The 72,089-nt window shown below is 37.8% G+C and overlaps 3 protein-coding genes and 1 pseudogene across 6 annotated transcripts; 2 read left to right on the top strand and 2 right to left on the bottom strand.

Moving 5' to 3' along the window:
* Positions 1 to 3,023: 3,023 nt before the first annotated feature.
* Positions 3,024 to 4,343, top strand: GCNT3 (glucosaminyl (N-acetyl) transferase 3, mucin type). Its single transcript, XM_055320284.1, has one exon. The coding sequence runs from the start codon at positions 3,024 to 3,026 to the stop codon at positions 4,341 to 4,343; it is 1,320 nt and encodes a 439-aa protein (XP_055176259.1).
* Positions 4,344 to 20,955: 16,612 nt separating this feature from the next.
* On the bottom strand, positions 20,956 to 40,153 carry GTF2A2 (general transcription factor IIA subunit 2). Its single transcript, XM_055320101.1, has 5 exons — positions 40,013 to 40,153; positions 27,334 to 27,454; positions 26,443 to 26,547; positions 23,296 to 23,422; positions 20,956 to 21,244 (listed from the first exon to the last, which is right to left on the bottom strand). The coding sequence occupies exons 2-5, from the start codon at positions 27,403 to 27,405 to the stop codon at positions 21,219 to 21,221; spliced, it is 330 nt and encodes a 109-aa protein (XP_055176076.1). The 5' UTR covers positions 27,406 to 27,454; positions 40,013 to 40,153; the 3' UTR covers positions 20,956 to 21,218.
* Positions 37,070 to 38,467, top strand: LOC129506410 (transcription factor BTF3-like; annotated as a pseudogene).
* Positions 40,154 to 41,074: 921 nt separating the features above from the next.
* BNIP2 (BCL2 interacting protein 2) lies at positions 41,075 to 64,990 on the bottom strand. 4 transcript variants are annotated; one of them, XM_055319983.1, is made up of 11 exons: positions 64,811 to 64,990; positions 57,840 to 57,946; positions 56,746 to 56,813; positions 55,674 to 55,841; positions 53,855 to 54,031; positions 52,359 to 52,461; positions 50,801 to 50,932; positions 49,409 to 49,495; positions 49,187 to 49,285; positions 48,445 to 48,480; positions 41,075 to 45,765 (listed from the first exon to the last, which is right to left on the bottom strand). In XM_055319983.1, the coding sequence occupies exons 2-11, from the start codon at positions 57,887 to 57,889 to the stop codon at positions 45,714 to 45,716; spliced, it is 972 nt and encodes a 323-aa protein (XP_055175958.1). In that variant the 5' UTR covers positions 57,890 to 57,946; positions 64,811 to 64,990; the 3' UTR covers positions 41,075 to 45,713. The 4 variants fall into 4 exon arrangements, with proteins under 4 accessions (XP_055175958.1, XP_055175960.1, XP_055175961.1 ...); XM_055319985.1 differs by having other exon boundaries at positions 55,674 to 55,838; XM_055319986.1 differs by lacking the exon at positions 48,445 to 48,480.
* Positions 64,991 to 72,089: the final 7,099 nt, after the last annotated feature.

Here is a 72,089-nt window from a genome sequence, read left to right as displayed (position 1 = left end):
TCCTGTCTGCTTCCTATTTCCTGTCTACTTCCTGTCTGCTTCCTATTTCCTGTCTACTTCCTGTCTACTTCTTATTTCCTGTCTACTTCCTGCCTACTTCCTGTTTACCTCCTGCCTACTTCCTGTTTACCTCCTGCCTACTTCCTGTTTACTTCCTGTCTACTTCCTGCTTCTGTGAGCATCACCATGTCAACGCCTGTTTACCTCGCAGGGGCGGGGTCTTTGTGTAACTGCCTGAATCCAGTAACAGTAACGGTGGGCAGACGTCAGGGTGGGATCTCAGCCCGGAGGCCCTCCTCCCAGGTCAGAGACCCAGACCCAGACCCCAGGAGGAGCTGCTGGGGTCCCTATCTCAGAGGTCTTGAGTTTCAGCTTGTTTGGCACCCTTCTTCCTAAAATTTAAATTAAAAAATTCCCAAAACTTGTCTTCATTCCTCCTCTGGCTAGTTACAGCAATTGCTACTTCCCTAATTTAGGGTGTCCTAACACCCCTCCCTCTCTCCTACAGTTATCTATTTAACTTTATTTAAGTTCTTTATATTAAATTTGCCCTCTCAAATATTTAGCCAGGAAAGCTGCTTTGTTCGGGGCAGGTGGTGGGGAGGGTTGGGTTCAGGAGAGAAATAGTGGCAAACAGTATAAGCAGTTTTGAAGAAGCCATTTCCGCCACCCTGTATTGCCCAAGCCACCCCTGGGGCTCTTGCTGAAGTCTCAACAGCCCAAAACATTAATCCATACCCTCCACCACCAAGACCCTAGACTCCCAGACATTAGTGAGTGAGGTCTACAATCCGGAACCCTGTGGGTATTTTCTACAACTCACAGATTATTAACAACAATGAATGACAGGTAAATGGGAATGTTTTTTATTTTTATTTTTTTATTTTTATTTATTTTTTTTTAGCAGTTGCCATTTGGAGAACAAACTCTGGTTGTACGGACTTTTTCTAAAGTAAAAAGAAAAATAAGAAAGGTTTGAGGCATGGGTGTATCTGTGTTTCTATGGTTCCTTGCTAAGGGAGGTGGGAAAGCTTTCAGGTTCTTGTGTGAGCATTGACAGGTTTTTATGAATGATTTTGTGGCAGGAGAGCATGGTTACAGACGGCTATTCTGGCCAAAATACCTGCTTGTGTTCTCAGATACTGCCAGCATTTTCTTCCTGCCTTATTCACCTCCCCGAATGACGCATACTTGAGCATATGCTCTTGAATGACATTATGTGAGCTTGTGCTCTTATCTAGGAGCAGGAAACTGGAAGGTGAGTGATAGAGTCACCTGCTGCTCTCTACTTTGCAGAGACTGAGGAGGAGCCTGAGACTGTTCGTGGACATCCTGTGAATATCAGGAAACATTTTGGAGGGGTTAGAAGAAGGGGATGTGGCATTCACATGTGTGCTTCCATGGATTCCAGTCCATCTTCTCTTGGAAACAATCATACCCTGGCAAGTGACCTTTCCTAAGCAAGAACAAAGGTGTTAAAAAGGTGAGAATTTTCTTAATGATTCATTTTTTTCTTCCTTTTAGATTCCCATAAAAGTTATGACCAAGAAGGGCATCATCTTACGCTTAGAAAGAGAATACAACAAAGGAAAATAGTCTTTGTTGGGAAGATTTGTCACATTTTGTTTCACTCCTGTTAGGGATTTCCCCCCCTATATCATGTGGTTTTCTTTGATGGTACCCAGTACCCTGTTTTGTATTATTTAAAAGGTGGCTGTGGTTTGGAGGAAGAAATATTAGGTTTATGGACAAAAAAAAAAACAAACCCTGGGGATAAGGGGTGTGGGGATGAGTCCCATATTTCCTTCTTAAAATATACACGGTATTTGGCAAGTTATTTAGCTTTTGTTTTCCTATCTGTGAAAGAGGCCTAATAATACTGCACTTCAGGTATGTTGTGAAAATTAAATTGGACAATGTAAAGAAATATTTCTGGCCCATAGAAAGCACTCATTAAATGTTGTGTATGCATAGCTCTGTATGTCTCTGAGTATAGATATATTTTAAATTCGGATAGACTGAGTTAATTATATGAATGATTACAATGCATTTTTTGATTATATCCAATTTTTTGTACTTCAAGAACTTTTTTTTAAAAAAAATATTTTATTTTTTTATTCATGAGAGACACAGAGAGAGAGGGAGACAGAGAGACAGGCAGAGTGAGACACAGGCTCCATGCAGGAAGCCCGATGTGGGACTCGATCCCAGGACTCCAGGACCATGCCCTGGGCTGAAGGGAGGCACCCAACCGCTGAGCCACCCAGGCATCCCTAAGAACATTTTTTTTTAAGGGTGGCTAGATACCAACCAATGAATTACATGTGGTGAAAGCAGCCTAATAACAAATTGCCAAACAAGAGCTAGCAATGTACTTTTGATTTTACTTATTTTTTTCAAGTGTCTATTTGTAAATAATTTCCACGCCCAATGTGGAACTCGAACTTACAACCTTGAAATCAAAAGTTGCATGCTCTCCCAACTGAGCCAGCCAAGAGCCCCTGTACTTTTTCTTTTAAAAGGATTTAAATCTTTGCATTTCTAGAATGGATGCTGAGAGTCTGAATTTCCTGGATTGTCTCCCTACAATGATTAAAATTTCCAGGCCCCAGATAAGAGCTGTGTTAGAAACCGAGTGGCAAAGGGTGGAGGTGAAGACGGAGGAATGAAAGGTGGGCAGGGACTTCCTCTTACTCAACGTCAGCGGACTCAGTTCTGCTTCCCTGTCTTTTTCTCTTGGGGTGGAGGTGGAGCCAGATCTGGAGCCCAGCACGAACAGCTAGTTTGTAGGGTCAAGTTATAGACCTCCATGGACAAGCTGGGAGGAAGAGGTTCCTAGGCAGGTCTTGACCAAGGATACTTGTCTAGAGAAGAAATACCTCTTTGCTATCACTTTGGAGTTGAACTTGCTGTTCCTGTGAATACATTCAGGGTTAGTTTGTAATTGAAGGCATTTTGTTCTGTCCAAGGCTTCCATCCTCTACTTGCTTTCCTGTGCCCAAACTCCACTGGTTTCTCATTCCATGAAGATGATTTGGTGGAAGAAGCCCTGCCGGCAGCATTACCTGTGGGCCCTGGGCTGCTATGTGCTGCTGGCTGTTGTTGCCCTGAGATTTTCTCTTAGATTGAAATGTGACTTTGACTCCCTGGATCTGGAGTCCAGAGATTTTCGAAGCCAGCACTGTAGGGACATCTTGTACCAGTCGCTGAAGCTGCCAGCAAAGAGATCCATCAACTGTTCTAGGATCATCCGAGGGGACTGGCAAGCAGTGTCGGAGGCTCTCCTGGACAACCTGGAGGTCAAGAAGAAGCGGAAGCCTTTAACAGACACGGACTACCTTAACATGACCCGAGACTGTGAGCACTTTAAGGCCAAAAGGAAGTTCATACGGTTCCCTCTGAGCAAAGAAGAGTTAGACTTCCCAATTGCATACTCTATGGTGGTCCATGAGAAGATAGAAAACTTTGAAAGACTGCTGCGAGCTTTGTATGCTCCTCAGAACATATACTGTGTCCATGTGGATGAGAAATCCCCAGAAACTTTCAAAGAGGCAGTCAAGGCGATTATTTCATGCTTCCCAAATGTCTTCATAGCCAGTAAGTTGGTTCGGGTGGTTTATGCCTCCTGGTCCAGGGTGCAGGCTGACCTGAACTGTATGGAAGACTTGCTCCGGAGCTCAGTGCCATGGAAATACTTACTAAATACATGTGGGACAGACTTTCCTATAAAGACCAATGCGGAGATAGTCCTGGCCCTCAAGATGTTGAATGGGAAGAATAGTATGGAGTCAGAAAAACCTACTGAGTACAAAAAGTCTCGCTGGAAATATCACTATGAGGTGACAGACACATTGTACATAACCAACAAGATGAAGGATCCTCCTCCTGAGAATATACCTATATTCACAGGGAATGCCTATATTGTGGCTTCTCGAGACTTCGTCCGACATGTCTTAGAGAATCCCAAGTCTCGAAGACTGATTGAATGGGTAAAGGACACCTATAGCCCCGATGAGCATCTATGGGCTACCCTTCAGCGTGCACCATGGATGCCTGGTTCTATTCCTTACCATCCCAAGTTTCACATCTCAGACATGATAGCCATTGCCAGGCTGGTCAAGTGGCAAAGCCATGAAGGAGACATCAGTATGGGGGCACCTTATGCCCCTTGCTCTGGAATCCACCAGCGGTCTATCTGTATTTATGGGATTGGGGACCTGCACTGGATTCTTCAAAACCATCACCTGTTGGCCAACAAGTTTGACCCAAAGGTGGATGACAATGTTCTTCAGTGCTTAGAAGAGTACTTACGTTATAAGGCCATCTATGGGACTGAACTCTGAGATATCCCATCATAATATTGCTACCTGTGGGGCAGGAACATATGCAGACATGCCCAGGGGGTGCGGTGGGGCTCTAAAATCTTTGGGATCCCCAAGTCAGGGGGCTGCTATGGGAGTGCAGGTAAGTAGATCTCCTGCCTTATTACTTGCTGTCCTGGGTGAACACTGGGTGTGCACTCACCTCACTCCTAATAGCTCTCCCACTGATGTTCTCACAGAGTGAGAGTCAGAATCAAACCAACGATTTGGGAGACTAAGGGGAGGGTAGTGTGGCAGGGGACCCTGGATTTCAGTTGAATGCTTGGTGTCTGCTTTTCCACTCTGTGTGAACGCTGGTTCTAATAATTCTAGGCTTTGGTAGTGGGGATGGGGTGGGACTTTAGTGGAAAGAGGGCCTTTTTGTACTATTAACTTAAAAATAAATAGCTCTTGATTCAAAGTCCTTACTTCTATTTTTTGTCTAGCAAGCCAGAAATAAGATAAAAGTAACTATTTGTGACATTTAAAATCCCTGGTGGCTGGCAAGAGAATCTCCATTATTCCAAAGTGATCACGGCAGGGTATGCAAATAGATTCAAAAGAATATAGAGGAACAGAATTGAATCTTTCATTATTAAAAGCCCTCCTCATTTTGTTTACACTGACAGATTCATGACTTCCCCATAAGGGAAAAGGCAGGACAATTTAACCAATTTGACCACCATATCCTCATGGGTCAGTTACAGCATTAATTTTGCCAGCTTCACAGCCAAAGCTTAATGTCACATTAGAAAGATAATAGCGATTTAGGCAAGGCCATCATAGAATTTATTGTCCAAACTGGAACACATTTTAATGGGGAAGAGGGGTACCACACTATTAATAATTATGTTGGGAAACAAGCATGAACTTGGACTGCCTCGCAAAATCAGGAAGTCTGGGTATTCCAGGTTAGACCTTGTTAGTCAAAACTCTTATTTAAGTATATGAATGGAACGGTCGCTATTTGTAGTTCTGCGATTTATACATTTCCTTGTGGGGAGACAATTGTGTGTGTGTATTCCCACCCACCCCCAATAAATGTTGCCCAGTGAAAGATTTCTTTCTGAAGCTCCAGAGATGAATGTTAAACAATTGGAAGGCAATTGGCTATTCGTCGTACTCCTCTGTGATGGGCAAGGGATGTTATATAAAAAGAGAGGCATATCTTATACATAGTGCAGCTATCCTTCTGCGTATGGTATGCTGTGGAAAAGGGATTTATACACAAGTTAATGTAACTTGAATGATCCTGTGATGTCATGATGTCACTAATGTGTCCCTCTCTGATTCATTTAAGTTCTCTCTCACAATCAACTTTTCCTGCAACTCACTGACACAGTGAATTTTCTAATTATAAGTTACTTTTTTGTAGGGTTGTACTCCTTTGGTAATGGGCCTTGACCACCCCACCTTACCTACATTGCAATATTGAGTCCTCTTCACCTTGCTCCCAGCCCCACCAGAGATGACCGATGAGTAGCCATGTGCCCAGCAGATGGGCCCTGTGAGGTCTGTTCCCAGCAGTGCTGATCATGGACCTCTCTATTAGCCTTTATGACTGTCCTTGTTCCTCCTCTGAGGGGGCTGTGGGATGTGGGCAGAAAAGCCCCCCTTAGCGCATGTGAAAAAGAACTCGGGTCTTTGGTCTCATGGTCAACTTCCTCTGTAAGTTATCATGTGAAATAAATTATAATTCTTAAAGATAAAAATGTGCACTTGTCATTTTGGGGGGATAAGTTGTTGGAATTTTCCAAGCACTGAAATTTTCTCTAGAAGTACATTCAGGTGAATAGGAGGTGCTCTCTATTTAATAACACGAGGTCTTCATATCAGAAGGGTCAAATTATTCCCCCATTTGTTTAGTGTATTTTAGAATTCATACAATTAAACCATCATATCTGTTGATTTTTCCTTTCCTCTGAGTCATACCTGTTTCTTTAACCTTCCTCTGATCAAGAAAAATTGTGAGTTGAGCAATGATGTTTGTATTACCTCTCAAGGTTTGAGTGTTTCCTCTTTTTGATTTGGTAAGCGTTGCTTTAACAACTATATTTCTGTTGTATGCCCTGCCTATGTATCTTTGCTCTTGATTGAGTGAAAATTTCATTAAGGAAGAAAAGGCAGTTGATAATACTGTTTGGAACAGATGGCCTGACTTATTTGGAGAGGTCAAGTATTTGCATTAAAAATAGAACAATTATACACACTGCCTTAATTAAGTACCTTAATTGGACCAAAGATCTTTCTTCCATTCAGTCATTTATTACAAAGATGATTAAGATATCGTTCCCATCTCTATAAAGCTTGAGTGTATGACAAGGACTGACATAACTCCTGTGTTTATTCCACAAACATTAACTAAGCTCTTACTATTTACTAGGCATTGTTCTTGACACTGGGGATATAGCAGTCAACAGAAATCCTCATGCTCCCGTTGTTCACATACTAGCAGGAAACTACTGTAAACAGATAAGTAAAATATATGTATGTTGGAAGGAGATGGTGCTAGAGAGAAATTGAAGTAAGTGATAGAGACCTTAAGAGAGTGGGGTAGAGAGGGAGAGTGATTAACCTTGTAAATACTGTGGGCAGGGAGGCCCTTGATGAAAAAGCAACATTTGAGTCAAGATCTGAAGAAACTAAAGGGCATGATCCATGAGGATAAATGAGGAAAGAGCATTCTAGGCCAAGAGGAGACTTGCAAGGTCCCAAAGCAGGAGCTCATCTGCCACATTTGAGGACAGCAAGGAGGCTAGCGTAAATGGAGCAGAGGTACCAGGACAGGGGAGAAGGGTATACCGTGAAGGCCCTTGTAACCTGTTACATGGAATTTGTCTTTGTGTGAGACAGGCGACTGGAAGGTTTTGAATAGAGGACTGGCCTGATCTGGTTAACATTTTAGTGCTCCACTGAGAACAGACTGGTTGGGAGAGGGATGGGGGCGGGGTGGTAGGGAGCAGGAGGCCAGTTAGGAGGTTATGGCAATAATCCTGGCACTAGCGAAAGTGAGTTAGACCAGGGTTACAGAAGTAGATACGATGAGAGTGGTCAAATTCTAGAAATGCTTTGAAAGTTGTTTGAGGATTTGCTGACAGGTTGTCAGATGCACATGGATGGGTCCATGTGGTACTGTGAGTTTGTGGAATGTCTTTCTCTTTCACTAACATTTTATCTGAGGTATAATACACAAGAAAGTACAAAAATCCCAAATCTATAGCTCAATAATTTTTACAAAGTGAACACACCTGTGTAACTAGAACCTAGGTCAGAAACAGAACATTACCAGCAACCCAGAGTGCCCCTGTATCCCTTTCCAGTTACTACCCCCGCTGCTGCAAAGATAAGTACAGCCCTGACACCACAGATGAGTTGGTCTGTAAGTTTGTTGTAAGTACTCTATTCTCTTTTGCTTATAGCTCCTTCAACTCGATATTATGTCTTATCTATGTTCCTGTGTGTAGCCGTAGTTCAGTTGCTCCTCCTGTTATGTAATGTTCCATTATACCAATAGCCCATAGTTTATCCATTCTCGTGTTGATGATGGTTTGGGTCCAGCTTTTGTCTGAGTTATGCTCCTGTACACCTCCTGGAACTTGTTTTATAGACAACATGTATACGTTTCAACTGGGTATCCATCAAGGGGAGAAACTCAAGTATGCATATGTTTGAGTTTAGTGAATAATGTCATGTAATTTTACAACATGGCCAACCAATTTAACTTCCACTAGCAAGGTGTGAAAGTTCCACGTGCTTCCTCGTTATTATAGGCATACATTGCTTTATTGCATTTTACTGAATTGTGCGTCTTTTTTTCCCCCCACAAATTGAAGGTTTGTGGCAATCCTATGTTGAAGGAATCTTTTGGTGCCATTTTTCCAACAGCATTTGCTTACTTTATGTCTGTGTCACATTTTGGTAATTCTTGCAGTACTTCAAAATTTTCATTATTATATTTGTTTTGCTCATCAGTGGTTTCTTGAGATGGAATCTACTGGTGAAGATGCTGCTAAGATTGTTGAAATGACAACAAAGGATTTAGAATATTACATAAATTTAGTTGATAAAGCAGCAGAGGACTGCAATTTTGAAAGAGGTTCTGTGAGTAAAGTGCTGTCAAACTGCATCGCATGCTACAGAGAGATTGTTTGTGGAAGAATCAACTGATGAGGTAACTTCATCATTGTCTTATTTTTAAGAAACTGCCACAGTCACCCCAACCTCAGCAACCACCACCCTGATCAGTCAGCAGCCGTCATTAAAACAAAGACCCTCTGCCGGCAAATTAATCACAATTTCCTGAAAGCTCAGAAGATTATTGGCACTTTTTTTTTTTTAAGCAATAAGGTATTTTCAAATTAAGGTACAAACTTTTTTTTTTTTTTGGACATAATGCTATTGCACACTCAAGAGACCACAGTGTAGCATAATGGTAACTTTTATATGCACAGGGAAACCAAAAAATTAATTTGACTTGCTTTATTGTGATATTTGCTACATGGCAGTGGTCTGGAACCCAACCCACAGTATCTCTGAGGAGTCACTGTATTATTATCTGGCTTTGTCATTTTAACCATTCTGGTGAGTGGTAGTGGTATCAGATTGTGGTTTTAATTTGCATTTGGTGACTAATGATGTTAAGTAGCCTTTCATATCTTTATTAGCCATTTGGTAGTCTTACTAGTTTTCTTCCAATTATTATCTTTGTTCAGTGAAATAAAAAGCAAAATGATTTTAACAAATGAAGATGGAGGAGATAATCAAAGTGTTGGGAAGAGGAGAAGGTCCAATTGTATCAAATTGGAAACTGGAAAAGAAGCTAGACCAAGGGGGAATAAATGATGCTGGGAGCATTAAGGATTAATGTCATCCAGTGACATTAAGGTGAGCAAGTCTAAAAAGAAATCGGCCATTCATCCACATTCGGCTGCAAGAGTACAGGCATATAGGGCAGGATTTACCCAGGTTTGCGACTTACCCAAGCAAGTATGAGAGAGAGCCAAAGGAGTTGATGTTATGTGCAAGGGAGTGATCATAATAATGGACCATGAAATTTATCTGAATAAGGTGGGAGGGGAGGGGAGGGTGCTGGAATGATTTAAGGGGTATAGTGGAATGTCATGTTCTTCATGTTTTGGGACCACTTTGAAGTGTGATGGATTCTACTTCAAGGAGTCTCTTAAGGTCTACAGAAATGGTGACTTGAACTCTTAAATCTTTAGAGATTTCTTCCACTTTTTTTTTTTTATTTTTGGCAATTTGTTGAACAAGTTAGGTCTTTTCCTCTATAGTTCCCTATATTTTGGATTCTGCTGATAGGATTCCATTAGTTTTTGTCATTGAACATATTCTTGTCCCAAATATTTCTTGTAAACTGGTACTTAGATCTAGAAGGCTTCAGCAGATTCAGGATTGAAATTTTGTCAAAAAAAAGTCATAGTTGGTACTTTATATTTCCTGTTGCATCCCATCAAAAGGCACTTACACCCCCTTTTTTTTAAATGATGGGATTGAACTGTGGGTTTTGAAAATTGTCAGCCTGATTATGAATTGCCCATAACCTTCCCTCACCTAATCATTTCAGTAGCCACTGAAGATCACTGCTATTATTTCATAACAGGTTGCAAAATGGAGACCTTTTATTTTTTATTTTTTATTTTTTTGGAGACCTTTTAATTCCACAAATCCTTCTTACATTTTTCTGTAAAGCAAAACTTTTCCTATCATTCCACTTCAGTAGAGTTATTTCCCATTATCAGCTTTTAGGACACTGAGTAATTTACCTAGTGACAAATTTGTGTACATAGAGAGGGTATTGGTATCATCTAAAAAAAATATTTATTTTATTTTAGAGAGATAGAGCACACTGCAGGGGTGGGTAGGGGCAGAAGGAGAGGGAGAGCCTCAAGTAGACTTCCCCGCTGAATGGGGAGCCTGATGAAGGGGGGTCTGTCTCATGATCCTGAGATCATGACCTGAGCTGAAATCAAGAGTCAGATGCTTAACTGACTGAACCACCCCGGTACCCCAGAGGGTATTGGTATCATTTTGAACTCATGGCTTAAAAATGTAACTTATATACTGTGATTTACTGCAATTATTTTGATGATGCTCAAAATGTTCCATCTTTGGCCATTATTTTCCTATGGTTACTGTACCAAATTATCACAAATTTGGTAGCTTAAAACAACAGAAATTTTATTGTTTCACAGTCCTGGAGGCCAGAAACCCAAAATCAGTTTCACTGGGCTAAAATCAAGGGGTTGGGAAGGCTATGCTCCCTTTGAAGGCCATAGGGGAGAGCCTGTTCCTTGCCTCTTCTACATTCTGGTAGCTGCCAGCAGTCCTCGGCTTATAGCCACATCACACGAATCTCAACCTCCATGGTCACATGGCTTTCTCTTCTGTCAAATCTTAGACATTTCTCTTAGAAAAGTATATAGTATTACATTTAGGACATACTCTATCCTATATTCTCCCCATCCCAAAATCCATAATCACATTTGTGAAATCTTCTCTGTATAAGGAAACACATATTCCAATGTTTAGTATCTGATATCACTGGAGGCCATTATACAGCCTACTAAAGCTAGTGAGAGCCTTTTAAAGTTGGGCTTTAAAATCCCCAGAGCTGTCTTTTTGACATGACTCCAGTGATTTTTGGTAACTGCCCTACTTCCTGATACAAAAGCCTTTCCAGGTTCTTTATATATTCCTCATCTCTTACCTTTAATCAGCCACTCTCCAAGGAGGTTTTGTTTTAAAGTGTGAATAGTTTTTATAAACCACAATTTGAGCATTAGGAATGCTCTTTGCCTAGTGAGTTGTCCACTGAATCAAAGGTCCAGGAATCGGGATGGTGGAGAGTGAGAATGATTCTTCTCAATATTACACCTAATAACCTACTCACAGAATTTTGGCTTCTGTACCTACAACTTCAGGATCTGCTGGTTGGGTCCCAAAGGAAGAAATATGTCCACAAGGAAATGAACAGTACTCTCAAACAACTGGAAATTGAGATTACCATTTGAGCATCTAGGGTTCTTGTGCCACTGAACCAAAGGGAAAGGGGGTTTATTGTATGGACTGGGGTGCTTGATCTCAGTTATCAAGGGAAATATGGCTGTTGCTAAACAATGGAGGGGGCTGGGCTGTGTGGATGCCCCTGTAGTGCTTCCATGTTCAGTAGTTAACAGAAGGCTGCAGTACCTCACCAACAGCAGAATGAATAAGGACTTAGACACTGCAGGAATGAGGTGTAGGGTCTCCCCACCCAGGAAAGAAAGCCCAGCCAGCTAACTGACTGAGGGCAATAGGAAAATGATATGGGCTGTGGAAAAAAAAGGCCAAAAATAACCATTTGATTTATAAAAAGGAAGATTATGCCAGCTGTTTCTCAGATTTTTACATGTTAATCACCATCCCCCTCTCTTCTGTCAAGTGTAAAAATTTTGATGGTGACTGATCTACAAAGAGTCTTAAGATTTCAACATATCCAGGGGGGTTGACTTAACTAGAATTATCATCACCCAGATGTTCATAGTGACTTTTGGGACTTTTCAACTTTCTTTTGGGGGACAGATTAAGTATATGTTGTTCAAGAACATTTTTGTTTGTGTAAATCACAAAAGAGGCAAAAGGATGGGTGTATATGCTGAGTAGTTCAAGGAGGGTGCTGGATACGGTCTGTTCCTTCAGTTCTGCAACTCTTCTGTATTTTCCTCTTCACTGTTGTGGTAGGAGATCCACAAGCCACATTTCTCCAGACTCCCTGCAGCTGGATTTCTGTTTAGTCTAACCCTTCAGTAGTGTCACAAGCCATGGTCATGGCAGCTGTGGGAGCTGGGATGCAGCACCAGCACGGTGGCAGCTGTGGCTGACAGGGTAGGCCTGCTGGCTGCTGGTGAGGCAGTTGGTGTCACAGCAGCAGCTTCAGTGGAGTGACTATGGGTCTTCCTGTTTCCCCTTTTGCTCCTTCCAGCAGTGGGGATGGTATGCTGTTCCTTAGTCTTCTTTAGATACACTTACCTTTCCTCTTATGCTCCTCTAGCCCTTTGAACGTCTTTGAAACAAACTCTCTGTATTATGTTCCTTCTGTTTGGAATACTTAATGTGCTTTCTATTTCATGGATTGGAGACTGACTGATACACTTCCTCTAAGACAGGTGCTCTTGGGACATCCAAACCAGCTGAAGACATAGTATTTTTCTTCAGGGGTCCTACAGATTGTCAAAACAAGTAGATAATTCAATACTAAATACAGTGGTACAGGAATTCAGGGAAAGTTGAGAAACAAAAAGGTGAGGGAAAGCCTCTTAGAAGTGGTAGGGCTTGGGACACCTGGGTGGCTTAGCGGTTGAGCATATGCCTTTGGCTTAGGGCATGATCTCGGAGTCCTGGGATCAAGTCCTGCATTGGACTTCCTGCCTGGAAGGAACCTGCTTCTCCCTCTGCCTGTGTCTCTCATGAATAAATAAAATCGTTTTTTTTTTTTTTTAAAGTGGTGGGGCTCAAGTAGAACAGAGCTGGGAAAAGCAGGGAGAAGAAACAGCAGGTTTCACCCTAAGCATTATTTTTTTAAAGGTTAATAAAAGGGGGAGGGCACCTGGGTAGCTCAGTTGGTTAAAAGTCTGCTTCTTGCTCAGGTTGTGTTCCTGGGTTCTAGGATGGAGCCCCGCATCTGGCTCTCTGCTGCAGGGAGCCTGTTTCTCCCTCTCCCTCTGCCTGCTGCTCCCCCTGCTTGTGCTGTGTCAAATTATTAAAATCTTAAAAAAAAAAAGAGTTAAAATAATTGCAGCAAAATATACATTACATAAATTTTTAAAAAAGATATGAGAACGAAGACCGTGTCCACTTGCACACGGGTGGTGTGGGAGTGCAGGGGGAGAGAGAGTCTTAAGCAGACTCTACTGAGCATGGAGCCCAATACAGGGCTTGATCTCACCACCCTGAGATCATGGCCTGAACCAAAATCAAGAGTCGGAAGCTTAACTGACTATACCACCCAGGTGCCCCTACATCCCATTAAATTTACCACCTTAGCTATTTTAAAGTGTATAGTTCACCGTGGTTCACGTTAACTGTTCTCCCAGAACATTTTTCATCTTGCAAAACAAAACTCTGCACCCATCAAACAACAACTAAATCCTCCCAGCCCAAACCTCTGGTAACCACCATTCCAAATTTGACTGTTCTAGGTACCTCATCTAGGTGGGACCACACAGTATTTGTTCTTATACTTAGTATAAAGTCCTCAAGGGCATCCATGCTGTGGCATGTGTGAGAATTTTATGAAGGCTGAGTGATACTGTATTGTATGTATGTATAACCTTTTGTTTATCCACCCATTCACTGATAAGCCCTTGGGTTGCTTCCATCTTTTGACTCTTATGAATAATGCTGTCATGATACTGGTCTATAAGTATTTCTTCAGTCTCGGCTTTCAGTTAATTTGGTGGTTACCAAGAAGCAGAAATGCTGGCTCATATGCTAATTCTATTTTAAAATGTTTGAGGAACTGCCATACTGTTTTCCATAGTAGCTATACCATTTTTCATCACACCAACAAGTGCACAAGATCTGCACTTGTCTGTAGAAATTATCTGTTTCTGTGGTAATGTGTCTTTTATTCCTATTACTTTAAAAAAAAGTCTATCACTGGTTTTCAGCAATTAGATTGTGCTGTGCTTGGTTATCTCGTTTGAAGTTGATCAAGCTTCTTTACTGTCACAACAGTTTATGGTTTTCATCAAATTTGAAAAAAAAATTGGCCATTATTTATTTTTCTCCCTTTATGACAAAAAGAAAATTCTGGATAGGTTTTATTGCTAGGTCAATTTCACTGACCTTTTCTCCTATAGTGTCTAATCAATTAATTTGTCCAATGTTTTATTCCATATACTTCTATTCCATTTGACTTAAAACATATTTTTAATTTTTCTCATGTTTTCAATGCTTGTACAAAATCCACTGTTTTAACATCCTTGTCTGATGTCATCCCTGTCATCCCTGCCATTTCTGGGTCTTTTCCTATAGACTACTGTTTCTTCTAGTTAGGAGTCACATTTTTCTGCTTCTTGACAAGTCTAGTAATTAGGTACAGGGCATTATGACTGTTACATTATTGAGAATATGGATTTTGTTTACTTAAGTGTCGGGCTTTGTTTTAGCAGGTATCTGTAGACCAGTTTCATGCCTTTGAATCTTGTATTTAAAGCATCTTTGCTAGGGTGGGTCTAAGCTAAAGTAGCCTTCACTCCAGGGATATTTTTTTTTTTTTTTCACTCCAGGGATATTTTATGGCTACTACTAAGGCATGACCACTCTGGGGTCTCTAATACTCTGGGTGATTACTGAAGACTCTTCACTCTGGCTCCTTGTCCTATGTGAGCTCTAGGAATTGCGGTTTACAACTAATACCCACCCCTGCCCCTCGGCCCCCAGTCACTTCCTGATCTTTTAGAGTGTCACTCTACTTATATAGAGAGTACTCAGTGAAGACTACAGGGGACCACTGTATTGATTCCTTTCTGGAATTCTGCTAACTTCAATTACCTGAGTGTCCCTAAACTCAGATCTCTACTATCCATCACCGCAGTTACACATTTGTTGTGATTAGAACTTTTATGATTTTTCTTTTAGTAATTTTCAAATATGCAATACAGTATTTTTTTTACAGTATTGTTAATTATGGTCACCATGCTGTACATTACATCCCTAGGATTTAGTTATAACCAAAATTTGTACCTTTTGACTATCTTTGTACATTTTGCCTACCCACCCCTACTTCCTGCCTTTGGCAACCATTGATCTATTATTTATGAATTTTTTTTTAAGATTCCACATACAAGTGAAATCATACAGAATTTGTCTTTTTCCCCCCACTTAGTGTAGCTCTCAAGATCCATCTGTCCATCTTGTTATGAATGGCAGGATTTCCTTTTTATGCCTGAAGATTCCATTGTGTATGTATGTATGTATACATATACATTGTGTATATATGTATATACACATATATCACATTTTCTTTATTCATCTGTTGACAGACACTTAGGCTAGCTCTATGTCTTGGTTATTGTAAATCATGTGGCAATGAACATCGGGTAAATGCCCAAAAGTTGAACTGCTGGGTCATATGGGAATTCTATTTTAAATGTTTTGAGGAATTTCCATATGGTTTTCCATAATGGCTATACCAATCTACATTATCACCAATAGTGCACAAGAGTTCTTCATATCCTAACGCTTTTTTTTTTATAAAAGCCATTCTAATGGTATAATAATATCTCATTGTGGTTTTGATTTGCATTTCCCTGATATTAGTAATGAGGACCCTTTCACATACCTGTTAACCATTTGTATGTCTTCTTTCAGGTCTATTCTAAATCCTCATTTTTTAATTGGTCTACTTTCTATTGAGTTGTAGGAGTTCTTATATATTTTGAGTATTAACACCTTATCAGATAAGATTTGCAAATAGTTTTCTTCCATTTACTAAATTGCCTTTTCATTTAGTTGGATACCTGTTTTTGCCTTTAGTTTAATTTTTAAAAAATTTTATTTATTAGAGAAAGAGAATGAATGAGCAGGGGAGAAGCAGAGGGAGAAACCCCCATCTTAAACAGACTCTGCGTTAAGTGCAGACTGAACAGGAGCTTGATCTCAGGACCTTGAGATCATGACTGGAGCTGAAACCAAGAGATAGACTCTTAATCAACTGGGCCTTTGCTCTTTGAGTTAGATCCAAAACAATCACTGCCAAGACTGATGTCAAGGAGCTTACCACCTGTTTTCTTCTAGGAATTTCATGGTTTTAGGTCTTATATTTAAGTCTTTAATTCATTTTGAGGTTTCTTGTTTTGTTTTTAAGTAATCCCTATACCCAATGTGGGGCTTGAATTCAGTCTTGAGATCAAGAGTTGTATGTTCTACTGACTGAGCCAGCCAGGTACCCCTGAGCTTATTTTTGTGTATTGTAGAAGACAGTGGTTGAGTTTCTTGTTTTGCACATGGCTGTTCAGTTTTCTCAACATGATGTATTAAAGAGACTACCATTTCCCCATGAGTATATTCTTGACTTTTTGGTCATAAATTAAACGTTATCTGCAGGGGGTTTATTTCTGGGCTGTTTCACTGATCCAGGTGTGTATTTTGATACCATATTGGTTTGACTACTATAGCTTTGTTAATATAGTTTGAAATTAGGGAACATGCTGTCTGTAGCTTCGTTCTTAAGATTGTTTTGGGTATCTGAGGTGTCTATGGCCCTTCATCTTGGAAAACAGAATGAATAAAATCATAGAGAGAAAAACATACGACATGAATGTCCATCCCCTTAACTTAGGCAAAGGTTTGGTACTTGTCTATGTATTTCCAGAAGTGGAAAGAATCTCTAATCTGTTTGAAGCCAGTTTCTCCTGGAATAGAACTTTGAGAGGTTCACAATCAGAAAATAAGAGTTGGGACATTCCAGATAGAATACTATTGACAGTCTTTCTGCATAGTGTTCTTGAGCTGATTGCATTAAATTCTTTGTTGCATATTGCCATGTTCCTGTACCTGTTATAAAGTGAAATGCCTTGTTCCAAACCCCATGAAAATTCTACCTATCTATACTTGGAAATTAAGATTCTATTATTACCACAGCATGTAAAAAAAAAAAAAAGCTGGGTGAATTTTCACCAAATTAGAGGGCATTTATAGAATGGATTGACAAAGGCTTTAAAATCTACTGGAGGGTCCTGGAAGGCTCCATAAAGAGATGGCAGTTATTGTCTAGAATTGCTGGAAGTGAGTTATGAGATTGCTATGTAGGTCCCATATGCCATGATGGTAAGATAATGTGGACAGAGAAAATGATAGTTTAAAAAAGTCCTATATATAATATCTTAGGCCAAATGTTGCATATTATGGGCATTGATTTAAGGGAAAAATAACCCCTTTAAGAAATTTTCTAACACATATTCAAATAGATGAGTATAAGGAGTCTCATTTATTACTAAACTTTATCAATCCATGGTTAATTTTATTAATATCCACCCCCCATCACTTCACTAATTTGTTTTTGATATAAGTGTCAGGCATCATATAATTTCATTCAAAAATATTCAGTAGCAAGCATAGATTTTGATTGGCAAGGTTCTCAATTGGACAACTCCATGTAGTATGCTTCTACATGAATAGAACCAAGGACTTATTAGTGATGCTATGAAGGACAGCTTGAAGTTTTATGTACTCTAACTTTACAGCTTTTGGGGTTTTACACTTAACTCTCCTGACTGGCTTTTTCAGCTTGGAAAAGCTGAAATTAAGTTAAGCTGGATCTTAACATTCTTGTGCACTGAATGAGGTTGGATTTATTGGTTGATCTTCAAAGTTTCATCAGCTTTGAAGCTTTTCTGTGAACCTCATCACATGACCAAGAACAAGCATCATGCATGGCCAGTAGGTCTGGACAGATGTCCATATATTTGTTGACGGCCTGAATTCCCAGTTCTGTTGACTTTTTTAGTGAAATTTCCCTGATTTGGGGGTCTTGCCTTCCCACAATTATTCCTCTAGGCCAAATGTTAACTCCTGCATAGATATTCTATCATTCCTGCATATTTCAGCTTTGTTTCAGGTGTGTCCTCTCCCCAAAGACCAATAAAGGCTAATAATTTCCCTGCCCAGCTTTAAGACCTCTGGTAATCTGCTCTCATTCTTTCATGTCCAGTTTCCCTTACCATGTGCTCAATTTTATTGAGTCCAAATTTCATTACTAGCCTACAAATAATGGTTTCTCCAGTTGATATATATGTGTGTATAAATATAAAATATAAAACTGAAAATTTTACTCTTAAGAATTTAATTACAACCGACTCAAAACTGAAGGCAATCTACCTTCACATTGTAATATGCCTACCAAAAGAAAAATTATTCATTTTTTTTCAAAATTAGCTGAAGATCAAAATAAAGTTGGACAATGACCAATCCACCAAACTCAAAGAGAGAACTGTTTGCCTACTACTTGAGTGTTAAAATAGCATTAGTAATGCATCAATAGTTGATTGATTCGATATTATTACAAAAGTCCAGCTTTTACTCTTAGTCCTAACAGTAGAAAAACTAATGGGATTTGTTCTTCTTCCACATTAACAGGCAAGTAAACTATCATTGAAGCCTGTGGCCAGTTGGGAAAGCACAAAGTGGCGTGAGTTCTTGCTGTGACCCTTTTGTAATTCCAGTGAAGTATGAGTACTATTATGGGACTATTAGAACACCTACTGCAATGAAGTGTCAGCTATGTGATGTTTAGGGAAGTAAGTAGAACTGACAGGAGGAAATGTTAGCTAGGATTACTGCAGTCTTGCCCAAGCAAAAGCAGAAGTGTATACGGTAACTAACCTAGTAAGTACGAGAATGGACTTCAACCGATGGAATGAAATTCCAATGAAGTTACCTGGATTGAGTACCTGAGTGAGTAATGAAATGGACCATGTTCTTCCAGTCTCTTGAGCTGTCTTTCATGTACTTAAAGACTCCTTTGTAAGAGTATATCAATATTAGTTACATGCAGAGACAAAACTGGGGTTAAGTTTTGAAGGCTGGGTAGGATTTTGATTTTTAAAAGGAAAGTCCTGGGATGCCTGGGTAGCTCAGGGGTTGAGCATCTGCCTCGGGCTCAGGGCGTGATCCTGGAGTCCTGGGATATGAGTCCCACAGTGGGCTCCCTGCAGGGAGCCTGCTTCTCTCTTTGCCTGTGTCTCTGCCTCTCTCTGTCTCTCATGAAAAAATAAATCTTAAAATAATAATAATAAAATAAAAGGAAAGCCCTGAGAAATGGAAGAAAACATAACCTAACTTGACTGGAGCAGATTATGTGATGGCTGGTAGGGAATGTTAGGAAGAGAACCCTGGAACAGATTACTAGAATAGACTGCAAAGTTAAGTGTTAATGTGAAAGTCAAGAATTACACTAATATGCAGAGGTAAGACTATAGAAGCACTCAGAGAATGGCATAGGTCATTATTATCCAGTTAGGTCAGGCCAGTCAATTATAACAAATTCCTCACCCAGTGAGGAGAAATGCTTCTGCATTTCTTGGAAACGCAATCTACTGATACCATTTACAGGATCTTAAATTCCCAAACAAGTATATAACTTCAGCCCTATTCATCTTTCTCTAAGATCTCAGTGACTATTACTAGCAGAAGAAAAAATTTAAATTTTGACTTACTCTTTAAGAACCAGAAATTTCTACAACTCCTGTTTACTATCAATGTACTTCTCTCCTAAACATTATGTTGAACCTCCAAAAAAAAAAAAATTGGTTTGGATTAATTGCAATTAAGAAAAATCCTAATTCTGTAACCTTTGGTAATAAAGGTTGACTTTGTTTCTTAATCTGTAAAAAGGGAACAAAGTTCTTCTGAGGTTGTTATGAAGATCATCCAGGAGAATCTATGCAACACATATAGCACTTGGTCTCACTCATAAAGTCAGTTATTGCTTGCTATTATGTTACAAAGTCTGTGCTAAGTAGATCACACTTGAGCACTAGTTGCCTAAAAATGACACTTGTTATATAAGGTGCTTCTACAAATGAAAAAAGGGGGACTATGTGTAATATAAAGACCTACTTAACATTTTATTTTATTTTTAATTTTTTTTTTGTTTTATTTACTTATGATAGTCACAGAGAGGCAGAGACACAGGCAGAGGGAGAAGCAGGCTCCATGCACCGGGAGCCCGATGTGGGATTTGATCCCGGGTCTCCAGGATTGCGCCCCGGGCCAAAGACAGGCGCCAAACCGCTGCGCCACCCAGGGATCCCCCTACTTAACATTTTAATAGGTTTATAAGAAAGCTATTTTGCTTAAGCTCACTGTGAACTCTACTCTCTGAGAGAGAGAGAGAGAGAGAGAAAGAGAGAAATTTTTCCTCCCAGTGCAGTAAGGTGGAACTGCCATTGACCATAGGATGGGATTGTTGACAGCCTACCCTCTCTAAATGATAAACAGTGTCAGATGCTTGTTAATAATAGTTGGTCTTGAGCCATCTAGAGTCAGCTGCTGAATTTCAGTTACTTCACTCTCTCTGGTGCTTGCTCTTCTCCCTCTGATATTTTAAAAAGGCCATATTCTTCATTATGTATACCTAGATTGACAAAACAAGGAAAATTTTTCTCCTTCAAGTACACAAAGATATGGCATATATTCAGTAGGACTTTTTAATGGAAGCCTATAAAAGGTGTAGATAATTTTAAAATGTATGAAATATGGCCAGCTTAAATAATTTACATGTCATATAGAGACTAGTTTATGTTGCTAGGTTTTTTAGTTTTGTTTTGATTATGGGAGCTGTGTAAAGATTGTCTAACTTTTCCTAATTGAGTTGTACTTAGGGTTTTCACAACAATGATTGGTTTTGTACTTTTAAAAGAGAAATATATTCCAATCCAGAATATGGTTTTGCCCTACCGATGAAACTACCCTCTACTGACATGAATGCATTTCCTAATTTCCTTTGTATGGCAGATGGTGCTCTTCTAAAATGCCTAGCTAATCTCTTCACATTGCTAATTTAATAGGTCTACTACTCATTAATCACATGCAGTTTTAAAATGAGTTTATTCAAGAATGTTCTTAGGAAGGCAACAATGTTTGTCATTAAAAAAAACTGTTTCTTCATGCTGAAAAGGTAATGTAAGAGGCTACAGTTATAAGCTTCTTTCTATTGGAATTCTGGTAGTATATATAGCACAGTGTAGTCATTTCTGCGATGCTAGAATAAATAAAAGTCTCTTCTATGCTTCTCTTCAAAAACTTGATGAATTATAACAGAAGATGGCATAAAAAAGCGATTTTTTTTTCTATTCATTCTGTAGTATTGGAGCCAGTATCTAGGAAACAGAGGAGAGACAGAGTAAATTAAAATTTAAATATTTTGACAATATCTTTAACGACTAAAACAGGAACTAATGGTGGTGCTGATGTAAGAGTGGGGAAGAAGAGAAGGTAAGGCTGAGGGAAGCTGATCAAGGAACTGCCCCAAGAACTTAACTTTCCTTTATAAGAGATAATTCTTAGCTCTTCATATTTATGCTGGAGAAAAACCAAATTATATTACTTGGTTCATTATGTAAGTTAACCTGGTTTGGTTCATACAGCTGTTACATGACCATTTTTCCCCTCAGGTCCTCTACTGTCCCAAAATTTTAAACCACAAAGGACCATAACATACGTATCAGAAGAAAATTGTACTTTAATTACTGGTGAGAAACAGACCTAAATTCTAGCCACTATCACTCTTCCTATTTCAGAAAGCTGACTTATAGGAAAAATGGGCTTCAGAGCAGCACTCCATTTATCTGGTCACTAAGGAATTTCAGTAGTTTCTCAATTACTGAAACTTCTCCTTTTAAATGTCAAACTTTTTGTATTTTAATTTTGGAGAGAAAACTTTTCTGCTGACCGAATACATGGAACATAATCGAAGCTTTCTTTGAAATCTCAACAGTTTTTTCTTCGATGATCAGTTACCACAGTGTGCTGGAAGTGGGGCAAACTTCTTAGAAGTTAATAGGTTAAGGCTAATTTACTACTTTGCATCTACTGATTTTTGAAAAAAAAAAGCTAATCTTACATCTTTAGGCAAGAGTATGACACTCGAAGAACTACCAGACAGGAGCTCCTGTAAGTAAAATATATTTACATGGACTCTTTGATATTAATAATTTGCTCAGGGGCCTCCTTTACTGACTTTTTGGCTTTACATAACTATGGCTCAAATGACTGAAATGGACATACTAGTCTTCATCTGTGCTGTCCAACATGGTAGCCACTGGCTAGCTAGTTGTGGTTATTTAAATTAGCTGATAAAATTAAATAAAAAAACACTAAATTTCTTAGTTGCTCTAACACATTTTGAATGCTTAATAGTTATATGTGGCTTTTGGAGAGTACAGATGGAGAATGTTTCCATAGGTACAAAAGTTTTTACTCAATAGTACTGGTCTACATCAATAATTTATAGCTTCTGTAGCTCTATCAAAATGAGTTTTACTAGACTGTGGAATTTGGATGTTAATCTCAGGGTTAAGAAAAATATGAAAAAAGTATACATTATCTGACATACAGAAATGTTATATATCTTTTCTGTCATTACAGCAAGAAGACAAAGTATTTGATAACTATATTAAAAAGTCATCTTTGCTAGTACAAGTCAGTGTAGTATTGCTAGTTTCAGAGACTTTCTTGATATCCAGAAAAAAGAGCCAAAGGTATAACTTTATGTAGCCCTGAAAAATGATGTATTTAACAGATATATAATAAAATATTTAAGTGATGTTATCCCCAGACGGTGGTACAAAGTGTGTTTTTTTGTCTTCTCTACATTTTTTCAGTGATTAGCTCATTTCTTTTGAAACGCAAAATCTATAAAACAAAATAACCTGAGAAATTTAAGGTATTTCTACATTTTCTTTTCCTTTTCTTTTATAATAATAGTCTTCTCTATTTAATTACAGGAACAGCTGTTTTAGACATAATTAGCAGAAAGGAGATAACCATGGAAGAAAAAGATACGACTTAAACAAGGTCTTAGGTCTGACATGGAAAATATATCTGCACAGATTAGGGAATGGATTTTTACCAATAGACCTGATAAGGTTCTTATGGTTATTTAAAAACCTTTCAATTGATTACTTTTAAAATATAAAATGTATAGGCATCCAACAACACCAAAACTAGGATAAACTGTCAAAATTAAACTTAAATACTTCAAATTTGTACCTGAAATGGGAGGGGGGGGGATTCCCTTAATTTGCTTATTTTTAAACCACATAAATTCAACCTGTGGACGTAGTCTACATGTCATGGGAGACTTTCTGGAGACTCACAAAAACAAGATTTTAAGTAGCTTTGCTTTCACAGTAATTAGGTAAACACTTACTTTTACCATCACAGGCTACAATTTTCACTTTATCCACTTTAATAAGTTCTGTCACCTCTCTGAATTCAACATCATTCAAAACAAAAGTCCACACGTTATCGCAGAATCTGTATGTATTTAGAGAGCCCTTTAAAACAAAACATTTAGATATACCATGAAGTCATTTTTTTCCTCAAAGCACTTTGAGAACTCAGCTACCAACCACCTAATTCTTAAAACAGTAGGACTATTTAATGCTTACCTTAAGATTTTCCTTAATTTTCATCCTATCACTTAAAAAAAAAATCCTAAATTCTCTAAGAACTAATAGTCTGTAGTTAGCAGACTATTTTCAGCATTGTTAAGATGAAGATTCACAAAGTACTGACCTGAAAAAAGGTGAAAGGAAATTTGTACTTCTACTGCTCTCTTGTGGCACCATGACGGAAGTTCACTTGAATTGTTCTGTAGACACTAAACCTCTTGCAGTAGAAAAGCCACATACAGCTATTGATTCTGCCCAACTTTAATAGCCTACTGTTGACCAGAAACTTTACCAATACATAGTCAATTAACACATTCTGTAACATTCAAATATGTTGAAATTCTGTTAGCTGTTATATAAATATATATGCTTCACTTACTTTATTGTAAAATTGCTGTATTAAATGCTTTCTTAAATATTTAGATTAAAATAGACAACATAAATAAGAGAGCTCATTGGCTACGTGACTTTTGGTCAACAAAAGCTTAATAAAATGTGAACACAAGATTAGATAATATAATTTAGTGAGCTAGAATCCCTAATAAATATAAAACCTTTATTACTCTATTTTCAGTTATTTAAATATCTTTTTCACTGTCTTCACGAAAGTCATACTTGAATATCTCAATAGGGACTTGATAAAAAATTTTATTTCAAAGAACATAGAAGGAACTTTTGAATATTAAAAAATAATTATGATATTTGGCTTTGGTCAAGTAACTGATTTTAACAGTAACTGATCTGGCCAAACTATCTTCAATGGACTTCTAATAAATACGTGTGTGTGTATTTTACACTAAACGTGTTAAGATACAAAATGGAGCTGAGTGAAGTAAGTCAATTGGAGAAGGACAAACATATGTTCTCATTCATTTGGGGAATATAAATAATAGTGAAAGGGAATATAAGGGAAGGGAGAAGAAATGTGTGGGAAATATCAGAAAGGGAGACAGAATATAAAGACTCCTAACTCTGGGAAACAAACTAGGGGTGGTGGAAGGGGAGGAGGGTGGGGGGGTGGGGGTGAGTGGGTGACGGGAACTGAGGGGGGCACTTGACGGGATGAGCACTGGGTGTTATTCTGTATGTTGGTAAATTGAACACCAATAAAAAATAAATTTATTAAAAAAAAATAAAACTAGAAGGCATCAAAAAAAAGATACAAAATGGAACAGATCGAGAAAAGGAAACTGTCAATTTTTAAGAGTGATTTTTCTTGACTATTAATCTTTTAATGCTTGATTACTATTTGAAGTTTAGTATTTTAACACTAAGTAATTGTTACTCTCACCTGCCAGGATACAGTCTATCAAAAGCATACATTGCCTCTTTAAAGGCTAGTTCAATATAGATTTTCTCCCTAAAAATTAGTTCAAGGTTCTTGATAACATATATGTTTGAGTTTTTTTGCTAATTTTAAAATTCTCATACTCAAGGAAATTTCCCCTCTCATAACATTCTTTTAAATGATCTCAGTTATATGAAATTCATGAGGATTTAAAACAAAAATTTAGCATAAGATTGTTTCAATGGGCCCTCAGGCCAGTAAAAATTATTACAAACAATATAGATTTAAATGTGATTGAGCAAAATGCCTTTGAATATTAGAAATGATCAATGTGTGATCTCAGAATTGATCGTTTGTTTTAACGGAGAGATAGGTAATGAAAGCCTGAGCTAGAACAGTAGGAAAAGAAAAAACAGGGATGGTAAAGTCAGATCTGTTCAAAAACTAATTATTTCTAGCTTTTGGAAAATAGACAAACTTATGAAACACTATGCAAGCAACAGTAATGTAAATCATGTTGAATTTCAGCTAAATAGATCCAAACTGGAAACCTACAATAATACAACATGAAGGCTATTAGGTATCAACATGGGTCAATTTCAAATTAAAGCATCAGGTTTTGAATGACAAACCTGGCAGATCTGTACAAAATAGCAAACTAATTTTGCCAGAATCATTACTGTTGAAAATATAAGAACCTACTGGTAAAATTTTATAAAGATACATTTTACTCTAGATAACATTTAGGTATATGAAACTGGTAAGAGACTTATAACTTCCACCCAGACTTTATCCCTTCACTGAACTCGTTCTCTGTCAACCCAATATCCACAACAATGCCTGGTATGTAATGGGCACTGAAATGTTTGTTAAATAAATTAAATTTTTTTTTTTTAATTTAAGAAAACCCCCAAACACTATGGTTCTCTTAAAAACAAATTAACCTCTATATTCTTTTCATATACTGTAATCTCTTAATTGTCACCTTATGGTATCCCTTATAACAATGCAAGCATAAATAGAACAGTGTACAATTATATTTGGTTATATTTATTTGAATCCATCAACACCAATGTGGTAAATTTTTTTTCTATTCATCATGATACTTTCAATAGGCCTTAGTTTGAATTTACCATTAAGTTAAGAAAGACAATTTTGTTCAGTTTGGGATTACCAAAACAGATCATTATCTACCACGAGTTCAGATCTTCATTAAGAGTAGGTGGGAGGCAACACAAATGTACTTGTCTGGAATGTGTGAAGATCAGAGTTTGAAAAACATAAGTGGGCCTCAGGGACTAGTCTGTCACTTACCTTCAATCCTGTAGGAATGGTTTGGGCACTTGAAATAGTAACTCTTCAGGGGAGGCAACCAAACATATAGGCTAATTTGTGAAACAATGGATTAAAAATCTAAAAACAACTCTATCTCACATTAAGTGGATAAACTTGGTACACAGGTCATTTAAAAGTAAAGTATAATTATTATAAAACAAATTCCAAAATTTGATTAAACCACTGCTTCCTTTTATGATTCACAAATATGTAGAGGTCCTAAAAAGCACCGTTTTAACAACCACTGTGCAACCTTCTAGATTTAGGAAAATATTCTTACCCTGAAATTGACTCTGTTCCTAACCCTCTGCGCCAATGCTGAATTTATAGCTTTATCAAACTGAAGTAGAACTTGAAGGGCAAGTTGGGGGGTGATCTGTTGAGACTGAAAAAATAAAGGTCATAAGTCCTCTTAAGGAAGGACATTAAAGACAAAATATATACAAATTATAATCTAAAATTTAACTGAGGTTAACCAGAGGCTCTTAAACTAGACTCCCTTATTCTTCTTTGCCATACTGACAATTAAAGCCTGACAGTATTTTCTTGTACTGTCTTGATATAAACATAATTTTGAAAAGAAAACACACACAGTGATGTTACATTGCAAGGACAGAACTCTATCATTCCTTTACAGTGTCTGGAAAGAGGCATTTGATAAACTGAAGGAATAAAGTTTCTTTTAAATAAAAAATGCAGACCAGGTAATGTATTTTTTTTAAAAATCTTATCTCACCAGAGCTCACAAAACATATGAAAACAAATGGAAATACTTAATATGTTCTTAGATGAGTTTCTTTTAAAAGGTCAATTCTCCTAAAACTGAAATATAAATTCAAATTTAAATCTCAAAAGACTTTATCAAATTGCCCCAAATTATCTTAAAGCTACAGACATGCCTTATAAATAAGAAAACCAATCATCTCAATTTTTATGTTTAACAAAAAATCTTTGAAAATTTAGACATGTTAAAATTGTGTCATTTGATCTTCATTGTATCATATGCCCCACAGTCAGGATGGTATAATGCAGAGGAATTTGCACTTATTCATCTAAATACTGACTTGCTAGGTGAAAGATTCTAAGGTACTTAACCTCATATCTCTATGCCTGAGAGAAGGGATATAACAAAATTTATTATAGACTCAAAAATTGGTTTTCAGTTTCTCACCTGTATGAGCTCATCAAGGCTCTCCTGGAGACTGTTTCCCAAAGTAGTATTTCTATATAACTGATATGCCATGGCTTAGGAGGAAGAAATTGTTTTTCTTATTCAGGCTTGCATTGATGTCCTAAAAATTTAATATGAAAGTATTAAAGTATTAAACATTATAAATCCCATATGTAACATAGTCTACTTCATTCTAATGAATAGTCTACTTCATACAGTCTTTTTTTTTTTTTTTTGGTAAAGATTTTATTTATTTGAGAGAGAGAGCACACTTCTGAGAGAGCAGCAGATTCCCCTCTGAGCAGGATCCTGGGATCATGACCTGAGCTGAAGGCAGATGTTTAATGGATGGAGCCACCCAGGCACCCTACTTTATACCTTCTAATGTATGCTAGCAGAACGCTTAATAATTGCAAATTGCTATATAATTAAGACTTAGAACAGTTAAAAATGATTTTTCTATTTTGACATAGGCATTTATACTCTTTTATACAAAGCATAGATATATTTATTAAAAGGTACATCTTTACCATTTCTTTTATTTTTATTTTTAAAGATTTTATTTATTCATGAAAGACACACACACACACACAGAGAGAGAGAGAGAGAGAGAGAGAGAGAGAGAGAGGCAGAGACACAGGCAGAAGGAGAAGCAGGCTCCATGCAAGGAGCCCGATGTGGGACTCGATCCCCAGACTCCAGGATCGCGCCCTGGGCCAAAAGCAGGCACTAAACCACTGAGCCACCCAGGGATCCCCCTACCATTTCTTTTAAAAGTCTGCCTTTTGACCTAGTCTAGAGTGAATTTACTATGTACTATCATTCCTTTCTCTTTACTGTCAAGTCACTGATCCACACAATCTTCTGCTTACACCTGCATGCCTTCTGCTTCATTCTTTTCCCCTTAACACTGGTATTTTATAGAGTGCCTACCAAGAAGATGGCAGGAGGGAGAGGAAGATGAATAAGGATATGCTCCTGGAGTCTAAAAAACTTATACTCTACAGAGGGTATCAGATGTACAAAACAGTATTTAACTCAATAGAAAATAAGCACCATGATAGATCTACACAGTGTATGATGGAGGTTATCTGTGGACTGAGTGAACTCGTTAATGAAGGCTTCCTGATTCTTCAAGCTAGACTTCAGCCAAGCAATGGCGGAAGACCATCTTAGGCTGAAAGAAGAGAATGAGTAAAACCACAGATCTATGAAATGACAGAGTCTGTAGAGACATCTGTGAATTGTTCCATAGTATTAAGGTGTATGACTAGGAAGTGGTAGGAGATGGAGCTGCATAAGATGGCATGGGTGTATTTATTCCAACAGGAGGGATGCCAGTGTGAGTGTACTGAAAGATGAGAAGGAGAGGAGGGCTTGAAGAAGGTGCTAGTAGTACAGATTCAACAAATACTGAGCTACAAGTCATACACAAGTTCTCTAACCTCATAGCACTTTTGGCTTAGAGATGGATAGGAGATCTATTCAGGGAGTTATCAGGTAAAACTCAGCAAAAATAATGGCTAGTTATCAGTCCTCACATTATATATCTGTGGACACTTGACACAGTGGGTCACTTCTGCTTTCTTGAAACCTTTTCTTTGGCTTTTGGGACCCCACGATCTGTTCTCTCCTCCCAACTCACTGGATACAACAATAATTTTTCTTTGGCTGGTCCTTCTGCAGGTACTGGCTTCTACTTGAGTACCCTAAGGCTTCTTAGGTCTTCTCTATATGGTTTACTTCCTTAGTATTAGGCTATCTGCTGACGACTCCCAAATATATATCCCCAGTCCTTCTCCCCTTGTTGCCCTATATAAAATTGCCTCCTTGCCATTGAATGGAAATACCAAGTAGGTAGCTCAAATGAAATGCATCAAAATACAAATTCCTGATGCTGTCCCCTCCAAATCTTTTCTGCCCTCACCTTGCCCACCTTACTGAACAGTAAATCTAGTCCAGTGTAAGACACTCCCCAAATTTTACATTCCACATTAGCTTCTCTCTCACTCTGCATCCAATCCATTAGTCTTCTCAACTCTTCTAAGTATAGCCAGAAGCTGACAACTTTTACCATTTCCAGTAATACCACTAAGTCCCCATCATCTACCACTAAGATCACTGTGATAGCCCCGTAAGAGGTCTCCCTGTTTCTATAATTGCCTATAATACCCCTGCCCCTACAGCAGCCACATTGAGCCTTTTAAAACAAACCACATCACTCATTTATTCAAAACCTCCAATAGCAGCATCTTACTTCAGAATAAAGTCCTTTTAGTGGTTTGCAAGGCTGCTACTTCTCTCAATTTACCTTCCACTTACTCCTTCATTCTCCTCTGTTGCAGCCTTACTGGTTCCTTGCTGGTTTTCAATATGGCAAGATAGTCTTGCTTTAGGGCCTTTACACTGTCAGTCCTTTTTGCTTCAAATGTTCTTCCCACAGCCTTGCATAGGTCACTACCTGATTTAATTTAGATATCTGCTCAAATGTCACTTCATTAGAAAGAACTTCTGTGACCAACCTATAAAAAGGAACTATCTCCCTTCCCCCTTACACTATTGTTTTCATTCATACCATTAATTGAAGTTGACAAATACATGCTTATTGTTTCCATCCACTAAAATGGACGTTCCATAAAGCTGGGAACTTTTGTTCACAGTTATATATTTGCTATCTAAAACAATGCCTAGTGTATAGTATGTATTCAATAAATATTTGTTAGTGAATAAGTAGCTTGGTATGTCTAAATGCTAATATCAAATATTATAAATTTGTCTAAGTGTGATAGAAAGTTTTCTACTTTACTGAGGAAAACGAAGCAATGAAAACTTCCAGACTCTCAAAATGGCATCAGACCACCTACCAGGATCTATAAGCACAAACTCTGTCTCCCTACCTGTCACTATAGCCAAATTATCCATGCTGTTACCCAAATACAATCATTCCATCTCTTCATCAAGCCTGTTCTCTCTAGTACACACAAGAATATTGTTCCAACAACTGAATTAGTTCTTCTTTCCCTCACCATCAGACTTCCCATCTCTATGGATTACTGCCATCAGCAAACAGGTGGCTATTTCTCCCAACTTAAAAAAAAAAAAAAAAAGTCTCAACTCCTTTTTCTCACTAGCTACATTCTATTTCTCTGTTCCTCTGGGCAGCAACACTCCTTAGAGTTGTCTGTACTCACCGTCTCTCATTTCTTTCCTCTCACTTTCTCATAGGCTTTTGCCTCCAACACTCAAATGAAACAGATGATGAAGGTCACCAATGGCATTGGTAAAGCTAATCCAAAATTGTTAGTTCTCACCAGACTTAATCATTTGAGACAGCTACTTACTCCTCTCTGATACAGGATCTTGGCTTAGCTTCTGGGACATCACACTTTTTGGGTTGTTCTCTTAAACTCACTTGTTCATCCTTTTCCTATATCGCTTGTTAGTTTATCCTATTCTCCCTGAACTCTGTGTCACAAATTACTGTCCTTGGTCTTCTGCCATCTACACTCATTTGTTAGGATAACATTCAGTCTCAGTCTCAGGATTTTAATGATCACTTCTGCTGATTCCCAAATTCTACAGACACACTAGCATATACCTTGCCCTTGAACTCACTCCTGGATCCAACAGTCTATTCAACATCTTTATTTTTTGTCTTTCCCATTTTAGTTGATATAACTCCATACTTCTATAGGCTAATGCAAAAACCTTTGAAATTCTCCTCCATTCCTCTCATCTCACCTTTACATTCAATCCCTAGCAAACCCTGTAAACTCTATCTTCAAAATGCATGCAGAATCTATCCATTTCTCACCATTTCCACTGTTACCACCCTGGTCTGTGCTATAATCACCTGCCATCGGATTATTGAAATAGCTTCCTAATTGGCTTTCCTGCTTCCACACTGTCGCTATACTTTAATCCCAACCCAGCAGCCCATATCTCTTTTCTGTTCCAAACCTCCCAAGGCTTCCATTTCACTCAATCCTTAAAAAAATCTGGCTATCTATTATCTCTCCAACCATATCTACTATCTCTCCCTTGCTCTCACCTTTCTACAGACACACTGCCTTCCATGTTATTCTTAGAACATGGCAGACACGTACCTCCCTATGTAAGCCTTTGTAAAGACTCCTCTTTCTACCTGGAATACTCTTCCCCTAGATGTCCACTTGGTTGTTTTAACTCCTTTAAAGTATAGGATGTACTTAATAAGGCTTAAACTGATGGCCATACTTAAAATACCAACTTCCACCTCCACTCTAGAACTTCCCAATCTCCCTTTCCCTGCTATGTACTTTTGATGGCACTATCCCCTTCTAACACATTATGTATTTTCTGCATCCTCTAACAGGGACTTTTGTCTGTTTTGTTCACTGAAGTAAAGCAAGTATCTAAAACAAACAGTAACTGACTTGTAATGGAAGCCAAATAAATACTTGTTCAGTAAATTAATGAGAGCAATAAATCAAAGTATGTGATTAGGGATATTGCTATCCCTAATCAAATCAGGGAGGGTTAAAAAGGGCTAGGAGAGGTCCCAATGGAGATATAAACTTGACAAAGGAGGAGGACCAAATCTGTGCCACATTCATTCGACAACAGTCTAAGAATCATCTAGATAATTGCTATAAGTTAACAATGAACTATCAGAGAAATTAAGAAAACAATCCCATTTACAATTGCATCAAAAAGAATAAAATACCTAAAAGTTTAACCAAGGTGAAAGTCCTATACACTGAAAACTGTAAGATACTGATGAAAGAAATCAAAGACATCAAAAATAAATGGAAAGATATTCCATGCTCACAGGCTGGAAGAATATTGTTAAAATCTCCACACTACCTAAAGCAATCTATACATTCAATGCAATCCATATCAAAATTCCAATGCCATTTTTCACACAACTCCAACAAACCACAAACAATCCTAAAACTTATACAAAACAATAAAAACCCATATAGCCAAAGCAATCCTGACAAAGAACAACAAAGCTTGAGGCACCAGGCTTCCTGATTGCAAATTACACTACAAAGTTATAGTAATTAAAACATTATGATATTGGCATAAAAACAGACAACTCAGTGGAACGGAATAGAGAGGCCAGAAAGAAACCCACGCTGATATGGTCACTAAATTATGTTTATTGCAGCATTATTTACAATAGCCAAGATATGGAAGTGGCCCATGTGTCCATCTGTAGACAAATGGATAAGGAAAATGTGGTATATATACACAATGGATTATTACTGAGCCACAGAAAAGGATGACATTATGCCACTTGAGACAACATGGATGGAGCTAGAGTATATTATGCTATGTGAAATAAGTCAGACTGAGAAAGATAAATACCATGATTCTACTCATAAGTGGAACCAAAATAAAAACCCAACCAAATGGATAAACAAGAAGCAAAATCAGGTCAATAAGTATAAGTAGAGACTAATGGTTGCCAGAGGGAAGAGGGGTGAGGAGCTGGATAAAATGGGGGAAGGAGAGGGAGATACAGGCTTCCGATTATGGAATGACTAAGTCACAGGAATAAAAGGCACAGCATAAGGAATACAGTCAATGATATTGTAAAAGCAATGTAACAGGATAGATGGTACCTACACTTGGGAACAGAGCATAATGTGTATAAACTTGTCAGATTACTAAATTGTACAACTGAAACTAATGTAACATTGTGTGTCAACTAGACTCAAAACCCCCCACAAAACTGTGATGTATATATACAAAGAAATATTACTCATCCATAGAAAAGAGTATCTTGCCATTAGTGACACTGATGAACCCAGAGGGATGGAAGAATGGTCTGACAGCCTCAGATAAAGACAATATCTTATGATTTCTTTCACCTACAGGTGGATTAGGAAAAAACCAAACCAAACCAAACCAAACCAAACCAAACCAAAACCAGGCTCTTAAATACAGGGAACTGGTGGTTGCCAGAAGGAAGTCAGGTGGAGGAAACGGGCAAAATAGATAAAGGGGATTAAGCAGTACAAACTTCCAGTTATAAAATAAGTCACAGAAATGAAAAGTACAACACAGAGAATCCAATTAATAATATTGTAATAACATCATATGGTGACAGATAGTAACTATACTTATCATGGTGAGTACTGAGTATAAAATTGTCAAATTGGTATGCCTGAAATTAACACTATATGTTACTTATACTTAAAAAGAATAGATTACAGACATAAGTTGTTATATATAAGCCTATGGTAATTACAGAGCAAAAACCTATAGTAAAAACACAAAAGGTAAAGGATACCACTAAAGAAAGTCATCAAACCATAAAAGAAGAGAGCAAGAAATGAAGGAAGTACAAAAACAGCTAGCAAACAATTAATAAAATGGCAGTAAGTACATACCTATCAATAATAACTTTAACTGTAAATGCACTACACTCTTCAATCAAAAGACACACAGTGGCAGAGTTAAAAAAAAAAAAAGGCCCATCTATATGCTGCCTACAAGAGATTCACTTTAGATGTAAGACATAAACAGATGGAAAGTAGAGACAGAAAAAGATATTCCGTGCAAATGGAAACCAAAAGAAAGCTAGTGTAGCTATAGTTATATAAGAATAGACTTTAAAACACGAAGACTGTAATAAAAGATGGGTGTCACATAATGATAAAGGGGTCTATCCAACACAGTACAGAACATTTGGAAATGCTTGTGCACTCAGCATAGGAATAGCTAGACATAGAAAGAAAATATTAAAAAACAGACCTAAAGGGAGAAATAGCAATAATAGGAGATTTCAATATTACATTTACATCAATGCATACATCATCCAGATAGAAAGAAAATTAGTAAGGAAACATTGGTCTTAGAACAACATGTTAGACCAGATGGACTTAACATATATACAGAGCATTCTGTCCAAAAGCAATAGAATATACATTCTTCTCACATGCATAGGCAACATTCTCCAGCATAGATCGATCATAGGTTAGGCCACAAAACAAGCCAATGAATTTAGGTGGACTGAAATCATATCAAGCATCTTATATGACCATGCTATGAAACTAGAAATTAATTACATAAAGAAACTATAAAACTCACACTGTGTGGAGATTATACAATATGTTACTGAATAACCAATGGGTCAAAGGAGAAATCAAAGAGAAGTAAAAAATGCCTTGAGATAAATGAAAATGAACATATAACATACCAAAGTTTGTTGGATACATCAAAAGCAGTTGTAAGAGGGAAGTTCATATTGATAAATGTCTACTTTGAGAAATAAGTTTCACAAATAACCTGACTTTACACCTCAAGAAACTGGACACACATCCACACAAAATAAATGAAGCACAGAATTAGCAGAAGGAAGAAAAAAGATTGAAATGAAATAGAGATTTAAAAGACTTAACAATTATCAATGAAACAAAGAGCTGGCTCTTTGGAAAGATAAACAATATTGACAAGCCTATAGTTAAACTCACCTAGAAAAAAATGCAAATAAAACCAGAAATGAAAGACATGTTACAACTGACATCACAAAAATAGAAAGGATCTTAAGAGACTGCTATGAACAATTATATGCCAACAAACTGGACAACCTAGAAGAAATCAATTCCTTAAAACACAGAACCGAATAATGATGAAATAGAAAATCTGAACACACCAATTACTCAATAAGGAGATTTAACCAGTAAACAAACAAACAAACAACTTCCAACAGAAGTCCAGGATCAGATAGTTTCACTGATAAATTCTACCTAACATTCAAAGAAGAATTAATACCTATCCTTCTCAAACTCTTTCAAAAATAGAAGAGGAGGGTCATGGGACTGTGCCCTCACTGGGCTCCTCACTCAGCAGGGAGTCAGCTTGAAGAGTCTCTCCCTCTGCCTCTCTCTCAACTTGGGCATGTGCTTGTGTGCTTGTGCACTCTCTCTCTCTCAAATAAATAAATAAATCATAAAAAACAACCCAGAAGAGCAATAAACTCTTTCAAACTTACTTTTTAGAGTCCAGCATTACCCTGAAGCCAAAACCAGACAAGGATGCCACAAGAAAATAAATTGCAGATCAACATCCCTGATGAATATACATGCAAAAATTCTCAATTAATATTAGCAAACTGAATTCAATGATACATTAAAAGGATAATACACCATGATCAAGGGAGGATTTATTCAAGGGATTTAAGAATGGTTCGAGAGCCTCAAATCTGCCAATGTGAGACACCATATTAACAAAATGAGGATAAAATCATATGATCATTCCAATACATGCGGAAAAAGCATTTGACAGAATTCAACATCCATTTATGATAACTCTCAACAAAGTAGATTTAGAGAGAACATACCTCAACATAATAAAGGCCATATAGGACAAGCCCAAAGCTAACATCACAGTCAGCAGTGATAAGTTGAAAGCCTTTCCTCTGAGGTCACAAACAAGACCCTAATACTCAACTAAGTCCTGGAAGTCCTTTCAGAACAATTAGACAAGAGATAGAAATAAAAGCCATCCAAACTGGAAAGGAAAAAGTCAAACTAAGAACAAACTATCTGAAAAATAAAACAATTACATTTGCAACTGCATCAAAAGGAACAACATACCTAGAAATAAATTTAACCAAGAAGGTGAAAGACATGTATGTTGAAAACTACATTAATAAGAGAAACTTGGGGGGGGGGGGAATAATAAGAGAAACTTAAGACACAAATAAATGGAAAAGCATTCTAGGCTCATGGATTAGAAGAATCAGTATTATTAATATGTCCTTACTAGCCAAAACAATGTACAGATTCAATGCAATCCCTATATCAAAATTCCAATGGCATTTTTCAAAGACACAGAACAATCTTAAAATTTGTATGGAAACACCAAACCCCCAAATAGCCAAAGCAACCTTGAGAAAGAAGAACAAAGCTGGAGGAATCATCCTCCCTGATCCCACAATATAACAAAGCTATCGTAATCAAAACAGTATAGAACTGGGATAAAACAGATACATCAATAGAACATAACAGCTCAGAAATGAACCCATGGGGGATCCCTGGGTGGCGCAGCGGTTTGGCGCCTGCTTTTGGCCCAGGACGCGATCCTGGAGACCCGGGATCGAATCCCACGTCGGGCTCCCGATGCATGGAGCCTGCTTCTCTCTCTCTCTCTCTCTCTCTCTGTGACTATCATAAATAAATAAAAAAAAAGAAAGAAAGAAATGAACCCATGCATATATGCTCGATGAATTTACAAGAAAGAAGCCAAGGCTATCTAATGGGGGAAAGGACTGTATCTTCAGTAAGTGGTGTTGAGAAAACAGAAAACTGCACAAATACATGCAAAAGAATGAAACTGGACAACTTACACACTATACACAATAATCAACTCAAAATGGATTAAACAGTTGAATGTAAGACTGAAACTATAAAACTCCTAGGAGAAAACACAGACTACAGTAAGTTCCTTGACACTGGTGCTATTTTTTGAATCTGATATGAAAAGTAAAATCAGAAAAAGCAAAAAATATTTAAGTGGGTCTACATCATACTAAAAAGCTTCTGCACAGCAAAGGAAACCAACAAAACAAAAAGGCAACCCACTGAATGGAAGAAAATATTTCCAAATCATATATAAAAAAATATTAAAAAAAATACATAAAGATTTCATACAACTCAATAGCAAAAGAACAAATAACTCAATTTAAAAATTGGCAAAAGAGCTCAGCTGGTCCACCTGAGACCGCCTGAGCGCCACCCTTATTCCCCTGCGCGGTCCCATTTCCACTCCAACAAGATGAAAGAAACTATCATGAACCAAAAGAAACTCGCCAAACTGCAAGCACAAGTGTGCATTGGTGGGAAAGGAACTGCTCGCCAAAAGCAGAAGGTGATTCATAGAACAACTACAGCAGATGATAAAAAAACTTCAGTTCTCCTTAAAGAATTTAGGGGTAAACAATATCTCTGGTATTGAAGAAGTGAGTATGTTCACAAACCAAGGAACGGTGATCCACTTTAGCAGCCCTAAAGTTCAGGCATCACTTGCAGCGAACCCTTTCACCATTACAGGCCATGCTGAGACAAAGCAGTGGACAGAAATGCTGCTACCCCAGGATCTTAAACCAGCCTTGGTGCACACAGTCTGCCTAGTTTAAGAAGACTGGCTGAAGCTCTGCCCAAACAATCTGTGGATGGGAAAGCACCACTTGCTACTGGAGAGGATGATGCCGATGAAGTTCCAGATCCTGTGGAGAACTTTGATGAAGCTTCCAAGAATGAAACAGATTGAACTGAGTCAACTTCTGAAGAAGCTGAAACTTGAAGAAGTTACTGGGAGCTGCTGTTTTATATTATTACAACAGCTTTTTAAAATTTTGTTCATGGATCTGATAAAATCTAGATCTCTAATATTTTTAAGCCCAAGCCCCTTGGACACTGCAGCTCTTTTCAGTTTTTGCTTATATACAATTCATTCTTGCAGCCAATTAAGCTGAAGAAGCCTGGCAATAAAGTTTGAAACAAGGTTAATAAAGTTCTTTGCCTAGGGGAAAAAAAATTGGCAGAAGATCTGAATAGACATTTTCCCAAAGAAGACATACCAGTCACCAGCAGACATACGGAAAGATGCTCAACATCACTAATCATCGGGGACATGGAAATCAAAACCAGTAATACATCACCTCATACCTGCCGAAATGGCTGGTATCAAGAAGACAAGAAATAACAAGCGTTGGTGAGGATGTGGAGAAAAGGGAACCCCAGTGCACTACTGGTGGGAATGTAAATTGGTGCAGCCACTGTGGAAAAACAGTATGGAGGATCTTCAAAAAGTTAAAAACATAACCTCTGTATGATACAGCAATCCCATTTCTGAGTGTTTAGTCCCCCAAAATAAAAACACTAACTCCAAAAGCTATCTGCACTCCATGTTCACTGCAGCATTATTTACAATAGCCAAGCTACAGGAGCAACCTAAGGGGTCCATCAAAGAGTAAAGGCGAGAGATAAAGAAACTGTGGATGTATTACAATGGAATAGTATTCAGCCATAAAAAGAATGAAATCTTGCCATTTATAGCAACAGGGACAGACATCATGCGTGTTATCATTAAATGAATTTACGTGAGAGAGGGAAAGGCAAATATCCTAAGATACTGGATATGTGCGGAATCTAAAACCAAAAAGAAAAAATAAGCGAGTAGATTCAGAGAACAGATGGGTGGTTGCAGGGGCCAGGGCACACAGGTTTGATTCATTCAAAATGCTGACTTTTATATGTTTATATATCTGCTGGATACACAATGTAAGAGTTAAATATTAAAGTTGAGAGGACGAGGGATCCCTGGGTGGCGCAGCGGTTTAGCGCCTGCCTTTGGCCCAGGGCGCGATCCTGGAGACCCGGGATCGAATCCCACGTCGGGCTCCCGGTGCATGGAGCCTGCTTCTCCCTCTGCCTGTGTCTCTGCCTCTCTCTCTGTGTGTGTGACTATCATAAATTAAAAAAAAAAAAAAAAAAAAAAAGTTGAGAGGACGAGTGAACTGGAAGGTTGAGCACAAGGCATACAGCCAAAGTGAAGAGGATCGAAGCAGTAATACACAAACAAGAGCTGCACGTAAAAAACAAAAGGCAACCTACCGAACGGGAGAGACTGTCTGCAAGTCATGTATCTGATAAGAAATTAAGATCCAAAATATATAAAGAATTCAGTCAGCTCGAAAGCAAACAACCAGCCTGATCAAAAACGGGGCAGATCTGAATAGACATTTTTCCCAAAGAACACGTACACATCGGCAAGACACACGGATAACCCCACGGATTAACACCACGGATCATCAGAGAAACGCAAATTAAAACCACGTTGAGAGATCACCTCGCACCTGTTATAACGGCCGTTACCACGAAGACGAGAGAGAAGCGCTGGCGAGAAGGAAGAGAAAATGGGGCCCTTGCGTGCGGTTGGCGGGGCCGTGGACTGCTGCAGACACGGGGGGCGGGGGGGGCAGGATGGAGGCTCCTCCAAATAAATAAAATAAATAAATAAAAATAGAACTACCGAACGATCCGGCAATTCCGCTTCTGGTATCTACGCGAAGAAACCGAAAACACTAACCCGAAGCTAATGTTATGTGTCAATAATACCTCAATACATAAATACTAGTTCGAAAACCAGCTCTACGTTACTCAAACATTTGCTGAAGTCACTTGTTTTAATGATCTTAGATTCTTGAAAATTCCTCGCGGGATGTTCCGATCTATGGACCTGGCAGGCGCCGCGTCAGTTTCGGGCTCCTCCACCCCGCGGCTCAGAAAACGACGAGGGTCCCACGTTCGCAAGGGGCTCCGGAGCGCCAGTCCCCGCCGGGCGGGCCACCGAGCGGACACTCGTCACCACCCGCGAGGCCGGCCTCCGGCCAGCAAGGCCGCACGGGAAGGGGCGCCCGGGGAACGCGTCCCCCCGTCCGGCTGGGCGCATAACGACGTGCGCCCGGCTAAACCCGCCGTGCGGGGCGGAGGGCTTCCCCAGGCCCGAGGCGCTGGCGCCCGGGGACCCAAGCCTCCCTCCGCCTCCCGCACCTGCCACTCGCGGGGACCCGCCGCGGGGCTCTCCCGGCAGCGAGGTCGCCGACCGGCCCACCCCGGCCCCCGGCCCCCGGCCCCCGGCCCCCGCGGGGCGGCAGGGAGCGCGGGCCCGGCTCAGCCAGTACCTGTGGGGAAGGCGCTTCCCGCCGCGGAGCGGACCGAAGCGGAGCGGCCAGCGGCCCAGCAGGAAGCAGCCACTTCCCGACCGCCTCTTCGGCCGCCGCGGGAGCCGCAGAGCTGCGCCGGCGACCCGGAAGTGCTCGCCGAACCTGGAAGTGACCGCCCGCGGGTGGGCCCGAGGCCCCGCCCCGCCGCGCCCGCCGCTGCTCCCACACGCCACTCCGGCCGGCCCGGGAAGGAAGGGCGCGCGCGGCGGCTCTCCAGCCCCGGACCCGCGGACTGGCCGCCGTCCTTTCCGGGTGATTCACCAGGTTTACTAAATCGTCGTCAGGGAATTATGGTTTAGAGAGTCTCATCTTATCCACTGTTAGGTACGCGATTAGGGATGCTAGGGCAGCCACATCTCAGGCCTGACGTGCGTTCGGGGTGGTACTGTTGAAGACCCTGCAATACTAAATTGAAGACAAATTGCGAAGATTAGAGCAGGATTTCTTTACCATTCAAAATAGGGCTGATATTCACTTCACTTAGCCTAGCAAGCTCTTGTGATTCCTGAAGAATTTTAATGTGCGAAAAATCCGTATTTAAAATTTGTACCTAATGGGAGATAAACATTTCAATATACATTGAGTTTACAAAAATCCAAATGGCATCCTAAATGTGGATTAAATATGTGGACATATGTGGACAGCCGTTTGCCATTAAACAGCTGAACAGTGATTACGGAGTAAGGACATAAACAAGTGTTACTAAATGGAATCTCCCGAGCAGATCTATAAGCTAAACAGTCTCATTTATGCCATGTTTTCAGCCACTTATTGAACTGATTTTACTCTTGGATTCCCCACTACGAAAATGATTCTAAACTATGAAGTACAAAGTGTGACGGTTAAGGTAATGTTCAAAACTCAAGCGGGATGGACACCTCCCTCACTTCCTTGAAAAATAGGAAGTAGCACCCAGACTACAGAAAATGGTCGAAAGCTATTTGAAAGGCTTATGAGATAATTCACTGTAAAAACTTAGTCGCATAATGGGAGACAAAAAAATGTAATGAGTCAAAAACAAACTTTCCAATTAATTTATTTAAGTTCATTAACGTTGCAAAAATATGATGTGCAACAAATCAGGACACTGTATTCCTAACAAGTCAAAGGAAAATAAAAGATCACATCTCCTTAGTAAATCAAGACCAACCCTATTATTTCTTACAGGGACCATATCAACATCTTGCACACGTCATCAGAACTGAATTTCTCACACTGTAAAATGAAAGCACCAAGCTAGGCAACATCAACTGAATAGTAGTGAAATGGTCACAGCACACTGTGTCTAAATGGCAGCATGTGAACTTACATTAAGATAAATATTTGAATTTTTGAAATCTGTATCAAAGTGTGTAGGTGTCTAACATACTCTGAATTGTGTTCTATGTGTATAGTGTTCTGAACACCTCCAATATTTACTTAGCGAGGTTTATGTAAATAAACAGTTTAAGGGGTATAACTTTAGAAAGTTCGCCTACAAAAAGTGCAGTGGAATAGCTAATTAGTATTATTTTCCAAGTTCCTCCTTAGCCATAGTGATTGTGAAAACAGAAAGATTTCAAAATGTAAATATTTTAAACTCTTGTAGAATGTCTTGCAAGATAGAATCAGCTATATGAAGCAAACAGCTCAGGATACTTGCTTATCAATCTGAAAGCTTAATTAAACCCTTGATTTTTTTTGGATGTTTAAGTGCTTCATGTGACCTTTTCAATGTATTCTTAAAAGTAATTCTCAAAACATAAGCGAGTAGATCTTTATCATACATAGTTGCAAGAAAGTAACAGCTATGTTCAAATTTTAGTGTCACTTCTCATGCTCAACACATTACTTGTTTTCAAATACCATTTAGACCTTTAAAGGAAAGTTACATCACTGGGACTCACCACTGATCTAATTCATTCACAATTCTGGGATGGAGAAGAAACGAGTGAAGGGCTCCCTAGATAATTCTTCTGTACATTTAGAACACTGAGTAGATAATCTCCCACTTCCCTTACTAGCTGACCTTCTCAGGCAAGTCAAACTTCTTCATGCTTTCCCCCAGCAACTCAAATCACAAATTCCTGTTCCCTGTGACAAGGATAAACTCTAAAAGAATAGTTGGTCTAACTAATATGCACATAAGCTCCTCTATTCCTTCCTTTTTGAGGTTACCCATTTCTCAAATATCTAAATAGGATGAGAAAAAATAAGCAAGAAAACAAGATGCAATGGATTAGTAAATCTCTATTTTCAGCCTATCTTCTTCCTTCTGATGGAGCAATATTAGTAATTTTCCACATATAACACGGAAAAAAGGACGAAGCTACTGTCACCTTATATACACCTTTACTGATATCAGGAAACTGGCCTGTTCAATCCAGTAATATCCTAATACTAATTTACCTCTCAATTGAAGAAATCTAAAAACGCCCCTTCAGCACTAAATCAAACACTTCCAAATTCCCTGAGCACTCACATAAAAACAGTCAAAGAGTAATGCTACAGTCATCTACAAGTATCTTATGAAGAAGCAGATCCCTTACCTTTTTAAATCCTGAAATTGCAGTTGAGGAAATTCTAGCCACTGATATATACCTGTTAATCAGCAAATTTCAGTATCCCGTGCAGTTATTAAATTGCTGCCCATTTTGGAAAACTACATTAATGTTTACCAACCATAAAATATGAAAAATAACCTAGTCTTAAACTTTAATCTGAGCACTGTAATTGTTGACTCTTTCTGTTCAAGCTTGCTTCTATGAAGAGACAAAGCAGGGGAAAATATAAATTCTCATTATCTAAATATATTCTCAGCCTTTGCCCCCTTCACTCCAGTCGTAGCTCATATTGTGTGAAGCCTGCAGGTTTTCCAGTTGGATACAAGAAAGCCTGTTACATGGTGTACAGAGCTGCCATACACAGTATTTCCCTTAACAGGGACACATTCAGTGACATCTGAAGTTAGAGCTACTCTTTACCCCTTTAAAGTTCTTTCTCCTATATCCTTGCTTTGTTATCTTCCTTTCAAACTACCCCCTAGGCCCTCCTTAAAATCCTATCCTTCTCACCCCCTCACCCCAGTTAATGGCTATTAAGCTTCAAGTGTAAGGCCAATATAGCATTTTCCTTGATGCTTCTTAGGAATATAACCAAGCAGGACACAAGCAAATTACTTTATATAGAGAAACTTTTGATTAAAAACAGGCACTCAGAGCCCAAGTATAACAAACTATAGTGACAAAAAGCAAATTAAGCCAGTTAAGTTAGATCCATGATCCCAACAGAAAGATAAAAATAATACAATTTTACGTACTTTCACTTCAATCAGCAATCGAAAATTAAAATTGAATGATATGGGGGAAATGTCACATAGTAACACATTATAAATAACAAACTTCATTAAGTGCGTTTTTCCTCTAACCTATCAGTTATGATTTTAAGCCTTATAGTAATGAAACATTTATTACAGGGCATGTCCCTATATCAGATTCCATTAAGGTGTAGGTTAGAGCAGGTGTCTTTTAATCGAACAATTCACAACACATTCCTTTTGTTATATCCCAGGCATTAACACTGTTCCTTCTGAATTTTAATGTTCTAATAGATTAAAGACTACTTGTACTTAAAAAAAAATATTTAGGAAAATGCACCACTTTTGCAACAAGTTGTATCTATAGTTAGGAACAATGCTTGCAAAAGCAAAAGTGAATAAAAATAAACACAATAAACTGCTGAACCTGAAGAACTGCGCACTTTATGTGGAGGAAAACTACCTATGTAAAAAGCTCAGCAAATTTTGAACAGGATAAAGACTTACAGGTGAAAGACTACTTAAAGAAGTCTATAGATAAAGACTCTAATAAGAATTAAATTCAATGATTCTTTATTCATAATTCTCATATGGTAAATTCAGAAGGAATACCTAAATTGTTGTTATTAGTTCGCTTTTTCAACACAAACTGTTTTTTAAGGAATGAGCAAGCAATAATAATTTTGGCTTTATTTGCTATAACGACATTAATTTAGAATCTGCCTATGGCTGCTAGGATCCATGTGAAAGTCAGAAGGCTGCTGAGGAACATCTCATCCTGGGAATCCTCCAGCTCCCATAACTGGACTTAGGTTAACATGCCAAGTTTATAACTGAAGAGGACAAAAAGTAAAGGAAAATTCTCTTTTTTAATAGAAGCTTTATATGAAAAATGGCAATGGTAAACGCCACATGTGTGTTCAGTCTGGGACAGAATAAATCCTAAAAGCTTAGCTCTCATCTGCTTCAATTTTCTAGCCTAGGACATTCTTTTGTAAATTATCTTATAGGAAGGGCTGGGGTGTGATAGTACCCTCACATTTGTAGGAAAACTAATTTCTTCATGTGTGTATGAGTCACAAAACATGACAGACCAATCTGTTGTTTCAGGATGATTGTGTGGGTAATTAAGTTCTAATTGGGCACCTCAGTACAATGTACTTCAATATAAGTCAAGGTACTTAATGAATTAAACAAAAACTTTATATGCTTGTATTAAATGTCGTCCAAGAGAGCATAATGATGTTAGCATAATGATGCGCTAAGACTTACAAAATAACTTACAGTACTGTCAAAATGACTCAACAGAAAATGTGAATACACACATATCTGATTAGGTCAAACAACTACCTACCATCAAGTTTAAGTAACCGAGAAACACAAGTATTTTGGTAAAGTGCCCACATTGAGAGCAGTTGAAAAAGCAGCCCCTATTTTCTACAGAAAATAGTGACAGTGAATAACTCATCACATTCTCTGAATACTACACTGCACTCACAAATTCTGGAGAGTGATACCCTGGACACACAGCTTATTTCACATTAGTTAACAGAACAGACCTAAAAGTTTTATAAAGTTCTGACTTTTGGCCAGAAGATAAAATGTCCCATATATACATATATATACACAAACCCCACTTCTTAGCCTCTTAAATTCCCTAGTTCTAAAAATGGCTTTTTGACTTGTCTTGAAAGTTTAAAAAGGAAAAAGTGTGCAATGCATTTGTATTTGCCCTTCTGAATTAAGAAACACTATTAAATGAGAAAAAAGGCTTAGGATAGTATTAATCTACTTAGATTATGTACATGACCTTTGGGTATTCATGAGAACCAGTTTAACTGTCCCTCATTTTATGAGCAACTCTGTTTTCTAAGTCACCCAGGAAATGTATCTAACCATTTACAAAAACAAAACTTCGAACATGCACTTTACAAATCATGGTCTTATTTACCTGCATATTCTTCCACAAGACAGGTATACATTAAAAAATATTGCTCAGAAACATAAAAATATATATTATCTCTTTCCTTTACCATTTAGGCATATAAATATTTTACAGAAGATGATGCATCATTCAACAAACAAATGCAAAAACTGCTTTATATAAAGTGTGGTTCTCTGCTATTTAGCAATATAAAATACAAATGATTACAATATAATTAGCTAGAAAAGAGCTAAATTCAAGAGATTTGCAAACCAATACAGCAGTGAACAGTCCCTTATACAAAAGTCCATTAAGGAAGAGTCAAGTCAATTTTGTAACAGGTTACATAAAGATCAGGGCCAATAAATGCATTATAAATGCAAAAAAGAGCACTGCTTCATCAGCACATTCTTCAGTCTTGTTTGGACTAGACGCCAAACTTACTGTTCACTTTTCGGTTCATCTTGTTTTCCATTAAGCTCTTGATCAACTCTGTTTAATGAAAAAGAATATAGATAATAAGACACCAGGAACTAGACAATTTTCTGATAATTGTGACTACTTTTAGCATAGAATATTATTCTGTTAAAAACAAAGCTTTGCAAAGAAGCAGACATAGTAAAAAGGTTACCAAACATTTCCCCAACCAGGAAAGATAATTTTTAAAGACAAGAGAACACTGGCAAGAAATGTGACCCTTGGTTTGCCTAAAAGCTATAAAATATTTTACATACAAATACCCAAATTAACTTTATTAAAAGTTCAAATTACAACAGGTAATTAAAATCTTGCACTGCAGCATGGGTGGGGCATAGATCTAAGTGATGAGAGTGGCAGGAAAAACAACTCCCTCAAAAATGATTTTCTTAACTGAAATATTAAAATGCCACTAATGCCACCAATTGATCAATGTTTTTAAATTCAGTGATAAAAATGCATATTTATAGAAACCATAGTTATTCTCCAAAATTTATTGGTATACTTAGAATATAAATGCCTTTCACTTATGTTGATAGTAAGAAGCCATCAAATTTAATAATTGGAAATATCTAGAAGTGGTTAAAAATCAGACTGGATTAGTAGTGGGTTGTATAGAGATCACATCAAAATTTAGGCAAGTGGGGATTAGAAGAATTATGTTAATTACAACACAATTACAAACATTTTAAAGATAATGTACAACAGTCTATTACTACTATATTTGTACTTGTTTGAATTACTGATAGAGGGGAGTTTAAAACAATTTGGTATAATATACGAAGATACTTTTCATACTTGTTTCCATTACTATGATCACCACCACCCATTACTAGGATCACCTGAACATTTAGTAAATGAGGCCTAAAAGTCTTGGTCTGTGGTAAAGCCAGATTAATAACATCTAAAAACATTTTTTATGCTGGTACCAGAAGTTTGAAAGGTATATAGTCTTGATAAGACATGCAATGTACATCTAGTCTTTTCGACATCTGAAATAAATTTATGAACTAATTTCAGAGTTGTTTTATTTTTAAACTACTATTTTTAAACAAACATTTTAACAATTGCGATCTCTCTGGCTACACTTGCACTGAGCTGTTTGAAAGAAATTATCTACAACATTTAGAACTACTATACTTCCACGCTCAGTTTTGAAGCCTCCTTATTAAGTACTCATTATAGAGATTTCACCTTAAGTACACTCCTCCACATATAGCCTCTGTTAAATTTTTAAAAACGTGTTCCTTTATTTTTAAAACTTGACTGTTACCATTTTCAAGCTGACAAGGATTTATTTTTTTAAGACAAAAAAACTGTGCAAAAATTAAGAAGTACCTGAAACATATACGTAATGATTCTATTAAGGTTAAACAAAAGTAAAAAAAAAAAAAAAAAAAAAAAGAAAGAAAGAAAAAAAAAAGATATAACAGTATTGGTAGGTATCGAGCAATATATTTAAATAAAAAGTATTGTTCCACTGTTTTCTGATACCTAAATTCCAGGTAATTAAATACTAAGAACTTTGTAAAAAAAGGCACAAATACAGATTTTATCAACAAAGGCAATTCATTTTGAAATCCATGAAGCAGCTGGCTTCAATATACAATTACAGATTATATTTTTGATTTCAGTTATCTCTTTGGCAAGTATACACTAGTACCTAGAAAGGAAAAAAAAATTAACAGTATCTTAAATTACTGTCCACATCTCTATGTTAAAGTGTTTGTTACACTAAGTGTCATAAAAAATGTAAAGCAATGATTCCATCACATGGTCAGCTGAATTCTTGCTCATCAACAGAGTCAAAATGTGTTCAAAGAATGTTTCAGTTCCTTATAATTACTTCCTTAGAATAGCTAGTGTTAATAACTATATAACAAATCTTTCACCTTAACTCTTAAGAGAGGCTGTTTTAAAGCTGTTTTGCTAATTTGTCATTATTAAAAAAAAAATCCATTAACAAGTCAACTCCAAATCCTACAGTTCTAAATTAAATTATTATATAAATTGGTAACTAAATAAAATAAAATGGTAACTATTTTATACCTTGCCTTTCATCTTCTAAGCCGAGATATTAATAGCTAATAGTTTGTTATGCTCAAAGCAGTATTCAAAATCAAAGATGGAAAGCAGAGTGTTTAACTATTTAATGGTATGTTGAATTTTAGGTATTTTATCATATGTAGAATTTGACTGGTTAGCAGGCCATTTAAGCATATAGGGAAATCAATGTTGGTTAGCCAAAGAATATGTGCATTGCAAATATAATCATAAACCCCAGGGAAATACACCAATTCTTTAAAAAAGTACATATGTATTTATCAAAAGCACTAGATAGACATTTAAACAATATGGTGAAACAGATACAGCCTTAGAGGGAATTGGGTTTCCAAATAACATTCTTAGCAAAATTGCTCTGGTTTTGCCATCAGCATATATAACATGAAGGAGTGAGGAGGGGTTATGGCCTTTAATTCCTAATTGGCATTAAAATGGTGTTAGAACAGGGTGAATCCAAGCCATATTCAGCATCAGAACTTTGGATTCGCTCTGTATTTGGATTCTGGGGTATGTTTATATTTACAAATGCTATTATCTTTGTCTACAAGCTAACCAACCAATAAGGAAGAGTTAGTCTGTGCAATGCAAATGGACTAGTCTAGATGCAACCCAGTCAAGGTGTGCATATACCTTTTTTGTTTCTTTTTTAACTTTTCTTCTTCATACCTTGGTAGGGAAGAGTTATTTCAGTAAATATACATGTTATAAAGATGAACAAAATTTGAAAAGAAAAAAAAAAAAGCACCGACAATAAGCTCATAAAAGTCTGCAGGCAAAACCAAAAATATTTAGCACACTATGTAGAAAGTGAAAACTGACCAAAGAAATCTGGCTTTGACACATTAAACAGACTAAACCTTAGATTAGTAGACCAAAAAACTTTTTCTACATCATAGCAGTGTGATACCAAAGGATTTATGTTAATAGCCTTCTACAAAATTCCAATGGAATGAACCAAAGTTAGGCTGATATAAATAATATTGTATTTCTTCAGTAATGGGATTATTCAATGCCAGGATGGGTTTATTCAAATTTGGCGAGCAGCATGTTTAAGTTTGGAGAATGTTCTTTACTAATGACAAACCAGGAAATCACCTTAGACTGTAAATAGTCTTTAAAAATAAAAATTAATCACAACCAGAAATAATCCTTCCTGCTTCTTCAGTTGATACACTGAAGAAAATGGTGACTTATGGGGAAGGTGCTAGAAAAGACTTCTTTCTTTCCCATTTCCTTAGTTTATAATAACAAGAGCAGTTACAAAATATTTATCATATAGGAAGTGAAAAAGAATGAATATTGAAAAATATTTACCTCTTGCACATCAAAATATAAAGATCCAATACAATTAAAGAAATAAAACAAAACATACTGTTTTATGCATTCTGGTATGCCAACATATTCCATGGGGACAAGTTCCGCTAGTTCTGCCAAATTAAAGACGTATCTAATTTTTTGGCTGAATTTTGAGCTATGGAAGAAAATAAAAATAATTACCTCAATATTCTGATCAACAAAAGTAACAAGAAATTCATACAAGGACTTTGTGTTTTTGTTTACGGTTTTCTTTTTTAAAGTGCTCTCAGAAAATTACCTAATAAAGGGTCTTGTAACAGCTAGAAGTGTTCTGATAAACCATGAGGGATGTACAATGATTAGTGATTTTAGGTTTTTCCGTAACCTGGAGTTAAAAAAAAAAAGAAAAAGAAATAAAAATTTAAAAGCTCTATAAAGTCTAATGCTAGAAGAAAAGGTAAGGCATTACTAAGTATGCGCAACTTTACACAAAACCCCCTCATCCTAAAGTTCATTTAGATGTGATATGCCTAAAGACGAGAAAATACACTTTTCAATTCTGACAGTCTCTCCTACTGCTACGAGATGAACTTTATTTCATCTGGTTAAATTTTTGTCCACGGTACAGCCTGTTGTTAAATGTCTCCTAGATACATTCACTTGTTTTTAGGATTCTGTCAATACTGAATACAGAAGTAAGCTGTTTTCATTCTTCAGGACAAGAGCGGAACTGGTATTCATTTCTTCAATCACCACAAAAAGCACTGTGCAGGCAGAAAGCTGGGAGTCCAGATCACCACAGGAACAGGAAATGTAAATCAGATCTAACACATTCTTAGGGAGTCTAAAATTCTGAATAATAATTAAAGGATTACCCTGGATGGTTAAAAAGACCAAATAAACACTGCTGTTTTATCATGCATACTCCACAAATAAAGTGGTCATTAGGTGTTTTGTTTTGTTTTGTTTTGTTTTAAATCATAAGAACTAGCCCATGCCATGTCTAGGTATTTAGAGAAAACTACTAAGGAGTCGGAGTTCATTAAATAAGTTCAAATTAGCTATAATCAAATCAAACCAATCGGAGATTCAAAGTTCCTTCCATCAGTGAGGATGACTAATTCCCAGGAGAATATACTCCCCTGGAGCTCATTCCAAAGTAAGATTAAAACTAAGCATCTTAAAAACCATAAAATATGCTAAGCACTATGAGTTAGGCAAAACAGAATGTATTAAAACAGGAAATGTTTTCCACCCTTTCCCAAAATGTAAATTATAGGAAAACGTGGTATAAATAGGAGAAATAAAGAACTATTCTATAGGTTTAAGGAATTATTATTTTTTTAAAAAGACTATTTATTTATTCATGAGAGATACAGAAAGAGAAGCAGAGACACAGGCAGAGGGAGAAGCAAGCTCCATGCAGGAAGCCTGATGTGGGACCCGATCCTGGGAATCCGGGATCAGGCCCTGAGCTGAGCCACCCAGCCATCCCAGGAATTATTCTTTATAAAACAGATCAAAACTAATTTCCTTCACGATATTCTAAAATACTGAATTGAAAAAACAGAAATGTGTTATGAAATTAACAAATACAATTATGGTGTCTTTAAGCGGCAACTGGAAATAAAATTTAATAAAGCTATTATAAAAATTATTCAGACTAGTTCTCAATGTGTATTTACAATACCTTCTATCAATTTGTTGATAGCATTTCCTCAGCCATCCCAGGCTGGGCATTTTTCTTCGAGTTGTAGCACCATTTAAATAAACTATCATGTAGTTTTCTGCTACTAACAGCTCCAAAGTGCCAATAACATACCTGTAGAAACAAGTAAGTTTAATCCTTAAATATTGCTTTGCAAAACCAAACAAAATTATCCAAATTATACAATGCCCTTCCTTCCCCTTTAATGACAGCAAAGCCAACTAAAACTTCAGAACATCTCCCTCCTCCTGTCTCTGCCTCTCTCTCTATGCCTATCATAAATAATAAATAAAAAAAAAATTTTTTAAAAAAAAGGGGGGATCCCTGGGTGGCTCAGTTTAGCGCCTGCCTTTGGCCCAGGGCGCGATCCTGGAGTCCCGGGATCGAGTCCCACGTCAGGCTCCTGGCATGGAGCCTGCTTCTCCCTCCTCCTGTGTCTCTGCCTCTCTATGTCTATCATAAATAATAAATTTTAAAAATTTTTAAAAAAATAAAAAAATAAAACTTCAGAACTGCCTTAGTTAGTACTATGATTATATATAAAAGAGTAATTTTTTTATAAATACATATTTAAAAGTTTATAGATTGGAAACGACATGATTTCTGGGACTTGCTTCAAAGTTACAGTGGGAAGAACATGCACTTCTAAGAATGAAGTATAAACTGATTAATTATGGAAGATGATTCATACACAAAAATTCAATATACTTCTCTTTACCTTTATTTATGTTTGAAATTTTCCTCAGTAAGATTTTTAAAAACACCCCTAACTTAAGAAATAGAATGACTCCGTGGGAATAGAACTAAATCAGTTCAGTTACATTTGGCTTTTTGGGAGTAAATACAGTTTAGCCATATGATTTGGTGATAAAAGTAATTTCTTTACACTTAATGTGTCCTCAAATGTAACATAAAGAAGTTGGAACAGGGATCCCTGGGTGGCGCAGCGGTTTAGCGCCTGCCTTTGGCCCAGGGCGCGATCCTGGAGACCCGGGATCGAATCCCACATCGGGCTCCCGGTGCATGGAGCCTGCTTCTCCCTCTGCCTATGTCTCTGCCTCTCTCTCTCTGTGTGTGACTATCATAAATAAATAAAAATTAAAAAAAAAAAAAAAGAAGTTGGAACAGATAAACTAAAATATTCCTTCCAGTTTTATTTTTTTTTTAATTTTTTTTTTTTATTTATTTATGATAGAGAGAGAGAGAGAGAGAGAGAGGCAGAGACATAGGCAGAGGGAGAAGCAGGCTCCATGCACCGGGAGCCCGATGTGGGATTCGATCCCGGGTCTCCAGGATTGCGCCCTGGGCCAAAGGCAGGCGCTAAACCGCTGCGCCACCCAGGGATCCCATTCCTTCCAGTTTTAAACTGACAATTTTTCTGTTGAGTTGGAAAATGAATAGTTTCATAATGCCAAAGAATAAAGACTTAAAGAAGCAGAATGGGGATAATTGTAATCTTTTCCCAGTAAAATTCACTTCCTTAAATTGGAGATTAATTAACCAGAATTCCGTCCAAATTTTTTTGTGAAGATATACTTACTTAAAGAGATTGTCCATCAGGTATCTATAGTTAGGTTGACCACTTTCAGGCATAAAACAGACAGCAAACACAACAATGGCATTTAATCCATCCCCATAATATCCTGAAAAAGAAATTTAAAATCACCAGATGATTTTACTTTTTCAGAGGAAATCTGTACAGTTGATAGACTATAGTGGTTCATGATCCACAAATTTTTTGATCAAAAAAGCATGGTTTCTTTTTTAACCTTATATAGTTTTATAAAGATCTTTAACCCCTGAAGAGGAAACAGTGGGCATAAAAACCAGAAAGCCACTTAAAGTGGCACAATCAGAAAGGCAGCCTTATTTTTAGCAAATAGACAAATGAAGTGATGTAATCCAGGCAAGCCTAATACAAAAAGGTCTGCAATAAAAGAATCTTATGCAAGTAATGGTTTAAGTGGGTGGTTTTTATTTTTATTTAATTTTTAAAAAGATTTTATTTATTTATTCATGAGAGACACAGAGAGAAGCAGAGACACAGGCAGAAGGAGAAGAAGCAGGCTCCATGAAGGGAGCCTGATGCAGGACTCGACCCCAGATCCCAGAATCACGCCCTAAGCCAAAAGCAGCTGCTCAACTGCTGAGCCACCCAGGAGTCCCAAAGTGGGTGCTTTTTAAAAAATAGTTTTACAAAAAAAAAAAAAAAAAAGTTTTACACTCAACAATGTCTACCATTTTGTAGATTATTTGTAGAGTATTAAAAACTAAGATCATATCTCTATTTAACTGAAGAAAAAGTGTTAAAATGTGTATGTTTATTATAATCTCTAGATAATAAGCTGTATCCAGTAACAGACTGTTTTAACTTTCATTTCTATTGTTTATAAACGTGCACTGAAAAGCTTTAAACATTTCAAGAACATTAGCATCTTCAATACCTTTATCAACTTCTTAGTCAGAAAACACTGTGATAATTCAATAGGATAAAATGGTCCTAATTATTTCCCACTAATCCAAACAAAGCACTATTTCTGAAAGACACTAGGTTTAAACCATGAGGCAGCCCTTACAACTTGCTTCTTAAGAACTAGCTGAATTAATGCAAATCGGTGGACTTCCTGATCCAGATTATCCTGTTTTCTTCATCTGAATAGGATTAAATTAGGCGGAATAATGTAACTGCAAATATTCAAGTGATTTGCTTTTAGATGAATAAAGACTACAGAAATACAGAGGAGAATGCTTGGATAAAAAGGGGAGAAAGTCCCAGTTTTGAAGGGGGAGATGTCTAGAGATAGGGCGAAAGATAGTTTTCACTATATACTCTTTTGAATATACTAATGATTTTTAAATTTGGTTTTATCCTTTTACTTCAAATCTGTTGTTTCTAAAATGAGTGATAAAAATTTAAAAAAATAAAATGAATGATAAATGTTTATTACATATTTTTCTTAACTCAAGGGAGTTTCTTTATGCATTTACATTTCTGATACAGCACTAAAAAATAAGGACAATTTTGATAGCTCTTACCTCCATGGCTGATAACTTTTTTATAGGGTTCAATTGCCTTCATATCAACCCTGTGGTCCTGTTCTCCAATTCTGAACATACGCCAGCGTCGTCCATCTTCTTTTTCCTCTGCTGCTGTGTATTCAGTAATTGAGCCTTTCCTAATAATTTCAGTAGTTTTGGGTTTTGGAAGATCATCTGTCAAAATAAAAAGTTTTTGAATCACAAATTTTTATACAATAAAAATCAAATTAACATGTTAACCACTTTACTATCTAATTAGATTGTTCAGAGAATTTTTCATTATACCTTCTTTGGAATTTTAAGTATTTCTTCTATAATAGAGAAAAAGGCTTGTTATTGATATGAGGCCATTTTACATTTTTGGAAATCGTGGTTAATTTTTATTGTATTGCCTAATTCAGAAAGTACCTAATCACAGTGCAATGTATATTCATGAGCTCAAAAAAGATAATTCATAAGCCATTAAAATCTTAGTACATCAGTCTTATAATGCCATTCCAGACTCTATTTACAACATTGTTCTTGGTAGTTACCACTACAGGTTATTTAAAGCAATTGAGAGCTAATTGTTTGTTACTAAGCATGTAAATTATTCCCCAAACACTATAATATCAGATAGAAAGTGGTTAACCAGTTGGTGATTATTTATCATTGATCAGTTTTATTGAGCAGAAATTTACTGAGAATACTCTGAAGTGTACATGCAAAAGTCTATTTTAAATTGACATTAGCCAAAGCAGAAGCACCAATGATTAGGTGTAATTTATATTTCCAGATTGCATTTTAGTGGATTTTAAATGAAGTAATGATTTTTGAAATTTTAGTATTATAGTCCTTACCAAAAGATGGGGAAAGGGGGAACCTACGGCATGTTAGTTGTTTTGTTTCCAAGATAAAGCTGTTAACGGAAAATATCCTTCCAGGAAATGACTACAGCAGCATTAAAGAAAGAAGAGACAAAACACATAGGCAGAAAACTATTTCAGTATCTTTTTAAAATATTGCTTATTACTGGAGTGCTTACTGAACCAGTAAAACAGGGAAGAAAAAAGGAACAAAGATACAGCATACCAAGGATCTTACTCTTTACTGCAGATAAGACACATAGTGCTAAACACTGTTTTGAAATAAAAATCATTTTAAAGATGGAATATACAAACAACTATACAAAGATACTGTACCCAGCAATTATCTAACTAAAGAAAGCATCAAAGCAAAACACATGCCAATTCTTTTGAATTCAAACTAACTGATGAGAAGGAATGTAAAGTCTGGGGACCAAGAGGATACATGAACCATGCTGGCTGCTTACATGGTACAGCACTACTAGGTAAACCTAGTTTAAAAAAAATCACCCTTCAGAGCTCTCTCTGTAAACCCTTAACTACTTTTTAGCATATTCCCTATAGTACATGTCTCTTCGAAGCTTTTTTCTTAGCTGACTGATGGAATAAAAGAACATGCCATAGTTACTAGGAGTATTTTAGAAGCAACATGAAAAAAAGTAACTTTACAACACTGGGCAATTAGGAAAGAAAATAAAGCCACTTGTGTCATCTACTAAAAACAGTTTTGAAAGTCATGAGAATATTGAGTGCTAGCAGAATTTCCTATCTTAGTAACAATAATATAGTAGGAACTTTAAAATGAGTAACTTCATGTTTCAACACAATCCCTTAACCATTGATTTTAGCTTCATGATCAACTTTTAAATTTTCAATTATCCTAATAGGAGACCACTATTCAAAAAAACACATATGTATATAGACACAAACATTTATTAATGCAGGTCAGATAAAAACAATGAAACATTTACCTTCCCACTCAAATTCATTACTGTTCTCTGATGGTGTGTCTAAGCCATCTAAGTCAATCTCCCCACTTTCATCCAAATCATCTGACAGCACAGAGCCATCGCTAGGATCCAGGGTCAGGCTAATGTCTGGAGCCATGAGTTTCTTTCTTACTTTATTTCCATTAACTTCTAGTGAGTATGGAATGGGTTAAAAAAAAAAGTGCACAATAGATTAGAAGAAATGTTTACATGTTCAACTTGAGTAAGAGGAAAAAAACGTTTTTAAGTATTTATTTTTTAGGGTGGCTCAGTTGGTTAAGCCTCTGCTCATGATCTCAGAGTCCTGGAAGCGAGCCCCATGTCGGGCTCTCTGCTCAGTGAAGAATCTGCTTCTGCTTCTCCCTCTCCCCCTGGCTTGTGCTCTTTCTCTCTCTCACGCTGTCTCTCAGATAAATAAATAAAATCTTTAAAAAATGTTTATATATTTTTTAGAAAGAGTAAGAGTGTAAGCATGTGAGTGGGGAAAGGGGCAGAAGAAGAGGGAGAATTATAGGCAGGCTCCATGCCCAGTGCAGAACCCAGCACAAGGTTCGATCTCATGATCTTGGGATCATGACCTGAGCTGAAATCAAAAGTTAGAAGCTTAACTGACTGAGCCACCCAGGCTCCCCAAATAAGGGAAAAATTCTAACCATTTCATTCTTAAGAAAAGTAACATTAAGCAAACACAATCCCAAAGTATTAATTTACAAACCTTGGATTTTGATCATTATTGCTTCTATATCATGGCAAGACGACATATCCCAGCAAGGATATATCTTTTTAAGTAACAGAGGCAGACATTATAGTGAGTTTTTACTGCTAAAAATGATCTCCTCTCAACCTTTTATTATAGAAATTTCCGAAACCTAAGGGTATGCTTTTGGAAAGTTAAATTTCCAAAGCATTAAAAAAATGCTTTCTTAAAACATTCAACTTCTCCTTTGACTCTGTATAATAGAACAAAAAGTATTTTTTTTCCTTGACAAATTAATGTGTTCAAAAATAGCACAAAGTCTACCATTTCATTGAAACCAAAGTGCCAAGTTCTTACCAGGCTGGCTCTCTGGTCCAGTTACAGCTAAAATATCTGCTTCCATACCATCATCCTCTGGTAAAGGTCTAGAAGATACAGACATAATTTTTAATTCACAAATTAAAAAAATTTTTTGAAATTCAAAGAGCTATTAAAAATATCTTAGAGAACCAATTATGTGGAAAACTGAATAAAATAGTTTCTAAAGCTTTGGTAATTTACAAATGACTTTTAAAGAAAAAATTTTCAGACTATCAGAGATGATTTACATATCTACATAAGTAGCACATAAAAGTAGATATAAATTCCTTATGTAACTGCTGTTAAATACAACTACAAGACAAATCTAAAAATTATAAACAACCTAAAAAAGCATAGAACTCAAATGCACAAGTTTAATGTGATATATAATACAATATGTGGTAAACTGTCCCTCACATGGGAGTATGGTAATGATGGCTACAATTCTTTTGAGCTCAGCATTTCTATATTACTACTATTATCACCATGTGCTATGCAATGACTTAGTACTCCCACCAGCCGTCCATATTCTGTTAATGGACCTTCACCTTCTTATGCACTGGGATGGTCTTCTGACCAAGATGGTATGGAAGCACCATTTAAATATAAGGTCTGCCTTTGCCCTTTTTCTTTTAACCTAGCTGGTGCAAATACAATTGTAAATACAAATGCAAACCAAAGTAGCTGGCCAGATGATCTAAAAAATCCTTTTTATTTAATAAGTTTTTCCTTAAAATGGAAGCACAAAATTTAACAATCCTTACATCCAAAGACTCCCTTCTTCCAGGAACCCCTCAGACTCCAGCTTAAGAAATACCATATTTAAGCATTTTTTGTAACAGTCAACATTCTGAAATTTAAATGTTGAAACAAAAATAAAAGATTATGAAACATCACATACATATTTAGTGAAAGATAAGGTATAAGATAATTCATCTAACTGTTGGAATTTTCATTTTCTAGAATCAAATGAACACCTTTTGATACTGGGTTTCTGTAAGAAGTTTAATACTCATGTAATAAGTGGTATCTCAATAAAGACATTTTGAAGTTTTGTTTTAAATTTGTCTTCATTTGAAAGTACTGCTCACATTGGAAAATCTTCATCTTGCCATTCTTCTTTAAGTTCCACACCTTCCATCCTCAGCTTAGATTCAATATCAACTACAAACTCCTGATAATCCAGAGAGCCAATGTTCTGTGAAAAGAGAAAAATTTATAGCAATGTATTTACCATGTTACTTTTTATCTGCTGAAAAGGTACAACAAAGTTATACCTTAGTTCACACTTCCACCCTGGTTATGAAATCAATTTACTGAGCTGCAACTACCATTAAAAAAAAAAAAAAGAAAGAATGAAACTCAGAGTGTGTGTGTGTGTGTGTGTATATACATATACATATATATATATATACACTAGTGAAGTAAGTACTATTTGTTGTAAGGGTATTACACAGTGAAAATATGTTTTCAGTTACATATATACATGTGTGTCGTAGGTTGTGATTTAAATTTTATTAAATTTTGTGAATTACGTAAAAACAACTGGCGGGGGGTGGTGAGCGGTACAAAGAATAAAAGTAAATATATTCTCTATTCTAGACCCATAATTAAATTTTCTGTCCTCTGGATAGAAGTTGATCCTAGAAACTGAACACTAATAAATCACATTTACATCCATAATTCAGTAAAGCCAAATGGTATGTATCCTGTATCTTTTTAAAACTGAGGTATAATTAACATTTTTAAATTGAAGTATAATTAACATGTATGCTGTTTTCTATACTTCCATCTGTGTAGCTTCAACACCATAATTCCAGAGCCACATAAGGAAGGCTACTCAGTAACTATCCAGGAAGGCTACTCAGTAACTATCCAGGAAGGCTACTCAGTAACTATCCAGTAAACTAATGTGTATCTATACTAAACTTTTCTCATGTAGTTCAGCATAAGTTTTCAGACACTGAACTTAGTGAATATTTCTACTCATGCAACTACATGTGCTAACCTAGGCCATTCAGTTTTAGTTTTAGTCTGTCCAGGGAAGGGTGTGGGTGCCTACATCCTCACTTTACAAAGTGAAGAATGCAGGGATTGGTTTGGTTGATGGAATAAGAACTAGAGGTTTAAGATTATTTAAGAAGTCATAAAAATCAACTGGTTAATGAGTGCAACAAAATCTGTGATACTTTAGGGGATAAGATAATAAGCTAATATTTAGTTAACTGCATTAGAGCAAGTCACTAGATGACTATAGTTATTGGTTTTCTTTTTTAATTTTTAAAGATTTTATTTATTTATTCATGAGAGACACACAGAGAGAGGCAGAGAAATAGACAGACGGAGAAGCATGCTCCCCGTGGGGAGCCCGATGTGGGACTCCATCCCGGGAACAGGATCATGCCCTGAGCCAAAGGCAGATGCTCAAGGTGTCCCTAAAGTTATTGTTTTAAAAAAGCAGTAAAACATGTATTTCTTAAGAGATAGAAAGTATCACTACAGTATTAAAAACTAAGCAAAAAGTGGTTGGCCCCAGTGGAAAAAGAAAGAGGGGGAGACGGCGAGAATGACTGATGCTTTTCATAGTAAATCCTAAACTATCTGACTTTTAAAATCATGTATATTAACTTTAAAAAACTTTCAAATAAAACAAACGGTGACACCCATTCACTTCAATTAGTTTTCTAAAACAAAGACACGATATCTCCACACACTAGTGTATTATGCAGCCATAAAGAAGGGAAATTTTGCCATTTGCAACAATATGGGTGGATCGAGGATATAATGCTAAGTGAAAAAAGTCAGTCAGAGAAAGACAAATATCGTTATGATTTCACTCATATGTGGCATTTAAGAAACAAATGAACAAAATAAAAAGACAACCAAAAAACAAGACTCAAGTATATAAAACTGGTGGGGAGGTGAGTGGGAAGTGAGTGAAAGAGGTGAAGAGGATTAAGAGTATACTTATCATCATGAGCACTGAGTAACCTACAGAATTGCTGAATCATTATATTGTACACCTGAAACTAATATAACTCGTATAACACTGTTAATTATACTGGAATAAAAAAAATTAAAAAAATTAAAAAATTAAAGATGTGGTCGTGGTTTATAGCTGCTTTATTTGCTGTCATTACAACACTCAAAAGATGTACAAAGCTGTACAAAAAAGTATTATGTTCTAGCACAACAAAATCACACTGGCAATCTTCTAAAGTGTTAGATTTCACACAGTAAACTATATCTGGGAGGCTCTCAGTTTGAATTCTTACTTATGCTCAAGGAAGGGTTTCACACATTCTTAAAAGTTTTAAATTTTCAAGGACCCACTGTGAAGCACAGAAAAAAATGGCAAACGCTCTTTTCTTCACCAACATATTTGCTTGGAAAACTCAGTATTTGCATATGTAAATCATTTTTTTAATTCTCTGTGAAAACACTAAGCCAGGCAATGTTGAGAAATTAATGGAAAACACACCTAAAATATAGCAATCTTGAGTTCTTTACCACGTTCTCTGTTTCTAATACATACATAGACTACACCTTAACACAGGTCTTCAATGATCACTTTATAGATTGTTCTCTGATGGTAACTCTCTCTGTAAAGAAGAAAATAAAAAAAGGATACCTATCTTACCAATCTCTTCTATTTAGAACACAGAACTAGTATAAAAGACCAAAAGATTATGGCCATAAAGCCCAAATACTTAATACCTATTAACTTAGAAATTAATTCTCAAGTGAGACTGAAACACTATCACTAAAGGTTTAAAACTATCTCTTTCAGAAGTTTTTAATTCACTGTACTCAATTTTTTTCTGAAGTCTTGTGTAATCACTTAAAAGCGAATATACTTCCGAAAGTCAATAATCAGAAAAAGTTTCCATTATTTTGTTTCACCTTTTTGTACGTGTTGGAAAAATATCAGGATGTTCTTGTTGCCTTTTTCAAATATCCCACATACTTAGAAAAATATTTAATATCTCATAAATAAAAGCAGAGACTGAAAGTTGCTATCACTATATTCCCAACACCTAGCACAGTGCATGGCACATAAGCCTGTAAATGTTAGTTACAAGTAAGACTATTATAAGGTACGACACTGGATAGCAAGCCATTGTTTTGCTCTACCTCTTAGGCTTATTTTTCTTATTAACCTATATAAATAGGCTTCCTGTTGTTTTACTCTCAAAAAGTGTAATGAAAATATTTAGGGCAACCCACATACATGCAATTATCAATTTCTGTTGGTAAAATTATTCCTTCTTTTCTTTTTTTTTTTTTAAAGACTTTATTTATTTATTCATGGAGACACAGAGAGAGAGAGGCAGAGACACAGGCAGAGGGAGAAGCAGGCTCCATGCAGGGAACCTGATATGGGACTCGATCCCGGGTCTCCAGGATCACACCCCGGGCTGCAGGTGGTGCTAAACCGCTGCGCCACCGGGGCTGCCCTTATTCCTTATTTCTAAGAGAAATATGTAACTTGTGAAATTCTATAAGACAAATGATGTCCTTTAGTTCCCCTACTACTTGAAGAAGTTTATCAGTTGAAAATAACTCCTTCAAGTGTTTCAGCCAATTCATTCAATTTTTATTTCAAAATCATACTGAAGCATGTCATGTTAATACAGCACATGGACATGGATATTTAGTTTGGGGATAATTATTTAAGCTAAACAGAACCAGTAGGAGACAGCAGACAGACTCAATCTTGCCTATTTCACCATAAATTGTAGAGAGAAAAGTACACTAGGTAGACAAAAAGTTCAAACAATTGAGAGAGTATTGTTCTTGGAAGCACTTAATCATCAGCAGCTGTAAGAACAGGAAACAAACAAGAAAGGAGCAATATAAGCACAACCACTTTGAAGGAAATCAGGACACCGCTGACTCACAAGTTAACTGTGGCTGTTTCCCATTTTTTGTTCATAGATTTGGTAAATTAGAATGGAGGAAATTACACTTTAAGATGCCATTTGTTAAAATAACCAAATGCAACAAGAATAACTTGATTTCTCAACATACTGGTGGTACCGGGAGCACATGATTGCTTATGCCAGTTACCAGCAGAAGGCATACAGATAAATTCAAAACACCAGCTGACATCAGTGAGGTTAAAAATCAAGGAAAAATTAAAAAAAAAAAAATCAAGGAAAAATGGATTACCTCCTGAGACAACTTCCGGAAGGGAGGTGTGGCAGTAAATTCAACCAAGATAAAGAAGGGGACTTCCCTATAAACTCAGCAATATAAGCAAAAATTAAATATTAAAATCACATTTACAACTGTCTGAATTATAAATTATAATCTTACATGCCACTTTACTATTATGTAGTTTAACAGCACTGCTAGAATAGGTGCTAGTAAATACCATCTATGCTGAAATCAATTATAGTTGGCAGAAGGAAATGTCCAGGCAAGTCTTTTACTTCTGCATTTAAACAGAAGGGCTTCATTCTAAGTATTTGTGTTCACTTTTCCCTAGGAGGCTGGCAGCACTGGTAGCGTTACTGGAAAATACTTTAGGCCAGTCTATATTTATGTTTACAAAGATCACCAAAACACCTCCAGAAAAATCTTATATGCTTGTCACTGCTTCCTTGAAAGCAGGGTCATACAAGTTTCTAAGACCAAAATGACAGTGAGATGTCACCTTACACCTGTCAGAATGGCCGTTCTTGAATAGACAAGAAATAGCAAGTGTTGGCAAGGATGTGCAGAAAAAGGAGTCCCTGTGCACTGTTGATAGGCATGTAAATTGGTAAAGCCACTATGGAAAACAGTATGGAGGTTCCCCGAAAAATTAAAAGGAACTACCATTTGATCCAGCAATTTTGGGTATTTATCTGAAGGAAACAAAATCATTATCTCAATAAGGTATATGCAGCCCCATGTTCATAGCAGCATTATTTACAATCGCCAAGATATGGAGGCAACCTGTTTCCACCGATAAATGAATCGATTAAAAAATTGTGGTATACAGGGCAGCCCGGGTGGCTCAGCGGTTTAGCACCACCTTCAGCCCAGGGCCTGATCCTGGAGACCCGGGATCGAGTCCCACATCGGGCTCCTGCATGGAGCCTGCTTCTCCCTCTGCCTGTGTCTCTGCCTCTCTCTCTCTCTGTGTCTCTCATGAATAAATAAATAAAATCTTTAAAAAAAATTGTGGTATACATATACAATGGAATATTATTCAACCATAAAAAGAATGAAATCTTGCCAGTTGGGACAACATGGATAGACCTTGGGGGCATTATGCTATGTAAAGTAAGTTAGAGAAAGACAAATACTATAAGGTCTCACTTACTTGTGGAATCTTAAAACACACACAAACACACACCAAGTTCAAAGATGTAAAGAACAGACTGGTGGATGCCAGAGGGGAGAGGGGTTGGAGGAATGGGTGAAGGGGGTCAAACCTCCAGTTATAAAATAAATCCTAAGGATGTGATGTATAGCGTGTTGTGTTGATTATAGTTAATAATACTGTATTACAGGGGCGCCTGGGTAGCGCAGTGGTTGAGCGTTAGCCTTGGGCTCAGGGTGTGATCCCAGAGTCCCAGGATCGAGTCCTGCATCAGGCTCCCCGCAGGGAGCCTGCTTCTCCCTCTGCCAGCTCTGTCTGGCCTTCCTTTTTTTTAGATGCCTTCCTCCATCACAGCTCCTACTGGCGTTACTCCAAAGGCAATGAAAAGAACCACTTTCCTTTTGGCATTTACTAACCACTTGTACATTCATCATCTGGTATGTTCCAATCAACAACTTTTGTGAGGTACGAAATATGGGTGTTATTTATCTCCGTTTTAGTTTACATATGAGGCAAATGACCCTACATTTTGGGTCCCAGATTAAATGCAGCCTGTTTCTAATACAGCACACTGTATCCAGTTCACTGGAATCTTTATACAGCATAAGCCTGTAATGCCAGACTTGGTTACATTTAACTTCAAAGGTCCTCTAATGCTTAAAGACTACAACAGCACTGACTAATGACCACCTAGCTCAAGATCCATGTCTGCAGAAGTGGACCTGTCATACTTCCTGTATTAGCCCAACAATGTTAGGCGGCAATAGAGGAGATTACGAGAAATGTAAAATGACGAGAACTAAGTAAAAGGTGTCCAAGATCATCAAGATGATAGTATACAAGCTAACTAAACGGGGTAACTGAAGTTATCCATTTACAAGTTGCAGAAATTCTTATAAAATTTTAGAGAAGGAATATGTTTCGCTGAAAACGTAACTAGGCATTAAGATAGAGATCCTAATTTAAACAGGTGAGGAGGAGGGGAAAAAAAAAAAGGCAACTGCAAAGTGCAATCACACACTTCAATCAACTAAACTCTAAGGCAGGCACTATGTCAACCAGGAGGAACTGGGCAAAAGCCGTGCTCTCGAGGGCTCCCGCCAACTGGCAGACGAGGGAAGTTTCAAAGCAACGTTAACAGATCCGAACAGATTCCTGATTTAACTGGAGTTGATCTGGGAGATTTCCAGCTGCATGAGAGACGCCCAGGAAACGCAAACCATTAAGCAAAAGGTGATGTCTGAATCCACGCAGGAACTGGGCTTTTATACGTAGGAAGGTCCTCTAAAGCCCTCATTACCAAGTGCCGCTTCCGCGTCTATTCCCCGAGGGTACTGGGCACATCAGACGTCCGAGTTTCTTTGTTCTGCACCGGGACTGACGCTGGTCTTAAATACGCGACCGAAGCGGCCCGGCCACCGCACCCAGACCAGGGTGTGTGCAGGGGGGCCCAGCGGGGGAGGGGGGGCAAGTCCCACCCCGAACACAACAGCACAAACGAAAAAGGGGTGGCCGGGTGGCGGGTAAGCCTAGCGAAGGCAAACAGGAGCCGAGCCAAGGGCGGGGGCCTAAGCTGGGCGGGGATCCGGGAAGCGCGCCCCGGGCAAGCTCCCTGGCGGCCCCCTCCATCCGTAGCCCTCCGCGCTTCCCCTCTCGGGCTGTCCGGGGGGCACGCACCCCTCAGACGTCCGCCGCAGGCCTGCTCTCAGCCCAGCCCCGCCGTGGCCAGCCTTCCCGGGCCGCACTCACCCCGGAGGAAGCCTTGGCTCCCTCGTCTTCCTCGCCCCTCCAGGCCGGCGACGCGGGGCTGACGGCCAGGGCGCAGGAGGTAGCGCCGAGAGGAGCCCGCTCCCCTCGGACTGCAGCGGAGACCCGGGCCCAGTGCCCTGGCTACAGCTGCAGCGACAGCAGCTGACCCGGACGCAGACAGCCTCCGGAGCGGAAGTGACGGAATCCCGACCTCCTTCGGGCGCGGGGGCCGGCGGAGACGGAGGCGGGGCGTCTTTGGCCCTTGCCCCGCCCCCTCGGCCGCGCGGACTGACGCATGCGCATTCCGCCCGGGCTGGCCGCGCTTCCTCTCCTGCAGCTGAGACGCGGCCCTTGACTCCCAAAGGGACATTTCTACATCCCTTCTGTGGGCTTTATTGATCCTTAGAATAATTTTATAGCATAGAATGGGTGAAAGTAGGGAAGGAAGAATCTCCGAGGCCTCATTTAGGGGAAACCAAACCTCGGAAGAATCCTTACCGTGAGGACAACCGGGGCTGCCGGGCTCTGTGCGGGGAGCCGCCGGGTTAGTTGTTTTGAATGAACAGTCGGGTGTGGCCCGTGCTCTGGGAAGGTGAAATAACCAGAGTACAGGTATTTTATCAGTGGACTCAGCAGCCATAAAGGTGCTGTAAGATTACCGTCACGTTTTCCAGACGCCGTTTCTGTTCCCGTCCGGCCGTGCACAGGTGGCGGAAGGGCCCAGCTCTGCGGACCCATCGCACCTGGCGCAGCGGCGCAGGTGTGCAGACGTGCAGACGTGCAGCGGGAGTCCTCAGAATCCGCAGCCGCCAAGTCCCCACGAAGGCGCAGCCGTCCGCCGATTGGACGGTGCATTTGGGAATGGGAAGAGGGAGCTTGGGGGCAACCGAAAAATGTCCAGCACTGACCCGAAATGCGGCTCCCAGGTTTACAGGGTTTTGGCAACATGCGCCCATTCTTGGTAAGGGGGGCGGGGGGGGGGTCGACACTGTCTCATCTCTGAAAACAGGGAAAAATAATACCTACTTCCTAGGGCTTTTGTGAGATAAAGTGCTGTTCATTAGACATATGATGACATGCTATCATCATACGTGTTTGATAATATTTTCCTCCAAGCAGTTTTGTGAAGTTAGCTGGCGGAGAAAACAAGACGGATCAGCTGATAAGCAGAGCCTTATTTAGCTAAACAGTTTCTTGGATCGTGCTTACGTCAGCGATTTTATCTTAAGTTTCAGATTTTTTTTTTTTCGTAGTTTCCTATTTTGCTTTTTTCAGTCCTGCAATGAGGAGCATTCCTCACAAGGTGGCAGCAAGTCATTTGAAATTATATACAGTTGTGTGTGTGTGTGTGTGGGGGGGTTCTTTCTTTTTCTTTTTTTTTTTTTTTTGCCATCTTTCTTTTTCATTTCTATGACTTGATTGTTCAGTTAGTTTGGTCGGTGTTTGCTTTGGTTTTGAATAGTCCATTCTACAATTTATCTTCTTATCCTCATCTCATGAATTAGCTATACTTATTGTTGAAACATTGGAAACTATAGAGAAGGTATACATCTAGGTATATCCTTTCAGATTTTTGTATACATATAACTATATAAATAGCACATATGTTTCTATAAAAATGAAATAAGTACCTAGTAGTTGATAATATTTTTAAAAAGATTTTATTTATTCATGAGAGACATAGGCAGAGACAGAGGCATTGGCAGAGGCATTGAAGGGAGCCTGATGGGAGACTGGATCCCAGGACGCTGGGATGATGACCTGAGCTGAAGGCGGGTGCTCAACCACTGAGCCACCCCAGTGCCCCAGTTTATAATCTTTTTTTTTTTTTTTTTTCATTTAAAAATATATCCTTGGAGTGTCTGGGTCACTCAATCTCCAACTCTTGATCTCAGCCCAGGTCTTGATCTCAGGGTCATGAATTCAAGTCCTGCATTGGGCTCTATGCTGGGGAGCCTACTTAAAATAAATAAAATAAGACAAGATAAAATTAAATAAAATATAAAAAATAAAAATACATACTGAACTCAATGCCATCATTTTTATTATGGATAAATTTGTATTAACAATTCTTTATTGAACAAATTTAGTTGCTCCATTTTTTTTAATAGTTGAAAGCCACACTTTATAGAATGTCCAAAAAAGGTCAAAACATAAGACTAACTGATTTTTCAAACAACACACTAGGTATATTTTCAAATAATATGCTCAATATATATTTTTTCAGCTTTTAGGTGAAATATCTCTAAGCCATGGGTCAAATTGTTAGCCTGAAAAAAGTATAATAAAAACACAGTTTTCAGGATGCCTGGGTGGCTCAGCGGTTGAGCATCTGTCTTGGGCTCAGGTTATAATCCCAGGGTCCTGGGATAGAATCCTGCATCAGCCTCCCTGCAGGGAGCCTGCTTCTCCCTCTGCCTTTGTCTCTGCTTCTCTCTGTGTCTCTCATGAATAAATAAAAAAATTTTTAAAACCCCACAGTTTTCCATGTATTTACAGATTTTTTGGATACTTTTTAGTATATTTTTATGATCACTTGATTTCTTCTATCTCCTTGAATAGGCAGATACTTGGAATATTAAAATTGGAAAATAATTTAGAAGAAAAAAAGTGTGGCTTTAGAACACCCAGGATCCCTGGGTGGCTCAGCGGTTTGGCGCCTGCCTTTGGCCCAGGGCGCGATCCTGGAGTCCCGGGATCAAGTCCCGTGTCGGGCTCCCGGCATGGAGCCTGCAAAGAAATGCAGCAAAACAATTTGGTGAATTGAGGTGATGTGGGTACTTCCAAAGTGCAGCTAAATAGACAGGAGCTAAACAGATGGCGGGGGAGGGGGGAAGTTGGGGCCAGTCAAGGAAGACTTTCTGAACGGGGTCAACTCGAGCTTAGTAATAAAAGGAGGATCTTCCAAACTGAGGGAATGGCTTATGCAAATGTGCAGAGACTTCAAGAAACTGCCCCTTTTTCTTCATGACTGGAGCCCAAGCAGTTGGAGGATAAATGGGTGTGAATGGCCAATATCAAAAATAAGTCATTCAAGGCCAGATGAAAGGGGGAGCTTTTTTTTTTTAGTGCTAAGTGTTTATTCACAGCCAATATGATGAACAACATGGAAAAGCAACCAATTATGTTATAACTGTGCTCCAAAAGAAGAGATTGAAACATGTTCCTCACAATAACAGCATTATTAGTATAAGTTCTGAGAGAACCACTTTGAAAGAGGCACCCCTCTTTTGAGTATATATTTTAGTATGTGTGTTAATTCATTCACATTACTTTGCCATACTTCATACATCAAAACAAAAGCACTTAGCCAAAATAGACTTAGAGAGTGCTGAGTCTTTATCTCCTCATCTCTACTGCCTCCTTGGATCCGAGAGATAGGATGAGAGATGATGAGGAAGGTATACCAGACAACACTAAGAAAATGCTTGTGTAAATTCAAATTTTAGAAGGCAGAATGTATATTAAACAAAACTCTTGAATAATGCTGCACTCCCCACTGTATAATTTTATAGACAGATTGTTCTTCTGGCTTACGAGCAAATAAATTCAGTGATGTTGGGCAGCTCACTCATAGTTTTTGAAAAAAATGTGAAATATCCTTTTTACATGGGCTGAAGATGTCTTTGCTAGTTGAGCTTGAGGGTAAAACTGGATACAATTATATATTCATTTAATTATTCATAACTTGAGTCTGAAATGTATGTATATATATTTTTCACTTATTCACTTTATAAAATTCTAAACTAAACCCAGCAGCAGTTTTATCTTTAGCATGGTGACAAGTTTCTTGTCGACAATGAACCAGTAAAAGAAATTATTCCAGAGAGAATTTGTGCTTCCCTATTTCAAAAAATCAAATTGAATTGCACACATATATTACACATCACTGTTACAAGATGCTTCCACATTTCACAGAGCACATAGACGGAAGCAGCAGCACACATTTTTAAGAAATATTTCCATATGCAAAATTAGATTATGGCCATTCAAGAGGAAAACTAGGCTAATTTGCCAGAGAATTTTAGTCCATGGGACTTTAAGTATTCATCTCATTCAGGGAAATAGGTTATGGTTGAACTCATGTGAGAGCAAGAGCTCAGATCTGGAGTGAGCCGTGTTTGTTGAAGATGAGAGAGGAAGTGTATTTCATTCAACATAAATTTAAAAAGTCTAGAGTTACCTTAGATTACTCACTAAAACTAATAATCTTTGAGTCCATATTCAAGTCCTCTGTGAAGCTATTTCTGCAATGTCACAAAAGAAATAACAAATATGAGTTTAGAAGTATCTGAGGGCATGCATTTTATAATATAAAAAAACAAAATTTGGCCATATCAGAGCAACAATAAATTGGAGATCATGGCTGAGATTTGGAAAGAAGATGGACAGAGTCCATCTACTCTGAAAGGGTCATTACGAAAAACCACTCCCCTTATTAATTAATGCTCTTGCAAAAGTACTGAGAGATAGTATCCCATGCTTGATTTATTACTGAGTAAAGGCTAATTTTTAAAGAAGGAAGTAGATTTTTCTCTCAGAATGACATCGATATTTAGAAACATACAAATAAGTGATAGCCTCCATTAGAGAAAAGCAGTTTGATTGATTGACGATGACGATGATGATTTTTTCCAGTGATAGTGCTTTTTAAATTCTTTCTGAGCTGGGTAAATAAAAATGAGAATATAGTAAGGCAAACTGTTCTGTAGTCAGTTACAGTAACTGCATCCAGATTAATACAAAATTAGATATAACACTGTCATTCACCAAAGCAGTTATCATTTATCAGCATCTTTATTTTATTTTTTTAAATATTTTATTTATTTATTCATGAGAGACACACAGAGAGAGAAAGGCAGAGACATAGGCAGAGAGAGAGAGAGGCAGGCTCCACGCAGGGGAGCCCAACATGGGACTCAATCCCGGGTCTCCAGGATCACACCCTGGGCTGAAAGTGGTGCTAAACCGCTGAGCCACCCAGGGATCCCCTTATCTGCATCTTTAGAGTCAAAGAACAATCTTATTTGTTTCAATAAAACAGATCTATTTCAAAGTGCAGAAACAATTGTTGGATGGATTGGGAACTACATTCTATTTAACAAAGTGTTAACATGGCTCTACGCATAAGGCGTTTTTCTTTTACAAGAGCTAACAAGGCACTGTGTGAACACTTTTCTTTAATATAAGTGTAAAAATTAGAAAGTGATATCACCTAAATCACTATTGCAAGAGGCTAAATGTTGTATAAATGTATTTCCAAAATACTTTACTTCCTAAAAGTTAACTACAAGTAAGAGAATCTAGATCATTATTTACATTTTAAAACAGGTAACAATGCAGGTAAGAGGTACTAATGATTCTTTTTCATGAATGTCCGTACAACTGAGGAGGAAGTCTACGGTGGGCTACAGTCTCTGTGACCTTGGGCAAGTTCTGGGTCTTTCTCAGATTTTCAACTTCCTTGTCAGTAATCCATACGGTACCAAAGACTCATTTTACCCCATTTTGCCAAAAGCTGGACTTATCATTTCCTTACATTTTAGAAACGTCACGTGGATATTTAAGTACAAACACCTGAAAGTGACACACCTTTCATATTATTGTCTTGACTTAAAAAAATAGAATAAAAAATCCAATCAAATGCATACATCAAATCCATGCCATGTAATAGGAAATATACTTTAAATAATTGGAATATTTCCCAGGGATATGGGTCTCGACAGTTTGCAGGTTTGCACACTACAATAGGTAGTGCCCTGAACTCAGAATCAACAAATTTCCTTTCCAATTCCACTCTGACTGTGGAGGATCTCCCCCACACCCCGTATGCACTATGCACTCCCTAAGACTGGGAAAAGGCAAGGGCGAATGAAGAAAGAGATGGTAATCTCAGAGAGTCTTGGGCATGGCCTTGAAGTGATCATTTTTGTTTAAGGACCACCCTGAAAATGAGGAATTCCTTCCACATTTAGTTTATGAGACTGTCTCTTTATAAGAGTTTGCTTCAATTCTTATCTGACATGGAGGGACAGAGGACCCCTGCTGAAATGAAATCACTTGAAACTTGTTCCTCTTTTTCATTTTAATATTTTTTTGTGTGTGTTTTGACCATTAAAAAAGAGACATTTTTGGGGATCCCTGGGTGGCGCAGCGGTTTAGCGCCTGCCTTTGGCCCAGGGCGCGATCCTGGAGACCCGGGATCGAATCCCACATCGGGCTCCCGGTGCATGGAGCCTGCTTCTCCCTCTGCCTGTGTCTCTGCCTCTCTCTCTCTCTCTCACTGTGTGCCTATCATAGATAAATAAAACAAAAAAAATCTTTAAAAAAAAAATAAAAGTATTCATAGAAACGGATATATTTTTAGGTTCTTATAGCTAGAGTATGTTTTCTAAAGGTGTCCCAGGAGCCTTGGAGATAAGGAATCTTTTTGTTAAATTAATAAATCTATCAAAAAAATAATCTCATTTTAATTTACTTCAGAACAAAAAGTCACAGGTTGTGGTCTTCACTGCCCATCATCCCCCACATCCTCATAAATGGATTTGGTATTTAATTTTTGATCCAGGAAAGACTAATTCATTTTTATCTTCATTTAATTTTAATAGTCAAGGAGTAGTCTATAGAGATTGAATAAATTTAATCCTTCTGCAATTAGTGCCAAATTAATTCATTCTGGATGTGGATAACTAAAGAAATACAGACCCTCCCACACACTGACAGAAACCTTTATCAGGTTTAATGTTTCATGTAAATGATCCTACTTGAAAGGAAGCTTGTTTTGTTTCTCTCTCCTCCCTTTCTGTCCTTGTTAATTGTTTGTTTTGAAACCTAAACTTTCTCTTGGCTGCTCTGAGGACTATAGCCTTCACTGAATCAACTGCATGATCCTACAAAGATAACATTCTGCCACTGATTTGGCTCCTTTGGATAGAGAAATAAAGTTTTTCCCCTAATACGTTTTACAACTGCATAACTTATGTGGGATGCTCCAGAGAGGATGATATGGTCAGACATCATGAGAATGATCTGGATACTGTTGTGTGCAGCAAGGGGATGGGATTATGGTAAATAACAATTGGTTTCACGCAACATGATCCATCTGGATCACCCCGGGTTTGTCACCCTGAGATGCCTTTTCTAAGCAGGAATGTTGTCCCTATGGGGAAGCCCAAATAACAATAAGCTACCAAGCCCGTCATCATCCAAAACATCTAAAATACCCTTCCTTCTCTCTTGCCTCTAAAATCAACATTTGAGGTTATATGATTGACATCTA

This window comes from Nyctereutes procyonoides, unplaced genomic scaffold, assembly GCF_905146905.1.
Source record: "Nyctereutes procyonoides isolate TBG_1078 unplaced genomic scaffold, NYPRO_anot_genome, whole genome shotgun sequence".
NCBI classification, from domain to species: Eukaryota; Metazoa; Chordata; class Mammalia; order Carnivora; family Canidae; genus Nyctereutes; species Nyctereutes procyonoides.
Note: the sequence above shows the minus strand (reverse complement) of the source record. Positions and strands in the feature narration are given on the sequence as shown.

What these genes read in the sequence shown, in the direction of transcription:
- GCNT3 (XM_055320284.1), top strand. Translation starts at nt 3,024, where the DNA reads ATGAAGATGATTTGGTGGAAGAAGCCCTGCCGGCAGCATTACCTGTGG.
- GTF2A2 (XM_055320101.1), bottom strand. Translation starts at nt 27,405, where the DNA reads ATGGCATATCAGTTATATAGAAATACTACTTTGGGAAACAGTCTCCAG. An exon ending in GCCTTGATGAGCTCATACAG is followed by an intron (nt 26,548 to 27,333) that starts GTGAGAAACTGA and finishes TTATTTTTTCAG; the next exon opens with TCTCAACAGATCACCCCCCA. An exon ending in GGAACAGAGTCAATTTCAGG is followed by an intron (nt 23,423 to 26,442) that starts GTAAGAATATTT and finishes TTTGTTTTAAAG; the next exon opens with GGCTCTCTAAATACATACAG.
- BNIP2 (XM_055319983.1), bottom strand. Translation starts at nt 57,889, where the DNA reads ATGGAAGGTGTGGAACTTAAAGAAGAATGGCAAGATGAAGATTTTCCA. An exon ending in CAAGATGAAGATTTTCCAAT is followed by an intron (nt 56,814 to 57,839) that starts GTGAGCAGTACT and finishes TGTATCTTCTAG; the next exon opens with ACCTTTACCAGAGGATGATG. An exon ending in TTAAAAAAGAAACAAAAAAG is followed by an intron (nt 45,766 to 48,444) that starts GTATATGCACAC and finishes TTCATTAAACAG; the next exon opens with AGTTGATCAAGAGCTTAATG.